The sequence below is a fragment of the Natrix helvetica genome (genome assembly GCF_964273705.1).
Source record: "Natrix helvetica genome assembly, chromosome: 2".
In the NCBI taxonomy this organism is placed as follows: domain Eukaryota; kingdom Metazoa; phylum Chordata; class Lepidosauria; order Squamata; family Natricidae; genus Natrix; species Natrix helvetica.
Genome location: NC_138552.1, coordinates 180,551,276 through 180,623,364, shown reverse-complemented (window position 1 = coordinate 180,623,364; position 72,089 = coordinate 180,551,276). Strand labels below are relative to the sequence as shown.

The 72,089-nt window shown below is 37.5% G+C and overlaps 2 long non-coding RNA genes across 3 annotated transcripts; both read right to left on the bottom strand.

The window, feature by feature from the left end:
• Positions 1-1,209: 1,209 nt before the first annotated feature.
• LOC309387493 lies at positions 1,210-15,399 on the bottom strand. 2 transcript variants are annotated; one of them, XR_014174594.1, is made up of 4 exons: positions 15,220-15,399; positions 11,517-11,649; positions 4,015-4,141; positions 1,210-1,829 (listed from the first exon to the last, which is right to left on the bottom strand). It is a non-coding gene; the product is annotated as an uncharacterized lncRNA (long non-coding RNA). The 2 variants fall into 2 exon arrangements; XR_014174595.1 differs by lacking the exon at positions 11,517-11,649.
• A 9,928-nt stretch (positions 15,400-25,327) lies between these two features.
• Positions 25,328-29,421, bottom strand: LOC309387494. Its single transcript, XR_014174596.1, has 3 exons — positions 29,308-29,421; positions 27,784-27,900; positions 25,328-26,179 (listed from the first exon to the last, which is right to left on the bottom strand). It is a non-coding gene; the product is annotated as an uncharacterized lncRNA (long non-coding RNA).
• Positions 29,422-72,089: the final 42,668 nt, after the last annotated feature.

Here is a 72,089-nt window from a genome sequence, read left to right as displayed (position 1 = left end):
AACATTCCAAATTATGCTCAGAGGTACACCTAATGATGGCCTAAAACTCTCAACTCCCATCCCCTAAACAGGGATGAGATGGCATCAGGGGGGAAAAAAACGAGAGGAGGAACAGTATTGATTTTAGAAGTCTTATATCAACCCATAATATAAACTGCCAAATTTTTTTTCTAGAAAAAACGATGACTCTACTAAGTAACTACTAGTAACTAGTAACTACTAGTTACTCCAAGAATTATCAGCACAATACAGGTAGTCCCAACATATGACCACAATTGAGACCAGAATTTATGTTGCTAAGTTAAAAATTTATTAAGTGAGCTTTGCCCCATTTTATGACTTTTCTTGCCACGTTTGCTAGGTGAATCACTGCAGCTGTTAAATGAGAAACACGGTTGTTAAGTGAATCTGGATTTTCCATTCATTTTGCTTGTCAGAAGGTCGCGATTATGTGACCTCCGAACACTGCAACCATCATAAATATGAGTCAATTGCCAAGTGTCTGAACTTTGATTTCATGACCATGGAGACAATTATAAGTGTGAATAGTGGTCATGTCACTTTTTTCAGCGCCGTTGTAACTTTGAACAGTCTTTAAATGAACTGTTGTAAGTCGAGGACTACCTGTATTTTTTTAAATGTTTCTATGACACCATAAAATTATCAACTCTTCTCCCCACTAAAAAATAATCCTCCCAATAGGATCCATCCATCTCCTTTGCTATAAGATGTGGTCCAATGTGGTTTATTGGCAGTCTTCTGTTATCCCCTTCAATTCCTCCCAAGCCTGTTTCTTTGAAGTATCTTGAAGCTGCCATATCATGTCCACAGATCTAAATCACCAGCTCATTCCTCTGACCTGGAGCTGTCTATTGAGAGTAGCCAACTCAGAGTTGCCTTGGGCTGAGATGGGGGGCAAACAAATGTAATAAATCAAAATTCCTTCACCCATTCAGTATCTCAAGGATATCGCACAGAACAAGTGTGTTCACAAACTACTTTGGCCCTATCAAGCATAGACATGGAGTCATGCTTTTTATCTCTTCTTGGGACTTTGATTGTATAGGGTTTCCTGCCTAGGCAGGGGATTGGACTAGAAGACCTCCAAGGTCCCTTCCAACTCTACTATTGTATTGTATTGTATTGTATTGTATTGTATTGTATTGTATTGTATTGTATTGTATTGTAGAATAATAAGGCCCTAATAATAATGGGACATACGCACACACAAAATCATGAATACTCACCACATATTTATATATTTACACACATAAACATAAATAAAACCTTAACATACAGTATGTCCCCCACATGTATTGACTTGATAGTAAGATTTTTAAAAAAGGTACATTATCTCTGTCTCCATGTAATAGAATTTCATGGAATTTATGTCCCAGTAACTGACTTTACCATAATAGATAAGCACATATCAAATCGCATCTTTATTATGGTCATCATCCAGTACAGATAAGCATAGATAATTGTGAATAAATCCCATCTGCTACTTATTTTTTAAACAAATAGTGTTTGAATAATACGATATAGTATTTTGATAATAAATGAAATTAGAATGCTTACAGCTGATGAGGAAAACGCTGTATTACTCACTACGTTTTAAAACAAAATTATATAGTAACGAAGAAAAGTCTTAACTAGAAAACAATATTTTCTTGGATATCTTAGCTAGGCTGGAGATCATTTTAACCAAGACTGTCATTTTCCTGATAAAAGAGCCTTGAAATGTTTATTTAAATTTCTTCTTATTTAAGATGCTGATCCTTGAAATATCCTTGTTTTCAATGCCAGATCTTTTGTGTCCATTTGCTTTCCTAAAGAGAAAAAAAAAAGGAAGAAACGCTGTTATTTTTGAGATATAGCAATGTGACACAAATTGACAAATGGGAGAAAGTGCCACAATGAAACGTGATACATTACAGCATTATGCAATGCTGATACCTAAAGAATCTATAATAAGATTTTTTCCCCCCACTTGTTTTGGCTGTACTTCAGCCCGACTTTCTCCTGCTAGATTAAAAATCCACAGAAATACTCCTACCAACTCGAAAAGCACAACATTATGCTGTATCCCATTTCACTTATGCCCCGTTCCAGGGAGTTCTGCGCCGTTGAATATTTCTGTATGCAAATTAATTAGATTTTCTGCTCTTGTCTGTGTTATTACATTAGACTGTTGGGATCTCCCGGTTCAACACAATAGCAATAATGAGAACGCAAATTGATAAAATCAAGAGCATCAATATACTAGCTACCGATAGCCTAACTATCTGTAGGGTAAAATACATGCAAAAACATTTTTTAAAAAAATATAAATAAGGGAGAGTAGGGGAAGAATCAGATGCTAAAAACAGCACTAGTGTCTGGATCAGGAAATGGCCACAAAGTCTCCAGGGATTATAAAATCATATCAACCACTTGAAAATCCACACCTGCATGCATACACCTCTGTATGAATACTTGGGCATATCTCTTCCTTCTTGTGTTTCCCCTGAAAAAAAACTTCCAGTTTGTAAATGGCTCCTAAGGTAGATGGTGAAAGATGTCATACTCATTCAGAGCTTCAGGAGCTAGTAGGGTGACTACATGGGCAGAATGTGATTGCGGAAGGCCAGACAAGGGACAATGGATGGAAACTGATCAAGGAGCGATTCAACCTAGAAATAAGGAGAAATTTCTGAGAACCATCAACCAATGGAACAGTTTGTCTTCAGAAGTTGTGGGTCATTGGAGGATTTCAAGACTGGACAGTCACTTGTCAGAAATGGTATAGAGTTTCCAGCTTGAGCAGGAGGTTGGACTAAATGATCTACAAGGTCCCTTCCAAGCCTATTATTCAATTATTATGTTAAACACAGAAGCAAAATATCCCAGTTAATGCTGCCACTTATATATCTGCAAACCAAAGATAACTCCAGGTTTCCACCTTTCTTTTGGCCTCTGCGTCATATGGAGGCCAACTGCCATCCGTTCGAATCTGGACAAACCTAAAGCCAGGTTATGTGTAGATTTAAAATCTAGGATTTATTTATTTTATAGAAAAGCATATAACATGAAATTTCAAGTTGTACTAACAACATCAAATTTATCTGCACAAAACAGGATCCCCTCATTAGCCCTGAGGAAGTAATCTGTATCTCATCAAGATAGATACCAATAATAACCCTCTAATAAATCTCCTGTATGCTTGGGAAAGCACGCACAGAAACTGATCTCTCCTATGACATATATCTCCTCTTGTGAAGAGGGATAATTCACAAGTGTCGTAACCACAAGTGAATTATTGTATCTCTCCTCACAAGTGAAGATAAATGTAATAATAGAGATAAGCAATCATGCTCACATAGTACTGTTTGTGTGTGCATTTTTCTGTCTGTTATATATAGCAAGATAAAATGTATTAAATACCCAGTTAATGCAGGAAGTGTGCTGGTTTTTCTTTTTAATTCATACAAGCTTAGTCCAAACTATAAAATTTAAACATTTTAAATATATATTTAGAGAAAAACTACATTGAAGACTTCTAAAAAAAATTTCATCATACCATAACTATAACTACAGTAGTGATATTATGAAGATGACGTGCATACCATCACAGTGCAAGTTATGGTTATAAACCTTCTATCTTACCTTCCTTTCCTCCTTCCCTCCCTCCCTCCCTCCCTCCCTTTCTTCCTCATCCTTATTCTCATCCTCTTTCCCCAAATACACATGAGAACAACAGTGGCAAAATGTCAACAAGCAATTTTTCTGCAGGTTAGTGTGCTATGCAAAACATTTGAATGTAGTTTTTAAAAGTATGAAAATATCTTACGAATAAAAAACATCTTTGAAATAAATCAACTCTTTTTAGCACCAAATAGAAGAAAATTGATAAATACATATAACAGTAGGAATAGGCCATTACCTAAAAATCTTACAAGTTACTGCCAAAAACTGGATTGAAAAGTAACAATGTGACGCCTATTAAATTCCAGATTTATCCACAACTGAACTCACCACGAGTGCAATGAGATGTAATACTTGTCCTGCTGAGAGCTCTGTTCATCATGCCAGCATTTTCTCCTCATTCAGAGATGAGGAAGAAGCTTACGCTCACTCTATGCACAGGCATCTAGAGTTTTATCTTCGGGAGAAGGACAGTTTCACGTAGCCCATAAAAATAGCAGAACATCAGGAGATGGGAGAGTTGAGTTGTAAAGTACACGCCCTATATCTACTGCTCTCTTAAGTTGCCTCAGCTTGTAAAGGAGCACCAAAATTACAAAGCAAAAAAAGATGTTTCCACACGTTTTTAAAGAGGATTTTCAGAAAATAGTTTAGTTTTGTCAAAACTTTAAAAAAAAAAACAGTATTTGGGAAGGAGATTTCAGTGCTGTTTCAAATGGTAGTGCAGATGCATTAAGAGAGTCGACCCATTCCCACAATGCCAATATTCTTTATTTGCTCATCGTGTGACTAATGCTGGAAGAAGCAAACACAATTTTCCGGTTTTCAAGTTTCCGAAAGATGCCCTAATTAACTGATTCATTTATTAACTTATTAATATACAGTGAAACCGCTGGTCATGAACATTTTTGACCACGACCAAATCAGATTCCGACCAAAAAATTCATGAAGGAGGGAGGGGCTGCGGCTCCGCCTGGGGACAGGGGGGAGGGAACAATAATGGAAAGACTCAGGTCACAAAAATAAATATATCTGGAATTTCATTCTAATTGTTGATATATTAGAAAGTGGCAAAAGAGATGATTGAACACATGGTTGATACAATGTATAATAAGATGCTGTTTCTGCTTATCTTTTATCTTTTTTTTTTTTTTTCTGTAAAATGTTGTGAGAATTGGAGAGATTCCTACCTCTAGCACAATGGAGCTCCCAATTTTTATTTTTATTTTTTTGTACATCCACCTACCCTTTTCCCATAAATTTTAAAAACCAATACAATTCTTAAAAAAAAAAAACAATTTTCAAAAAAAGTTTTTTTGATCTCAAATTCTGGGTTCTGGATGTCTTAAGGTTCTGAGGCCAGGATTTCTTAAGAATGTTTTTTCTATTGTATGAACTTGAAAATATTCTTTGGAAACCTCACATTTTAACTTTTGATTTCCAAAATCAGGATTAAAGTAAAGGATTCCCTAGGAGAAACACTGTCATGTCCATTTATGTCACAATAATAAGGTCACCTATGTGTGTGACCCGATTTTTGGTGGATTTAAGCAAATCCACAGTTGTTAAGTGAAGAATGTGATCATTATGTATTATTTACTATGGAGAATTTTTGCTGAAAACTGGAAGTAAATCACAGTCATATGACTGGAGATGCTACAACAGCTATAAGCGTTAGCTGGTTGCTGACCACTCAAAATGCAGTGGAGGGACAGGAAATCATTGAAACTTTAAAATTGATCATAAGTACCTTTGGAGGAGATCTATCATAACTTTAAATGACCAAGTGACCACTTGTAAGATGAGAACTACCTGTAGCATATTGTGAAAACTGAGAATCATAAAGGTGGGGATTAGACTGAAAGGAATCTAACTGATGAATATGGAACCTGAAAAGGACAATTTCTACAACTCATCTGTAAGCCAAAGCTCAGGGAAAGGTCAGAAAGAAAAGCATAATCCTGAAAATGCAGTGCAGAAGATTGATTCCTTGGAGCCAGCATGGAGGTTGCCCCAAAATGGAACAAATAGCTCACGAATAAACAATTGAAGAAATTATAATAGCCAGAAGATCTACATAAATATAATGTGCACAATTCATGCCTAAAACATGAATGTTCCTCCAGGAAGGCTTTGGAAGAAAACAAACTGGAAGCCTATAAAACCCCACCTTGGAAGAGCAAAAGAAGAAGCTAACATCTTCATCCAGGATAGATCAGTTTCCACTTCTCCAGAACTGAGAGAACTTCCTTCCTTCCTTCCTTCCTTCCTTCCTTCCTTCCTTCCTTCCTTCCTTCCTTCCTTCCTTCCTTCTTTCTTTCTTTCTTTCTTTCTTTCTTTCTTTCTTTCTTTCTTTCTCTCTCTGTCTCTCCCTCTCCCTCCCTCCCTCTCTCTCTCTCTCTCTCTCTCTCTCTCTCTCTCTCTCTCTCTCTCTCTCTCTCTCTCTCTCTCTTTATATCATGTCTATTATTTTTACAAATAACTCAAGGTGGTGAACATATCTAGCACACCTTGTTCCTCTTGTTGAGAGAGATGCATGTGTTAAAGGAAAGAACAGGAAACTGCTAAGGCAATGTGTAAATACACTTAATCCTTGAGGTTTAACTTCAAGAATCTTGTTCTCTGAGGACCACTGCAAAATAAAGGAACAAGAGTTACTGTTGAAAATATCCTAGGCAAACTGGGAAACAGAGAGACAGCACTAGCTGGAAATATGACATACTCTATTTATGATACAGATTCAATTATCCTGATACTGTAAAGTATTTTTTTAACCAAAGCAACCTCATTTTCATCCAGGTTAACCTCATCTTTTTTTTTTTCAATTATCATAAAATGAAATGTACATTATACTCAGGGGTTTTTAAAGTATAACTTTTTAATTAAAAGTTTTACAAAGAGTATAAAAACTAACAAACTAATATTGAGTAAAATCAGCAAAGAAAGGCTGACCATTGGCTGACCTGTCCTGTACATACCACTTCTCTGTCAGCTAGTCTCTCAAAAATATTACCCAATCCTACATTGTGCAAGCTCTCAATTAAGTGATGGCACAACCTTAGCCTGACCATTTAATTGTCCCTAAACCTCAAAGATCTAATGTCCATACAAGTCATTTTTGGGGGGCTCTCTATTGATTGAAAAGTGCAGTCTTTCAAACTTTGGTATTACTGTAGAAGGTTGAATGCAAAACTCATCAACTAGTACATTTTGTCCTTAGTTCAACCTGCACTTGGTTGATTAACTTTTGAACTAAACATAAGATCTTTCTTGGCAATCTGCAACTGTACGTCTCCGAGGTGAAATCCTTATTTTAAAATAAACCATCAACTCAATAATGGTAAAACAAAACCAAAAATGCTACATGTAGTTTGTTAAGTTAAAAACATTCCATCTGGATTTTGACTACATTCAGCTAATCTCCAGCCGGTTACAGATATTAACAGCATTTCTTTTTCCATAAATGATTTTAGGGCTGATGGTCAGATTTCCCCTTTTCCTTGTCTTGCCTCATACTGAATAAGTTACCCGCTTTTTGCTGTTTATTTTGTTTACTTTATGTATTATGGAGTTGAATGTTACCTTTTCGAGAACGGAACTTTAAACATAATATTTTTAGACTCAAAGTGAACAAAGAAGTATTTTCATTTAATAGTGAAGCATTCTGTATGGCAACAAGCGTAGTAGTTTGATATTTGAGCAGATGTTTCACATAATATCTTCAGGCACTCATGCCATGGTCTCCTCAAGAATGAATTACTGTAATATGTTTGAAGAGCGTCTAAATGCAACAGCTGATGCAAATTGCAGCAGTGTAAGCAATTAAAAGACCCCATCATTCAGTGCATGTTACACTTCCGCTCCATGAGGACCATTGATTGCCATTTTGCTTCCAGGTTCAAGGTTGTGATTATAAAGTCCTACAAGGGGGTGGAGGGTTAATTGAGGAACTACTTGATAGCTATCCCATCAGTCTGGCAGGAGAAGCATGGTAAATGCCCCATTCATTAGAGAATGCCATCTAACAAGACCTAGAAGAAAAGCCTTTTGTGTCATAGTACCTGCCTTTTGGAACATCATCCTCCCCCACACCAACTGTTGGCCTTCTGGAAGGTTCTCAAGACATTGGTTTGTCATTTTGACTGGGGATGCCCTGATGGAATGCAGATTGTTAGTTGGCTGCATTGTAAATTATTGTATGGATTGTACTATCTCATAAATTAAGTATTAAGTTTTAATTGTTATGAAACGATTACATTTTAGTTGGTTGATGTTTTTGTTGTTTTAGTCTGTGAACGTCCTAGGGCAGGGGTGTCCAACAGGGCTGGGGTTGACCTTGGTGGGCTGGGTGGGTGTGGCCGACCAGGTGGATGTGGCTGACCAGATGGGTGTGGCCAACTTGACACCACTCCCCAAACTGCTGGCATGTTTCCTCTTCGCACTAGGTAAACTGAGTTGAAGCCATGATGGCCTGATCTTTCCTCTTTACATTGGGTAGATCAGGACAGCCTCTCAGGCCAGATGCAGCCACTTTGCAGGCTGCATCTGGCCCACAAGTCTTGAGTTTGACCTACCACTGTCCTAGGGTCAAGTATGTGAGCTAAGCAACTATATAGATGAATGAATAAACAAATAAATAAAATAATAAAGCATTTTTCTTCAAAACATATAAAGGAAGTTCTTCAAGTACTTTATAAAATATTTAAAATACATTGTGGATGGCAAAATAAGAAGAAATATGGTCAGGAGTGAATGAATGCTGAATGAATGCAGATTGTTGAGGAAAGTGAAGGACCACTGCAAAAGAAGAGTTAATGGACTGAGAGGAAGAAGAAACAGGGAAAGTTGTGAATGAATGAAATTGTGCTCCTAATCATACGCGAGATAAAAAGTCTGAAAAAGAATTGTAGTGTATGAATTCATACATTGAATTTACTGTACTATTTCTTATTTTCATGTTGTACCTTGCACAAGAATGACAAGTTTTCAACAACCTTGGACGTATCTTTAGTTGTACAGCTGCAGTGATTTTTTCAGATTTTCTGCTGCCCAAAAATATCTTTTCTAGCAGGAGAATTCCTGAACAAGTACAGAAAGTTTTGCTTCTAATATCAAAGAATATATTCCTGTGTGAACAGACAGAAGCAGTTCATACATTTATCACACAGATAAACTTATGCTTTGTGTTTAAGTACATTATAAAATACTGTAACCCATTTATTTCAATGAAATCTATTGGGGTACATCTATATTTAGAGTTTGGAAAGTTTCAGCTAAAGAGTAACAAACGGAAATATCAACACTCAGTTTCACAACTATATCCCCATAGGAAATTAGATAATTTATTAGCTTGGGTATAATTAAAAAACAAGAGTTTGTTTTAATAAGATGGTGCAGCTGATTCTAAATCTCCCTGCTGAGAAAAATATATTTAAATAATCAATATTGTCTTAATAAAACTGTAATTCAAGTTCCTGAGATAGAGAGATAGATAGATAGATAGAGAGAGAGAGAGAGAGAGAGAGAGAGAGAGAGAGAGAGAGAGAGAGAGAGAGAGAGAGAGAGAGAGAGAGAGAGAGAGAGAGAGATGTGCAGGTATGTGTGTGTATTGTGTGCATGTGTGTGTGTGTACATATATTTATGTACAGAGTACATAATACATTCATTCATTCATTCATTCATTCATTCATTCATTCACTCATTCACCAAAGATTATCTTCTGACTCAGTGGTAATCATTTAAATTATTTGTTTATTAATGGTCAGTGTGTATGTATGCACATTGGTGTGTGTGTATGAGAGAGAGAGAAAGAGAGTGTGAGAAAGTATCAGCATTTTCCAATATCCTAGAAAATGGAAATAGCTTTATATGATGGATGCTAATGACATTTATGGTCTGAGTCATGATCCAATACTAGTCATGCAGAATGCTTCTGCTATCACTTAAATCTATGAGCAAGGAAATATTTTAGGAAGGCAGTAGTTTTCACTAATCTCGCTTTATTCAAATCTCTTCTGCCATTCATAAAATAATATAAGCTTTAAAATGGTTAAAGGACAGAGTACCCACTGTGTTGTTCGCTACTTTCTCCATGCTTTCTTACCTGGAAAATCTGAGTGATCTACAATTCTCCTTGATTATGGATCTAAATCATATGGAGAGCTATAGTGGACATAAGCCAAAATAGATAAACCTATTTTTTCAATCCTCTTGGCTGAATGTGCAGAGGTTAGCTGTCATTCCTCTGCCACTTTCAAACCTTTATGTTCAGGTAGATCACAATGAATTCAAGTTCAAATAATGCAATATTCAATTTAATGAATTTAGTACATTGATACTAGATTGCATTCAATGAGAGCCCAGATGCAGTTAAGGAGAACTGCATGTGCTGTTACCACTACAGTTTTAGACAGAGGTGGGCATCACATATTGTAACAACCGGTTCGCCCAGAACGTGGAAATAGGAGCGTGCATGGCAGAAAACATACAGCAATTACATAGGATGGGATAGCACTGGGAGGGGGGTCCATCCTCTGGTCAGAACTACTTGTTCGCTTGAAGCAGTCTGAACCCGCAGCAGCCACCTCTGGTTTTAGAGATTAATTGCTGTGTGTGCAAAAATGTTATTTGAATAAAACTCAGAAAACAAGGGACTCCTTTTGAAGCAGTTTTTAAGAGGTAGCAAACATGCCTTAGATATGGATTTATAATTTCATAAATTATAATTTCAGTATGCTTGTTAATGAAAGATTGTAAAATAGTAAAGGGGGATAAACAATAAGCATTGTTTTAAAAAATATGGTAAATAACCTATTTCGATCAAGCTAGAACCAATTACCCTATTTTTTCAACAGAAATATCACTTGAAATCGTGCAAATTGGAATAGTGCACATTTGAAACACGTCAATTGAATAATGTCAGCATTTCATGGGATTAATTAACCGATTAATAGAGACTAACCTGTATTAACTCTAAAGAAGGCTGAAAATGGCCAACAGAAATGCTGTATATATGATACAGATAGTAAGATCCACTGATAAATTCAACAGAATATGATATTACCTTGCTTATACTGCTTATGAACAAAACAACCAAACATACTATAAATCCAGATAATATGTACTGTACAGCTAGTTCAACTATATACATTCTATCAAAGAAATCCCTAAAAAGTTCATTTTCTCAGTTTCATTCCAAACTTATTTTATTCTGATAAATCAACACTTTTTAGGGGGAGGGGAGGTAAATCAACCTAAATGCTTATAACTTTCACAAAGCCTACTTAAAGATCTCTTTTCTTCTTGGGGCAAAAGAGCAACTGATGACTAAAGTCTGAATACATTAAAAAAAAAAATCCATGTAATTTTATTTGGGTTTCTAACATTTATACTTAAGAGTAAAACTTGCATGCTTCAAAAGCTCAGAGAACATTTTAATCAATTTGAATTCTTCTAATGAAAGATATTATCGTTATCTCTGGTATGTCTCTCTCACACACTCAGTAATTCAGTCAGTCAATTAATCACTTTGATGCCACAAATAGGCAAGTTTATCTAACTAAAAGTTTATCTATCTAAAGAATCTCGTTATGCCTTCAACTGTATATGCAAAGTCAATGTATTCTCTCCATGAACAAAGATAATGGATGCCCTCAGTGATTACTAATATATATATAAAGATTTCCTCATAACAGCCTTTCCTACTGAAAAGAGCAACCAACCGGGATAATTTTTTTGGGACAGCTACTTTTCCAAATGCAAGTAAGAATCTAGTATCGAGTTGTTGGATTTGTTATCAGTTACTCCCCTTTGCAAATCAACATTTCAATTACCGGTATATGGAAAAAGATGGGCAGAAGATTTCTCACAGTGATAGAGTTGGGAAAGAATCAGCAGCTCTGAAATTGCTTGCTGCTGTTAGCCAGAAGACAGGAAAACTCTCTTTTCAAGGAAGATAACCTGCCCCTTTAAAACAAAAAAAGGAAACAAGAAATAATAAGGAAAGGGGATGGTTAATTATTTTCTTTCCACTCACATATTTTTTTTCCTCCCAAAATCATCAAAGGGAGGAAAGTGATAGCTTGAACTGTAGCTTCCAATCAGCCTCCAAGACATTGCAAATCATTTTACATTCAAGGCCAGATTGCTCAACAACAACAAAAAACAACAACCCTGAATAGGGATAGGGTAACATAATTCCCTTCACTTAGTTGTAGAACTCATGATTGCATGCAAAAAAAAAATCTCAGATCAATGTCCTTGAATCTTGAAATAGTCCTAGAGAAAGACCAAGCTCCTATCAATCAATGTAAACAATCCAAAAGTACATTGGCTAATTTTAAATCAACTAGCCAGGCTATAGATCCCATGCCTTAACTAGTAGAGCCCATATTCTTTGCCCAGAGGTTGTATTCTGCTGGTTCGAACCAGTTCACCTGAACCAGTAGCAGAAATCACGGGTGGGTTTGCCCACCCGCCCCAGCTCTCTGCCATCCCATTTAGACACTTTTTAAGCCAAAGCACATGCACGGAAGGCTGACATTTGTGAACTAGTAAGGAAGATAAATTAATACCACCGCTGTCTTTGCCTCAAATAAAAGTGAGATTGTTCAATTTATCCATACATGACTTGCCTTAAGTCTCCTGAATTGTGTACAAGCTTTCATATACACGGCTACCATAGTAGTAAGGTTGCCACTGTTTTTTTAAGCCACTGATGCAGTTTTGCTTCTTTAATTCTAATAAGTGTGAACATTTGAGGTATTCTTTTGTTTCTTCGGTTGAATACATGTATAGAAATTATGCTCAATGTTTACTTTAGTTCTGAAGAAATGTCTGATTTTATGAATTCTATCCTTTGTCTGACAGAAATAAATTCTGTTACAAAAGGTCTGTCTGCTCTAAGGATCAGGATTAAATTAGTCAGTTACTGTAGATACCATAACCATTCTGAGCTCATAGCTTGTGGAGTTGTGATATATTAGCTTTGTCTTTAAAGTATTTATAGTTTTACTAAGTTGTGTGTGAAGGACTGTTAGCTGAATAATAAATTATTCGATTACTTGCAAGGAATGGGATATGAATAAATTCTACCTTCAAGAAAAATATCTTTTTGCCTATAGAAAAATGAGATTTGCTTTGTGCATTCTTATAGAATGGAAACAGTTCCATCTCTTGATCTGATTTGCAAAATTAACAGCTCTGCATTCTTAATCTTATAATCTGTCAAATTGAATATCTGCCATTTCCCCATCCATTCATAAAGCAGTTGTTAGAAAACTCTCTGATCTTAAAGCATTTAATAGGCTGTTTAGATGAAGGGTAGGCAATGTTTGGGGTGCAAGCACATTGGTATATGAAAGCATTTGATTATGCAAATAAAACAGCTGCCATAGGAATTTTGCCTGTTGGATTCCACGGTTGGCATGACCAATCACAAAATTCTAATTTATCGAAAGCTGAACTATCATCCTCATGGAATGCAGGAAGGCAAAAGTCACAGTGCCAACAATGCGATAGTAGGGGTTAATACTGTGCTTTATAATATGTCTGCTTAATATTTAATTATTTAATTAAATTTCATCCTTTCTTTTAGAGCTTGATCTAACTCTATCATAGTGCTCATGTATACCATGTTGTCTACCCTAGTTTAGATGTTTGTTCCCAGATAGTCATTGCCAGTAATTGGGGATCCATATGTGATATCAGTCAATCACTAGGTGCTATAATATGGTTCTAATTTTGTGTCATATTTAGCACACTTCTGAATCCTAGAAACTGTAGCTTTGCATTAATGTTTGTAGATTTGGAGACCTTGAACAAATCATGTAGTAGAACTTTCCTGAAGTGGTCCTTAATGCTCTCTTTAAACATGTAAACTGTTAATAACAAAATCTTATTTTATAACCAAAAAGTTCTTTTTGTTTTTAATAATTTCTCTTTTTGTTAAAATGCATGTTTTTAATCATATTACCCACAACCGTAAAAGTCTTTTTTTATAAAGGAAGAGCATGCATAGTAGTTCAGACTTAAAGCTGCCTAGTAAAATATATGAAAAATAAATTGACACCCACATTTCTGTCATGAATTTCCATGGCAAATTGCAAGCATATGTCTAAAATGTATGGGATATGAATTGTTGAAGTTTAAATTGTGTTTATGTTTAGAGATATGTGTATGTTTAAGGTAGGATTTTATCAGAAACTGGTGGGATAGAAATAAAGTTAGAAATAAAGATAAACATAACTGGAACTACAAAAACAAAAGGCATATTACTTAAGGTACTCCTCTTAATTTTAGATCAATTTAAGCAGTATATATCCATACTTCGACAACATTTTGGTGTGGCGCTAATTATAGAGAAGATTAGAGAAAGCCGGCTCCACTGGTATGGCTACCTCCTAAGAGCAGCCCCTTCCACTGTTGCCAAGACTGCCTACCAACTAGAAGTCAATGGCCGGCAACCTTGCAGGTGCCCAAAACAGAGATGGCAAGACACCATCAACAAAAATATGGAAGCCACTGGCCTGCGTCCTGGAGATGCAGCTGACTGTGCAAAATGGCATTCAGTGATCTGAAAAGCAGACCCTGCACTTGTGGGAATATGCTACGAAGAAGAAGAAGATATTCATACTTCAATGGATTGGTACCACCTTTAAAAAATGTAGTCCACTATAAGCTAGACTCCTCATAGATATTCTTCTTTCTAACAAGCAATCTGCTATATACTTTTGAATAGTACCTCACTACATTTGCTTCATTGTTTAAGAATTACAGTTACAATTTAAAGCCAAGTAGATACCTTGCAGTAAATATGGGTAAATATTCTATTGCTATCAGCATCTCTTTAAATGAATTACGTCTTTTCTAAGACCCCTGCACAATCTCAGGAGAAAAAAATATACTTTTCTTAAAGAGGCAAATCACATCCCTAAATATTTCCTTGTTCACTTTTTATTAATTGGTAATTTTGCTGAGTCATGGGACAAACAGAAATTTAATTTTTTTAGAAATATCATATTTACACACCATAACAGGAGATTATGGTGAAGCATGGTCAGGATGCTAGCTTGACAAACAGCAAGCCTGTGTTCAAGACCCCAGTGCTGCCATGGGGTTTGTGTATGAGCTCCCATCCTTTGCTCCAGCTCCTGCTAGGACATGAAAGGATTCCTCAACAGGTCATCCACTGGGCAATGATGATGTCACTGGCTAATCCTTTCAACCAAGGTCTTCCAACACGAGAGAAATGCAATAACAGGAGAGATATTTATTTTGTAATTTTGGTATAAAAAGAAATGTTCTTTGATATTTGTTTTAAACTGTTACAATTTCTTTAAAAAGAACCCGACATTGTTGCAATAATTCAGTTATATTTTCTTCTCACATATTTAAAACACTAAAATCAAGAGAATCTGGTTTCTTTTCCCTTTTCTATCAGGGCTTCAGGGATTTCTGTTCAGAACTGCCCACGATTTCTTTTCTTCTGGAGATGCAACATTTCTGGAAGTTTAACTCTCTAGAGGTTCATCTCACCTTTAGCCTTCCGTGGTTTTATCTTTGTTATGGCTTTCTCTTCCCTTGAACATCTTCTACAATGGGGAGATTTCATCCCTTCATTTCTTCTTCTGCCTCCAAGTTCTGAACTGACTGATTCTCAGCTGAAAATTTCCCTTGATAATGTGATAGCTGCCCTTTTCCTCTTCAGCCAGGACTCTACCTAGTGAAAAGTAACACACAATCAGTTGAATAGCATTGAGGTTTTTTTTATACCAAGAACCAAAGATTCCAATAGCATGGTTACTATGCTGTAAATATATTACAACCTGATTTATCTCCTCTGAAACAAAGACACTTAGCCAACTTGATAATTTTTGATCAGGGAGATGACAGATCTAACCCCTGCATTTTTTGTCTTCCTGCTAATCAAGAATTCCAGGGTTCCAATCAACTGAACATAAATCTTCACCACTTATGCTAAAAATTAATATGATTTACTCATATTTTATATTGAATTTCAGAAGTTTTGATATGTCCATTATCACCCAAATACTCATAAAAGGTAGGAATGGAGACATAGTGTGTACATTATGGAGTGGGAGAAGTAGAGTTTGTGGGTAGAGAGAAAATAAAAGTTGTTGTTTTCCATCACAAGTATAAGACTCAGGATAGGTAAAAGTGAGTTGACTTAATTGAGGGCAATATGTGTTACCATCCACTTGTTAGGAACAGAATAAACTGTTTTGTGAACTTAATTTCAAAATGTGTATCTTAGTTAATGGCAGACAGAAAGCATTATGGAAGATGAATCTAATTAGATGAGTTGAAAATATTAGCTAATAATATTTGATATGTCCATTATCACCCAGATAATACCCATAGCTGATGTAAAGTATACTTATATTGCAGTCAATTGTCAAAACTATTGACAATCTCATTTTGAGCATTCTTTGACTTCTGGAATCCATTGAAATATTACACTGATTAAACTTGAAATACAGGAGTAGCAAGTAACATATGGTGTTCATATTCCAGATATTTTGGATCTTCTGGCATGTTCCTGAAAGGAATTGATCCTTTTCTAGATGGGCTACTGATTTGATTAATTATTTTTTTCCTCTTAAATAGCATCATAATTTTTAAAAACAACCATGTAACCATATTCTGAGGAAAATTAAATAGATACCGAACCACAATTATAATATGATATTACATCAAAAAGTTAGTGAATTTCATTGTTCACCCCTTTTCCCGCAAACAAGATTCAGTACTGTAATTAATTAAGCAAAATAATCTATGTGCAAGACAAACCATTTTTCACTTCTAATTAGTTGATAGTAACTGCAAAACTAATGCACATCACCATCATTAAACAGAAGTGAATATTTTTTTCCAATAGGAATTACACAATAATGGTAACAATGAGCCATTGGTTAAGTATATGATGCCTGTATTAACATTCTGCCTGCCAAAACATCAGATACTTCTCTTAGGAATAAGCATTTTAAGCTTCAGGGCAGCAGCAAATAGCTAACTTAATGAGAACTAGGAAGAAGCTTAATCATGGATGGGTTATTCTATCATGGCAGTATTTCTTAACATTCTACTTCTAAAGCAGCTGCATCATCAAAATATGCTGGATTAAATTGATAACCAATCTTATTAGGATGGAAGATTGGGAGGTTAATTAAGTATATCTTATCTTTGCTGAACAATGAATTTATCAAGTGACATATTAGTCTATATTATAATAGCTCCTTTAGTATTTTAGTAGCTTCTTCAAGTTGCTTCTTTCAATATTATTTCTGGTTTGCTTTCATCAATTAACTAATTCCTTTACCATTTGCAAAATTTAATTCTCGGTCTTGAATTTGCTGTTTTGTTTGAAGTTAATTATTGATCTTTACCAATCTCTCTTTATCTTCAAGTCCTTTTGGAATAATTTGATAGAAAGTTAACCCTTGGTGAAATATTCCTTTTTTACTTTAATATTCACAAATGATATTTTGTAAAGAATTATTCCTAAAAAGGTCTTCATTTTTTGTTAACTCAATTCAAAGTATTTAATAGATTTAACAGTAATAGTGAACATTGCTGTTTAGTGCATATCAGTGGTGGGATTCAAATAATTTAACAACTGGTTCTCTGTCCTAATGATTTCTTCCAACAACCAGTTCACCAAACTGTTCAGAAAGTTAACAACCGGTTCTCCGCAAGTGGTGCGAACTGGCTCAATCCCACCACTGGTGCATATATTGCTTTTCTTTTTCAGGTAAATTCCATGTAATTATTTGAATCTTATTCTTACTATTATTAGTAGTAATAATAATAAAAGAATAATATATATTATATGATATTTTCAGGAAGTTTACTAGAATTAGTTTACTAGAATTAGTAAACTAGGTTTATCAAGATAGTGGGGGGGGGGAGATCATTCATTTAAAAATTATTCCTATATCCAGGAATGAAAATGTTTCCTTCTTCAATTTTAAATAATATTTTTTTAAAAAAAATCACACAATTTTGATTTGCTATTGTTTCCAACGTAAATGAAAGCAGTCGTAATTTTGTAATTGCAATAATAATAAATCTTTCAACTGAACAAATTTATCTACATTTCCGGTAAGTTTCTGATGTTCTAGTCCATTTTTTTCCTTCTTCTTTCCACCGCAGGCCACATTTTTTTTACCTAAATAGTTACATTCCAGCATATTAACATTATCTTTTGAAATACATTTCTCTTGAAATCATGTAACATCTGCATTTCCTTTTTGATTTTTTTTAAAAAAATATTTTTCTTTTCAATGGCCTTTTTAGTGCATTTGTTGAGAATATTTCGATTTGATTCATAATGATAATTATCAGTAAAACATATGAAAGAAAAGCTGCTGCTTGAATCAATTTTTGATCTATTTCTGCCTTGTTTTGTTGTTAATGGTTCATGCATTTTATAAGCATTCTCCATTAAATATATAAAGGCTCTGGGTCACATTTTAAAGGACCTTGGGTGATTTATTTTAACAATTATATAAGTAATCTACCATTAGTGAATGATGCATACAAAAGTTTCCATGTTAGAAGTAATATTTTATATAGATATTATTTAATCCTTTTAAAACCTATCAGATGTGAATATTTCCTTTTTTAAATTGGACAATATATATTCCTTATCTCTGGGCATTGGAATAGGGAGTAGGATTACTCCCTATTGCTGGTAGCATCTACAACACGGGTGACAAACTAGCTGTGAGGCGTTACCATCACATGATGTTTCTCGACTTTTTTCCCATTCGTGGAGCTGGGGTGGGCATGGCTTGTGTGTGATGCATCCGGCCTGCGGGCCAACAGTTTGACACTCATGATCTACAATAATCTCTTAATCTTTCAAAGGCCTGTTGTGCAATAATTATACATGTAGTATAATTATACACACATTTATCAAACGTTCTAGTTATAATAGTGATGAAAATATAACTGCAATCAATTCTTGCCTTTATGATATTTGCTGTAAAGCAAAGGAAATCTGAAATAAAATCTTAAGCATAGTTGGGGTTTCACTTAGTGGCTCGATCATTTAATGAGTTTCCTGTCTCAGTTGAGCTTGTTAGACAAGGACCATTTGTATAATGTTTGAACAATGTGTTTTACTGCTACTTTTTAATTTTGTTGATAGATAAAACAAATTTCTATTACCATGTTAGATTAAATTCACAACAATTATAACAGATTTTACCAGATTTAACTAGTCTTTGGTTAAATGATCTTAGTCTTTTTCAGTAGCGTAATCCTCATTTTGATTTGTATTCTAATATTTGTGCTACGAAATTGCTCTAAGCTCAACTCAGTCCGTTGTCCTTACCAAGTTCCTGTCTTTATTAACGTTTTCAGTTAAGTTCAGTTAAGTTAGGATTTATTTTTTTCTGATTTCCAGAATTGTAAAACATTCTTGTTAGCTTTTACAGACTTTTTTTTAATGACCTTGTAATAGGTCATAAAAAGGTAAGGGTGAAGTCGGGCGACTGAATAAAAGTGAGCATATACTGGCCAAATGCCCTTCCTGATGCCTTCACAGAGTTCACAGTAGATATTTTCTCTTTGCGCCCTGATAGAGAAATATCACTGCCTAGGATTGAACTTTCAACCTCCCAATTGGGAGGGGAGCGTCTTCACCTCTAGGCCACCGTGCTACTAGCTCTTACATAGACTAAAGGCTAAATAATAGTATTAAGCATATTTAAAATTCTTGTAAGAATTCTACTTTTCTGGAAACACTAACACCACAGACATTGTTAAAACTTTTCCATCTTAAGGATCAAGCCTAATGGTTAAGAATTGGCTGGATGGGCTCAAAAAGTAATTAATTTCTGCCTTTTTTAAAAGGGAAGTTTCTAAAACATTTTTCTACCTTTTTATAAAGTTCCTTTTGGATGTAAGAACACTTAGTAAATACTACCCTGTTAAGCAAATTCTCACAGAAGGAGCTTGTAGTTTAATGTAGGTCATTTTAAGATGATGCAGATTACTGGATGCATTTGAATTTGTCTTTAAGCCTAGTTTTGGTATTAAAGTGTCATTAGTCCATGTGATGAATTGTATCCGCTGAGGTGGTGGCAAGGAATTCTCCTTGCCACCACCTCAGCGGATACAATTCATCACATGGACTAATCTCTATACTTTTTTGATGTCTTTTTTTGACAATCTCTATACCATTTTTGATATCTTTTTTAAAACTATAATAACTATGGCACAGAAGACAGGACAAGGAGGGGCGGGAATTTGACAGGATGCCACAAAGTTCCATTTTATTTTCCATGCTCATTTTACCTCTTGGGATTTAGAATGGGGTGATATTTCTATGCTAAATTCTAATTCCCACTTTTGCCAGGAGGCCCTATAAAGATCGTGGTGTCTAGCCTCTGTAAAGTTCTATACATTGATTACAGGTAGTCCTTGACCTATGACCACAATTCAACCCAACATTTCTGTTGTTAAGTGAGACATTTGTTAAGTGAATTTTTCCCCATTATGTGACCTTTCTTGCCCCAATTGTTTAGTGAATCGCTGCAATGGTTAAGTTAGTGATATTGTTGTTAAGTGAATCTGGCTTCCCCATTGACTTTGCTTGTCAGAAGGTTGCAAAATGTGGGCACATGACCCAGGGACACGGCAACCGTCATAAATATGAACCAGTTGCCAAATGTCTGAATTTTGATCATATGACCTCAGGGATGCTACAATGGTCATAAGTATGAAAAACAGTCATAACTCACTTTTTTCAATGCTTTTGTAACTTTGAAAGGTCACTAAATGAACTGTTGTAAGTCAAGGATTACAACATTATATGTCAGTAATTCTCCTGCCTGGGAATAGGATTTTCAGCCTGTTTTTGTTGGAGGTACATGTAAGACTTTTGAGCTGATTTGCTGTGATGACCTCATATTCTGATAGACTCTTGGTTGTAATGTTCTGTACGCTATCTTTGAAAATGACCCAGAAACTTCAACTATAATTGTAACTTCTTGCATCAGAATTTTGCTGTCAGGCAAAATACTATTGGATCTATTCTCACAGAGCTGCATTGGTCAGCTGTTTGCACCCTAATATAATTTTTGGTTAGAGCTTTTTTAAAGACTAAAATAACTTGAGCCTCAGCATCTCCAAGAATTCCTATCCCTAAATAAATCTGTGTTTTTATTCATTATGTAGTAACTAGATCAATATTCTTGCATATAGCAATAGCACTTAGATTTATATGCCACTTCATAGTGATTTTACAGCCCACTCCAAGTGGTATATGGAGTCAGCATATTGCCCCCAACAATCCTCATTTTACCCACCTTGGAAGGCTGGAGGGTTGAGTCAACCTTGAGAATTGGTGAGAATTGAACTCTTGACAGTGAGCAGTGGACTGCATCACCACACCCCATCCATAGACATCCTCTCTATAGAGCTGCAGTTGTCATTGTTATTATTAGTAACTTTTCAGTATTAGATCAAAAGGCTTTGGACTAATTGTTCCCATGAATGTTTGAAGCCTTGAATTGTAATTTCACAGCTATCTTTTATTGTTCTAATTATGTTATTTTTCAGATATATGATCATTTTCCCCATTTATTTTCTTTTGATGAGTAGCAGTTTGTGAATTCCCAAAATAATAATCAATCTTATTCTTATCAACATATAAAATATGAAGAGCAGTTGCAAGTGAAACTACAATAACATCAACAATAACAACACATAGGTCATCAGAAGATGTCTTTCATGGCATGGTTAATTCAACAGCAGCATGTTGGAGGTTCTGTTGTGATGAAGATTCCTTGCCTGGGGATCATAATATACTGCTTCTGTTTTAATGTCAGAATTTGTCTTGGTACAGAGATGAAAGGAAATATTCAGCAACAGATGCAAGGCTACTGAAACAGTAGGTTTGCATTTAATCCACAGAAGTACCGGTTTGATAGCATCATGTAAGCCAGTCAATAACTCCTTTTGGGATATAAAATACGCAGTGAGTTATGGCGGAGTTACATGATGCTGACAAGAGGTTTTAGCAATGTTTAGCAATAGCAGTACTGCTAATTACATTGCTATAATAAATAACACTATTATTTCCTCTCTAGCATAACATATCCTTATGGCACTGTAAACACAGATAACACAGCCATTCAAATTTCTCTTCTGACACATGATAATACAGTGAAAAACCAGCCTCAGAAGTTGCAAAGATGTATGGTCTAAAATACTTTGGTCCTGAATGGTCCTGAAGAAATTGGAGATGGCATAATTTTATTCAGGCTCTTGAAGTTATGCAAAATCATTTTTTTAAAGATACCTGGAAGTTAGGTAATGGCAACTGAACTTTAAATATATATATATATATTAGACAGCTCTTGGTGCTTCTTCCAAGCACTTCATCAAACATAGCCTATGTCTAGTGAAAACTGAAATTCATGAAGCTGAGATTTATTGCTATAAACATGTATCAATAAAATGCAGTGGGTGTGTTTTAATCAATACTTTGAAGAGCTGAAACATTAGAAGATGAAGTCATTGGACCTCAGATATCTGTTCCATTTTTGTTCTCTTCCATCCATGGATAAACTTGCCCCAATTACCTGGAGAACTGGGAGATGAAATTGGAGGAAGGTGTGGCATAAATTTATGTCTAATAGGCAAACCACCACAATCTGCAGATTTATTCAGTAGAATATTAGGCTTAAAATTGGCATAACTGCTTAAGAAGATCAATATAGCATTTCAAAATGCACCAAAAGTAGTTATTGAGGGGCCACAGCTTCAGAGCTCAGCAGCCCAAAGGTTCTTCTAGTGCCAGCATCATCACCCATAGCTTAATGAGGATAAAATGAAGTTTTTGCTACTTTGATATTTTGCTAATATAAAAAATGAAGTTTTTATATTCACAATTCCCAACATGGGTTTTGCGATTCTTCGTGATTATAGCACCTTTATATTATTAGCATATAAAGGAACACGGTGGCCCATGTGCAGTGTTGGGATTCAAATAATTTAACAACCCATTTGCTCAGGGTCAGGTTGGCTGTCATGGGAGGTGTGGTCTATCCCCATCCTCCAGCTCCACCACATATGCGGGATGAGCCTCCCACAATGGCCAACCTGACCCTAGGTAAGCAGGTTGTTAAACTACCAACTCTCCCCTCCCCCCGCTATCAAAGTGCGTCCTGAGCACTGCGCTGCAATGGAGAAATGGGAAACAGAGCAGCCAACATGAGGAAAGGAGGAGGAAGAAGAAGAAGAGAGAAAGTAGCCTTCTCCTTCCCTTGCGCTGGCCGCTTCATTGCCCATTTCTCCATTGCAACACAGCACAGTGCCCAGGGTCCACTTTGATAGCACTGGGGGGGGGGTAATTTAACAACTGGTTCACCCAAACCAGTGCAAAGCAGCTGAATCCCATCACTATTTAAGGCACTGGGTTGGAAGTCCCATGTTCGAGACCTGAGTACTGCTGTGGGCCAGGGTGAGGTACTGTCCTTCACTCCACCTTCTACTGGGGACAAGAAAAGAACCCCCAGTTGGGCATCCGTCAGGCAACAGTGATGTCACTGGCTAATCCTTTCAATCTGGAATTGCCTCAGTGTTTTTGACACAAGTACAATGCGATTATCACCATAAATATTCACTATAAACCAAGGTGACAAAATGTGCATCATGATATCATGATACAAATCTTATGGGGTCCTTTGTATCTATATCTATGTCCTCTATACACAGAGAGATTCATATTTTCATTTGACTTCAGATTTAAGAATGAAAACTTGGAGCTTGCACTATGACATGCACTGTAACACATATTTGTAACTGCTCCCCCAACCCCCTGGTTACTAGTTAACTACATGAATGCCTTCATTTAATATGATGAATACTGTTCAGTTATTAGATTTGGCATTGTGCTGTGGTTACGCTTTGTATAACAGCCCATGGTTATGTATTTAGTAAGCCTAGAATTTGACGTTTCTGACTTTATATTTTATGATTAGACATAAGACTTCATATCATTAGCCTCATGCTACAAAGAATACAAATTAGCACACTTGTAACCAAGATTGAAGTTTTATTGCAAAGTAAGTTTTAACAGCAGTTGTCAGATATTTTATAATCTCTTGTAAGACAACTCCATTTATTTTTAAAATCACCTCTTTCAATCCATCTACTACTTTTGGCAATATGTAAAATATTCTACATGCGCTGTTTATACCAAAAACAAATGACAAATTTCTTGCATTTATATTTTATAAGCTTTAAAAATTCATCTAAGAATTATTTAAATCAACATACTGTCATTGAAAAAATACTGTAGTTGAAAAAAAGATTCCATGTTCATTCTGCTCCAAGTGTCCGATATTGATCCTTAGTTATCTCTAAGAGTCCTTTAACAAATGTTGCACCATATCTTCAATTTAGACATCATATTTTTCATAACTCACTGCAATGCTTTTCCTAGTGTATAATATTGATCATCTCTGGTGTAATTAAATATGCTGTGATTAATCAATACTAAATGGTTTTCTTTATGGCTATGCCACTTGGAATCTGACCATATTGCCTGATTTTGTTAAGCAACTTCACAACCATGGCTCTAAATAAACATTTGTAATAGGATGATTTAAAGCAATTAGAATCCTTTTTCAATACTGTCCAGAACTGGGCAGTGTAATATAACTGGGTGGGTGGAGGGAAGATGGGAGAAAGAAGAAAGCGACAACCACAACACCTATGTATGCATTGCCAGAGAATGTCCAGAAAAGGGTTAAAAAAATCAACTCTGACAATAGTTGAAACAGTTCTTTACTGTGTGTTGGTTGACTGCTCCACAGGGCATAGCAGATGTTGTGTCTGGTAGTAAGAAAGGCCCAGGAGGTGTGAGCTGTCAATCACCATTTCTCTAACTATAGACTGTGCTATGGATATGAAGCAGGACTAAAACAATCTGTCTCAGCTGGGATGTGTGAGGTATCAATAACCCTTGGCAGAGGTGTCAAGAGCCTTGCTGGAATCAAACTATCCTGCTGACCAGCTGCTTAGCAAGTTAACAAGCTACCATTCACCATTCACTGGCCTCCCAGTGCAACAATTAACACAACTGGAGAATGACTCTGCTCAAATCCTTATGAATAAGCCTTGCCAAATCTTACTGTTATTACTGATGCATGGATATTCAAGCAGAGAGATAGAAGAGAGGGAAAATGGACCCTTGAGCTGCTATTGTTGTAGAATTAAAAATATGTTTTTCATTAAAATATGAGTGGAGTGAATCTGTCCAGTGGGGAAAAAAAGAAAATAAGCAGAACACCAAATGTTTTGATAGTGAAGCATTGTGGAGATTGGAAACTGCAAAAGTGGCTGCAAGGATTAATGCAGAAGCTAAATTGTCTGCATTATTAAGACAAATCATTAAATAGGCCAGCTGATCTGCTAAGCCTTGAGCAGCTTACACAACTACTTGTTACTAACAGCCGCACTGCAGTTTTGTATTGACAATGAAAAAGAGCACTCTGAACATGTAAAATGTTAAAGCCTGTATATTTCAAAACTCAGTTTTACTCAATTTTTTTTCTCAATTTAAATCACTGATGTCAACCAAGTTATTAACTAGTTCATTTCTACCTAAAACAGTTGCATTACATTTTGAAGCAAGAAATTCTCTCTGCTGTGCATTTGTGAAGCATTCAAAGCAATCAAAAAAAAAGTTGCTAAATAGTAAACCTTAGGTCTGCAAATGGTTATTAGATTTTTATATTCCATAGACTCCTAATTTGCTAAACTATAAAAGTGGGACATTATCATGTATCCCTATAATGCTTCCATTAAAAAAAAAACAAAAAACAAATAAGATCCCTGAATTGTGTTCGGCATATTAGCTGCTTAATTTATTAGTTTCGCTACTAATTTGTTAATTTTTCTGGTTTCATTAATTTTAAACAAACCTAGCATTGTTGTGCCTTATTTTTGACACCACGTGGAACAGATAGCCCACAAGACCTCTTAGAGCTGAGTCTTTCACACAGCAAAAGCTTTTTTTCCTACTATAAAAGCACAGCAGCTGTGGCTCCTGCAGATACTCTTAAAGGACACTATAATAAAACCCTGGGAGGGAATAGGTCGAGACAGGACCATGAAATGGACGAGATGAAGAGCCTTTGTCACAGCCAAACAAGCTGTAAAGTTACTATAGTAACACCCAGTCTTTAGCGCTAGGTGGATTGGCTTAATGTTGCCTTTAAAAGATAAAGATTAACATAAGCCAAACTAATAATTATTACACATCATCTACCAACATATAAGATGCTATTGAATGCTGAATGGTGGTAGGACTAAAAACAAGTCGTCTGATTCCCATGATGGAAATACCATTTGGATGTCAGTGTCCATGCAGAAGCTTCTTTATCTGAACAGGAGGCCAGCAAAGGAAGCTTGAAGTTCAAATTCTTTTTTCTTCCCCTTCTAGACTGGGTGAAATCTGAGCATAATTTTGAAAATAACTTCAGAAATAATACTATATTATATTGGCTAAGGTTTTGTCATCTCAAAACACGCTCTGGGTGCATGCCAAGCACTAAAATGGACAGTGCTCTATTAAGTGCAGACTAAATATACACAATTTGTTTAATAAATAAGGTCAGTATAATTACTTGAGTATTAGACCAAGACTGGAAAATCAAGGGCCTATTCAACCATTAAGCTCACTGGAGAATTTGTGGTGAACACTATTATCATGAATTCAGTCTGAAGAAGGAATATCATTGGTACCTGCTTTACAAAACAATACAATACAGTACAATACAATACAATACAATACAATAGCAGAGTTGTAGCAACTTCTGTAGGCAAGCTGTTCCACTGATTAATTGTTCTGTCAGGAAATTTCCTCCTCAGTTCTAATTTGCTTCTCTCCTTGATTAGTTTCCACCCATTGCTTCTTGTTCTACCCTCAGGTGCCTTGGAGAATAATTTGACTCCCTCTTCTTTGTGGCAACCCTGAGATATTGGAACACTGCTATCATGTCTCCCCTAGTCTTTCTTTCTATTAAACTAGACATACCCAGTTCCTGCAACCGTTCTTCATGTTTTAGTCTCCAGTCCCCTAATCATCTTTGTTGCTCTTCTCTGCACTCTTTCTAGAGTCTCCACATCTTTTCTACATCGTGGTGACCAAAACTGAATGCAGTATTCCAAGTGTGACCTTACCAAGGCATTTTAAAGTGGTATTAACACTTCACGTGATCTTGATTCTATCCCTCTGTTTATGTAGCCTAGAACTGTGTTGGCTTTTTTGGCAGCTGCTGCACACTGCTGGCTCATATTTAAATGGTTGTCCACTAGGACACCAAGATCCCTTTCACAGTTACTACTCTTGAGCAAGGTACCACCTATACTGTACCTGTGCATTTCGTTTTTGTTGCCTAAATGTAGAACCTTACTCTTTTCACCATTGGATTTCATTTTATTAGATAGTGCCCAATGTTCAAGTTTGTCAAGATCCTTCTGTATCTTAAGCCTATCTTCTGGAGTGTTGGCTATTCCTGCCAGCATGGTGTCATCTGCAAATTTGATAAGTTCCCCATTTATTCCCTCATCCAAATCATTGAAGATGCTGAAGAGTACTGGGCCCAAAACAGAGCCTTGGGGTACTCCACTGCATACTTCCCTCCATGTAGATGCAGTTCCATTGAGAAGAAAGGGGATCTTTAAACCGTGGGAAAGCAAAGTCTGATTTTTCTGGCCAATTGGGAGAAGTTGGCATATCCTTGTCAGTGTACCTGGGGTTAATATAGTGTTGTAAGCTTTCATGACAAGTATCTGTTGAGTTTCATGATTTAGTGACCATAATCCAGACAGCCTTCACCAACCTGCACCAATCAGAAACCAGTTCAGTTAGAGACCCATCTGAAGTCAGGTTACCAAGCTATACGTTTTTAAGAAGAGACTGGACAGCCACCTGTTTTAAATAGTATAGGGTTTCCTGCTTGAGCAGGGGATTGGATTAGAAGACTTCCAAGGTCCCTTCCAACTCTTGTTACTCTATGTTCTAAGAAGGAGATCAAGGTGATTAGGGTTTCTTACCTAGTTTCTTCTCTTCTGAAAGCTGCCTTTGAGCTGTACTGGGAGCTGGTAAAGTTTCTTGTCTTTGATCTAGGTGGACTTGTGAGGGAGGGGGAGTCTGATAGGCAAAGGGATGGTCTAGGTTTAAAAGATAAACCTTCTGGTCAGGTTTAAAAGATGGGGAAATAAATAGAGAAAAGATGTAACTTCAATTTTGTTATTTTTCTCCACCACACTATTACTTGGTTAAGTTGCAAAAGAAAGGAGCATCTGTTCCTGAGCTATCATAGTGCTAAATTTGCAAGAAAAGAGACAACCCATAGTCATCCACATAGCATTGATAGACATAAAGTATCTCCAAAATAGGGCATAAGATTCATGCAGTATAATTATCAAGAATGTAGAGGGGGCAGAAAGCATATTTCATGTACCTCACGACCATCACTGGGCTCGTGGCTAGTTATGAACAGACTCTGAAAAGATGCCAAGGAGGGATTGATTTGATTACTTGGCTTAATTGAAAAACTGCTTAGTCAGAGACCTGCTTTAGAAATGAATTCAAAATATTAAATCTAAGGAGAAGAAACTAAACACAGATCATATCCCTAGTCTTGCCTGTGAAATTTTAGGTAGTCTTGGGCTACCTAACATTGTTGTCTTGGGCTGGCAAACTAGTTATCAGTCTCATTCTATAGAGTCTGTAATACACTTCTTATATTGCAACACAAGGCTTTTTTTTTGGCTGCATAATGAAATTTCCTTTCTAAAATGATATGTAAGTGAATGTATTCTTAAAATACATTAATTGCAAATACCTGGTGCGGACCCAGAGCTGCAAATAAGGTTTAAAGCTCTCGCTTCCCTCCTCTACAACTAGCCTACTTTGAAATGCACAGATTGCATGATTTAAGCTCACTATGGTCAGATTTTCAACAACCTAAGTCAGCATTTCACACACATCCACATTTTTTTTAAAAAAAGGTGCTTATAAATATTTGAGGGACTGTATTCTAGGCATCACTATACGATTCTTTCAATTTACACCAGTGGTTTCTTTCCTTGAAACCAATAAGGCTGCAGTGTGCCCTCTAAGGGCGAATGGAAGGCACAGCTGGTGTATCACTTCTATGATGCTTTTTTTTCAATATAACAGCAACTACTTCATTTCTATATTCTCCGGAGGTGCAAGAAACTCCTTTTGACATCCTGTGTAAGAGAAACATGATGTAACACGGACAACAGAAACTTCCAAACCAGTCAAAATGGCTCCCAGTAAGGCGTTACTGTCAACATTTTCCTTCTTGAAAAAAACAGTTTAAAAAGTATGGCATATTTTCAGAAATGACAAAGATTACAGCTGTTTCTTTTACCAAATGCACCATACTTAACTATCCTTCTATATTTCAATGGGATTTAATCTCAAATAAAAATGTGCAGGCCAGTGTGGTTCACTGAGATACATCCCAGACTCAAGGTGCCTCTTCTTCAGAATCTAAAAGAAAGAAATTAAATGCAGGGCATTGTGAATACATGTATCTTACTCACCTGTAAAGCAACTTGTCATTAATAATAGGGCAGTGCACATTTCAAAAATGATTCAGAAGAAGAGTTTGGGGCCTCAGGTGAGCTATTTATTAAAGAAGCTTGGCTTTTTTCAGGCTTGCACATGAATCTGAAAAAAAGAAGAAGCTGCAGCTTTAAAGGATGTATTCATTAAACCTAATGTGACTCTTAAAGCAGCAGCATTATTTTTATCAGGTTCGTGTGGAAGGCTGAAAAAAAGAAAAAGGGCCAGGCTCTTTTATGAATTGCAGAAAGGTTGTTACATTTCAACAAGATCCAGAGCCCTTCTGCCAAATCATTTGCACAACCCCCAATGTCTACATTGAACTTTAACCTAATATAATAGATTAAATTAAAACAATTCAAAAATCAAACATCCTTTGCATGTTCTATTACAAAGTACAAAATGTGGAAAAGGTGCTTGTTTGGCTACCGTTATGTTATTTGAGCTCCTTCTGTGGAAATTGCTGTAATCATTACTGTTTAAACAAATTATGCCATTACAAAACAATTAATATTACTTATAATATCCATATAATCAGGCCAAAATGAAAATCACAATACATATTCAATGATGAACTTATATAATAATTTTACTAAAGAATTAATAAGGAAATAGTTATTACTAAGGTGAAACTGAAACTGGAAGAATAATTTGAAGCAATAAGTAATAGATTTCATCATCCAGGCATATTTGGAGAAAGTGAACTACACTAACAGAGAGATACATTTGACAGAATAAACTAGCCTCTAAATAAAACATAATTTAATAGCTTGAGAATATTCTTCTTGGAGTAGAACTGCTCTTAATTGAATAACAAAAAAGGAGTCTGTACAAAATGGCTTTTTTTTTTTGATGGCCAAAGCTATCTTGTTTTGGAAACCCTCTTTGCCTTTTAAATGATGTTAACCCTATACTAAGACATGCACTTTAATTTTCATGTGTTTTTCCTGTACCAAAATGATGAGAAAACAGTGACCAGTTCTAGTAATTTTCGATTATACTTTAGCACGATTGAAGATATTACGATGCATGTCCACATGGAACAGAGCTCGTATTGCAATATTTGGAAGATGTGTGTGTAGCATTGATTTAGCAATGCACAGCAGGAAGTCAGAAATTGGCAGATAGGATTCCAACAGGAAGTTCTCCTCTGCTCAGCTTTTGGTAGTAGAAAGTTTCCCCATGCACATATGTGCTAGTCATTCCCAACTCTAGGAGGCGGTGCTCATCTCCGTTTCAAAGCCGAAGAGGCAGCGCTCTCCAAAGACCTCTCCGTGGTTATATGGCCGGCCTGACTAAACACCGAAGGCACATGGAACGCTGTTACTTTCCCACAAAGGTGCTTCCTATTTTTCTACTTACATTTTTACATGCTTTCAAACTGCTAGGTTGGCAGAAGCTGGGACAAGTAACAGGAGCTCACTCCGTTACGTGGCACTAGGGATTCGAACCGCCGAACTGCCGACCTTTCTGATAGAAAAGCTCAGCGTCTTAGCCGCTGAGCCACCGTGCCCTCAGCTTTTGGTAAGGTGTAGCAAACAGCATCTTAGGAAAAAAGAGGAGCAGCAAGCTAGCCCTAATGAAGGCTTGTGGTTATGCTAGGGACTGAGCCTAGAGACTGAAGAATAGCAGCAGAAATGGATCCCTTGCTGTAGGAAGCTCATATCCTCAGAACCAAATGGTGCCTAATTTAGATACCTGAGCTACATGCAAAATATCGCTCTGTCCATCAATAAAGAAGTTTTGCACAGCTAATTTCTGTACAGTAAACCCATCAAATGGATTTTCACAAACTAATTGATGACAAATTAATGTTACATACTTTAATATCTTTTTCTTTGGGAAGATTCTGAAAATACTAATAACCATAGTGCACATACTGCATATAAGGCTGAGCATTGCTTTGCAACCAAAGGAAATCCCATACCCCCTGTCTGCAGCTGTGTCTTTCCTTGGGATTGCATGGTTGACTTCTTTAAATGCATTTTATTTATTTCATCTATTAATTAAATTTATTTGCATCCATCTCATCATGATGTGATTCTAGGTGACTCACAATGTTAACATTTTTTGGTTTAAAAAACTATACATAGGTGCTGCTGATATACCTCCATGCTCTGAAATACATTTTTTTTTTTTTTTGCCTTTAGATTTGAACCACTGCACAGCTCTATGAATTTGGGTGACACTTTTGGTTAAAATCAGCATTGGAAGTTTTTCATAGCAGTGCATATGAATCATATCAATACATGGGAGTTTGGGACAATATTTGGAATTGTATAATCAAAGGCTGCAAAAAGTAGGGATAAATCTAGGTTGCAAAACTTTGTGTGACTAACTTTGCTGACAAACAGAGTTCAAATGACACAGGCAACACAAGGCTGTTATTTTGGGCCAATAATTTCTTCTACATATTTTAGTCATTCCTATTCAAAGTTGCCTGAACTTTGGTAATATAAATTTGGTAAATAAAAATCCAAGCTGATCTAAAAAGACATGGCTACTCACAAGGTCTTTTCCTCAAGGAGAAAGCAATGTCAGAGAAATCTTCAGGGAGGACAGTTACCTTTACTTTAAGATGGCCCAGGGGGCTCTATAAGCAACTTATATGTTTTTGTGACACCTCTTCCTTAACATACAGTCGCCTTGGCTTCCTACACATTTGTTAGCTCTGGAAGGAACACATCAGGGGATTCTTTCTCTTGAGCATTCTGAAACTAGGAAATATACAAATAAGTGATGGGCACAATGAAAAGAGCATTTTCCATCAACTCATCACAATAAGCTCATATAAAAACAATAAAAATCCCATATAAAAATAATTTTAAAAAATAGTTTTCACAGATATAGTAAAAACTGTAGATTTGGTACAGTATTAGTTGATGTATCCTACAAGACTGTTCCTAGCATGATTCTTCCCCCACAATGATCTAATGTGGGAACAAAACCTCAGAAGTGATAGTTGATGAACATCTCATAGGGTTATAAGAGCACCAGAAACTCCATGTTTGTAGGTATACTAGGTACTCAGTACTAAGCACTAACCAGTCCTTTAGCTGTAGGAGATGATCTTCTGGATCAGGTTAATATGACGAAGCAAGTAGAAGCCAAGGGGAAACTTAGATTGCTTGAATAACACCCAAGTACATCAAATGAGATGGACTGGAGCCAAGAATATGTTTCGGGATCTCTAATAAATAGTTAACAATGAGGATTGTGTTTTTCCCATAGTCATTACAAGCTTCATGATTTATCTTTGAATGTGAAACAGCTATTTCTCCATATTAATATTTTATGTTTAATCATAAGATATCTACTTTTTGGACAATGTTGTGTAATTTTTTAAAAAAAAATACCGTGGCATATGTATTTCTTTGTCATTAGGAAAAAGAGAATAAAAGAAGTTATAGCAGTTGGCAGTGTGTTCCAGATTGCCACCAACCACAATAGAAAAATGCGCCTAGACTCCAGCTAAAAACATTGCACCCAATTTCATTTCTTTGTGTGAAGAACAAATCACAACATATGAATGATATCAGAAGCACAAAATGATTCTTACCATTTATTACACAACCATACCTAACACTGTAGTATCTCCAAAAACAGCATGTTGAGTGCAGTAATTATTAGTGGGAGGATTTATACAACAGTTCCCTTATACCTTGTGTGTTCAGGGAATCAAAACCAAATATAGGACTAGGGGAGACATGATAGCAGTGTTCCAATATCTCAGGGGTTGCCACAAAGATGAGGGTGTCAAATTATTCTCCAAAGGACCTGAGGGCAGAACAAGAAGCAATGGATGGAAACTAATCAAGGAGAGAAGCAACTTAGAACTGAGGAGGAAATTTCCTGAACAGCTTGCCTCCAGAAGTTGTGAATGCCCCGACACTGGAAGTCTTTAAGAAGATGTTGGATAGCCATTTGTCTGAAATGGTATAGGGTTTCCTGCCTAGGCAGGGGTTTGGACTAGAAGACCTCCAAGGTCCCTTCCAATTCTGCTATTGTATTGTATTGTATAAAAAGAGCCTTTGAATCCAGACCCATTTCAAGTAGACCATGTCCTTCCTATTTAAACACAGACACCATAATGATTATTATTTTTCTATTTTATTATTCTGTTTTCCTTTTATTATATTCACTGTATGAGTCATTTAAAAATGGATTTTTGTTTTTAATTCAAACCAGCATGCAAGTTCTGTGAATGCCTAAATAGTAAGCTAAATTGCGCCCCCTTCTGGACCGTGATGCCCTACGCACAGTCACTCATGCACTGCTGACGTCTCGCCTGGACTACTGTAACGCTCTCTACATGGGGCTTCCCTTGGGACGCGCCCGAAGACTGCAGCTAGTCCAGAACGCAGCCGCGCGGGTAGTCATGGGGAGTACTAGGTACTCCCACGTAACACCTCTCCTGCACGAGCTGCACTGGCTGCCTGTGGTCTTTCGGGTGCGTTTCAAGGTTCTGATTACCATCTTTAAAGCGCTCCATGGCATAGGGCCTAGTTACCTGCGGGATCGCATCCTCCCCCATATATCCCTGAGGCCAATTCGCTCTCACAGGGAGGGCCTTCTCCTGGTGCCGTCCACGAGGCAATGCCAACGGGCGACACCGAGGAGTAGGGCCTTCTCTGTGATGGGCCCAACCCTCTGGAATGACCTCCCCCCCGACATTAGAACCATTACTGACCTCCGCTCCTTCCGACAGAAACTGAAGACACACCTGTTCCGACTGGCTGGTCTGGCATAATTTATAACTTCTACCTCCTGGCATACACACTCTTACTGGTTTTTAGAGGGATAGTGTTTTAAATTTGATATGACATTGGGATTTTAAACTTTTGTATCAATTTATTTATTTAGCTGTACAGTTTGGCATATTTTATCCTCCTCTCATACGTGTATTTATGTAGTCATTACTATGTTTTAATTTGTTGTGTTTTGATACGGACTGTACACCGCCCCGAGTCCCTTTCGGGAGAGGGGGCGGTATATAAACGCTAATAAATAATAATAATAATAATAATAATAATAATAATAATAATAATAATAATAATAATAATAATAATAATAATAATAATAATAATAATAATAATAATAATAATAATAATAATAATAATAATAAATGATGAAAGAAAGTTAAAGAGTTTTATCTGAGTTCACAGAATGCTGCCTACTCCATCACTGCTCCCATTCATAACACTGAGCTGACTTAGCTGTTATGTTATGACACAATATTTTCTTGGCTTTAGGCACAGTCAATTTAGGTCCAAGTTTAAGAAAAAACAAAAGCACTACTAATTAGAGAAGATGAACAAGGGCTGGGACTGGAAATGTAGGCTTGTTAAGGTTGGGAGGGAGGAAAGGAAGGAAGGAGGGAGGAAGAGAAAATGCTTGGAATTCTTACCTATGTAAAAATGTAATTCTATCTTTCATCTTGAATCATTTTTTTAGTTCATGGCAACATACTAGAGCCCTTTCTCAGTTTTCCTCTCATTAATTGTAGTTATATCTTCTCTCTGAATTATAAGTTCTTTTACTGATTACTTTAATTCTACCCTTTGGTTGTTGTTTTCAGCTCAGAGCCTCTTTGGTAAGCCTATTTTGTACTAGGTGAATAATTAAATCATAAACTCTATCACTTTTGGTGCCCTCTGGATATTTGGGACATCAATTCCCACAATTCTTTGCCTGTGGTAATTTATGGAAATTGAAGTCCTAAATCTCTTTGGAGTATATCAGGTTGCTTATTCGGATTTAATGGCACCATCTAATTTTTGGTTTTGTGGAATGTTGCATATGCCACTTGCTATTATTATTTTACAGAATGTTCAATTGTTACAGCCCATCGCTTTTTAAAAAGCATTCTCTTTGCTAGAATCCACACAATGCAATGTAAATCACTGTCCATTAAAAACAAAAAGTAAATCATAAGGCCAAAAACAGGAGCATGCATATGACTCGAAGGTATTATAGCAAAAACTGCTAGAATACAGCATTATACAACTCTGTCTCTCACTCTTTCATGCTCAAGCTCAGAGGCACCATGCATATAAAGGTATAAAGATTTTATAAAGAAAAATACAAAAATATGATTAAAAAGGTGTAAGACATTAGATCAAAGGAAATATAATACTGCATGGAGGAAAGAAACCAGTTAGAGGATAAATGGACATGTGCCAGAATTTTTAATCTAATTTAAAAATAATCTTTTAATATTCTCTAAAATACCAGAAACTAAGCAAGTTGGAAATAATCTTGCCTAACACATATACTTAAGCAAGTAAGCCAGGTAACAATTTTGCCTAACGAATACACTTGCGCTTGGAAATCACGTTCTGAAATGGAAGGTGAGGTGAAAATTTTCTACCACAACGTCCTCTATAAGGCAACAACCTTTTCTTATTTCTGTGGGATTTTCTTTCACTCTTGCTGGCTTAACGTCCCATTGCCTGAACAAAGAAAATACCAGACAAAAAGGGCTGCAGGCTAGCTCCTTCCAAAAGGATTCGACCTTCGGAATACTATCAGTATCAACCAGTACACCGACATGGTTAGCACTTTTTAATACATTCGCTGAAAGCCATTAATAAAGCAACAGTCATAGTTCTTAACCATGTGTCACACTGAAATAAGTTCATGTAAATCTGTGAACTGTACGACAATGATCAAATTAACAGTCATTTCAGGGGGAAAAATGCCCCTCGGGCTGAAAAATAATTAGTAGTCTCTCACTCTTTTCTTACTAATAAAATCACGATATTATTGTTGACTGCGCTAATAAAACACCTTCTGTGACCCTGATGTAGTGGTGCAAATCATGAGCAACTCCATTGTGTAGATTTCACACCTATTTTACTTGATATTTTTAAGGGTTTGTTTTTTGTTTTGTTTTTTTAAAAAAATACCCCTATCTTTGGTGGCATTTGATTGTCAAATGCAACTTCTGCTTTGCTTTTATTAAAGCATATGTTGAAAGAAATCTCAGTTTTCTGCCATGCTCGCATTAGCTTATATTAATGAGGGAGCTATGTTAAAGGGAGCTGGTTAGGTGGGTGCGGGTTTTGGGGGACGGAAGGATTTTTTAAAAATCTTGCCTACAGTTGTACTGAAGAATTCTTTCCTTTTTAGTTTTTATTTTAATGGGAAAATACAATTCTATCATCTCTAGGAAATGTGTTATATCATGTTTGTTAATACTCATCAAATTCATACAGTGAACAATAGTTCTTCTCACTACAAGAGAAATGAATAACATTGCTATTAAGGTTTATATTGAACAAATAAATGAGCCCAATTTCACAAATTATACAGAAATCCTAGTGAGTACATCAAGTTATACCTGTGTTAAAACAGCAATCCCACATCCTTTGAGACAGAAGTTTGATAGATCTATTTGTCACGCTCACTTCTTACATTTTAGGGAATGATTGTGAAACATCACAGACCTACATTTGAAATAGCATAAATGTAAACTAAAAAATTTAGCCAGTGAAGGGAGTCAGGCAAAGAAGATTCTACAAGAAGTTGACTAAGAATATACTTCTGGCTTTTCCAGAAGATGGCAATACATAATAACTCTTGGACAAGATCAGATGCTTCCCAAAACAATTGTTTTCATTTGGAAGAGATTTGATTGATTGATTGATTGATTGATTTTATATATATATATATATATATATATATATATATATATATATATATATATATATATATATATATATATATATATATATATATATATATATATATATATATATATATATATATATACACACACACACACATACATACATACACACACATATATATATATGTATGTATGTATGTATGTATGTATGTATGTATGTATGTATATATATATATATATATATATATATATATATATATATATATATATATATATATATATATATATATATATATATATATATATATATATATATATATATATATATATATATATATATACATACACATACCACTGCAGCTCCCAGGACTCTGATTACAAACTTGAGATACTATAATTAAAACAAAGCTTCACCAGAAAACAATAGTCTGAGGAAGCCTGATAAAACAGAAGCATTTTAATGGTTTATTGGTCCGGTGGATAGCTAATGAAGAGGGTTATTAATACATCTCCAGGAGTAAAGTCCATGCACTTTTGATCTCTTGAGAAGGGGATCCTAAATAACCCTTTTCTGCTTGATCTCAAAGCAGAGGAGATTCCGCCTGGAGCCCAAGTATGATGCTTGCAAATTTCTTAACACCCACATCACTCGTTTTAGTTGCTAGGTAATTAATACTCTGAAACTCATGGCCTGTCCAATGCAGAAGAGAATTGAATGGAGACTTCTCTTCATTTGGCCTTTCTACCTCTCTGGATACAGCTTGCAATTGTATTTGCTTTGATTTGATCAGCAATATTGCCTTGTGATCCACCAACACAGCCAGAACCTTTTGTGTGTACTGCTGCTCAGCCTCACCTCATCCACCCCAATAGGTACGTATGGCTTTGATTTTTCCAACACACTTTGCATTTGTTCCTATTGGAATTCATCTAACCGGTTTTGTCCGTTGTTTCAGTTTGCCAAGCACCACCTGAATCTTGATGCTGCCCTCTATGTCCCCTTGTATTTGGGTCACCTGTACATTTGATAATGATTTTTTTAACGTTTTAAATTACCCACCATATTTATAATGAGCAGTATAAATATATAGACAGCGTTGCCCTCTGCAAATAATTCCTGATTCTGATTCAGTGTTCCCTAATAACCTGAAGAGTGGACAGGTTTGTCTCTGACCCCTTCACCTTCTGTTGCAGGAGAGCAATCAGACTGCACTTCAAGCATGTGTAGTTCTTGCCATCTTCCGATAGGAAAATAAACATAACATGTCATGACAGATCTTAAGAGCATTCTCTCAGATAAACAAAGTGGGTTTTTTTTTCACTTTGAAGTCATCCCCTGCAGATTTGGCTGAAAAATGCCCACCCACAATACCTGATTGGCTGTCCTTAGCTTGGTTTCTCAGATTCCTCCTTAACAACTCTTGTTTGTTCTTCTTTTTTGCCCATTAACTCTCTGGAAATTAGCTTTTTTATGTGTCCTCTGAAGTTGCTTCGACTAGTTCAGCAGGCAGCAATGCTCCAAGATCATATACAATGGTCATTCAGCAGTACTTAAGAAACAATCATCTCCAACAATTGTTCAGGAATCTCTTCTTTTGTCTCTTCCTTTCCCTTGTCCAAGTCTACATCAAAGCCATATTTGCTCTCCTTGTCCATTGTGAGCTGGAATCTGGCTGTCCTAGTTATGAACAGAGAGATACAGAACAACAGATATGTGTAGATGATTAGTAGAAACAAACCAACCCCAATCATTTGTCATATCTTTATAAGCAACAGGTTAAAATTCTTTAATCCCCAAGGCAATTAATAGTTACTTATTAACTTAGTTTCTTCCTCTTCTGATTATTTAAACAATGAAAGCCTGCACTAGACAAGGAAATGCTAATAGAGGTGTCTTTCTAAATTTTGTCACTCCTAATGAATAATGCACCTTATAGGAGTAAGAGCTACAAAATTAAGAAGTTTGACCTTCGTCTTCTTGTAATCACCTGGCAGTTACTTAGCATAGCATCTGTTTGGGTTTATCCTAATAACTCAGGATTAGGCTTCTGAAATAATAGGAAATTCAAATGTTTGCTTAGAACATCCCCTTTTCCACAGATAGGTTTTTTTAAAGAAATTCTGTCCTTCAGGCATTATCAGAAAAAAATATTAATAAACAAGAGGTATTAGAAACATAGCTTCAATAAAACATGCCCATTAAGAAAAATTGTTGAACTAATATGTGCACAAAATGGAAAAAAAATATTTGACAGAAAGGAGAGGAAAAAAGTAATTGCTTTACTTAGTTGTCTAAACAATGGGAAAGAAATAATCCAGTGGGAATTCTCTTAGATAATTTTAGCATCTTAAAATATTAAAGCCAAAAATACCAAGAGAGAAAAGTTAGCAGTTTTGTATTATTTAAAATGGGCAGTCGGGGTACAAATCTAGTCTGAAAATATTGAGAACAAACATACATACATACATACATACATACATACATACATACATACATGTGTGTGTGTGCGTGTCTGTTTCAGTTTCATTCATCAGCTATAATTACAAAAGGGTTTTCTTCCCTTAAAATATCTGCCCTCAAAGTTGGAGTAAGAGAGGCTGCAGAGCAACATCTGTCATGCTGGGAGGATTGTATAAGAAGAAAGTAATAAGTTCTCCCCTATAGCTGCTGCCCATTTATTTATCTGCCTTTTGCTTTGGGCATTCAACAATCTTTGCAAGACCAACTCCCTCTATATAACAGTAAAGTTCCTTCCTGTGGGGTCACTGTCTAAAGTTAAAGCTTTAGCTCTACATAAATGGGCACTGTGAGAGACGGGGGAGCTTTAATGTGTGAGATGTTTTAAACTGCTGGTTTTATAGTTTGGTCTAATTGGCTATCTCAGGGAGAATGGGAAATAGAGCACAATCTGGGTACAAATATTGAGATAATAACTGAATAGGTGGTATGGTGAGAGGCTGTGATATGGCCATTGTAAAGCAAGTGGAACAGGAGGCTGGTTGACTTCCCTTGCAGGTTGACCAATGAAGTCAAAGTGGCAGCGCAAGTAGGCTTTATAATGCTAAATCAGTTCTTGGTAAAGCATCTATTATCTAGGATTTAATCCAGGATTAAAGTGCTGACCTGGCTGATAGAACTGGGGGGAGGAATTAATCTCTCCCAGCATTGCCTGCCAGCTGTGTGATAAAAGAAGTTATAAGGCTGAGAGGTAGTATAATGATACTTCACAGGAATCTCAGATGCTCTATCCAACAAACTGCCAACTTTGAGTAGCTGGGACAATATACAAATATTGTATCCAAGTTGGTGCTCTTCCTTTGCTCCTATAGTGAACTCTGGTGTAGTGGGAACTCCGGTGTGGTCAATGATCCTGCTGTTGCCCCCTGCCCAATTAGGAATGAGTCATATTGACCCTGGCAAGGATGACTTGACCCAACTGGAATATGGTCCCACAGACGTAGCAAAGCACACATAATAATGATAATCTATTTCTGTAGATATGTTGATTTCAGATTGAGAAACCCTCTGATAACTCTGTTGTTATCATTTTCTGGTCAGTTTTAGAGTGGGAGCTGTTTTAAATCTTTTCAATGATAGAGTCATGATTAAAATAATCTGACCTAGGCATCTGATGGAATCGGATGGTTTCTTAGATGAGCTTGAAGAGCTTCCTACCTCATCTGTTAGTTACATGGCAGAAGCATTGGCTAACTTATGGAACTCAAAGATAGCATAAACCAGGAATCTCCAAACTTAGCAACTTTAGGACTTGTGAACTTCAACTCCCAGAGGTCCCTATGCTGGCTGGGGAATTCTGGAAGTTGACATCCACAGGTCTTAAAATTACCAAGTTTGGAGACCCCTGGTTTAAGCAATTGACTATGTTGCTTTCATTTGCCCACTTCTCTTTGGCAGAGCAAAATTGACATTTTGGGTTTACCAGGATGCGGAGAGCAACAGTGCATACAGCTAGAGAGTTAGGGCAGTAATGGAGGTACTCTCAGGATTGATCAGATTGAATGGGGCTCATCCAAAGTCCCATTTAACATCCTATTCTATGGCAGTAGATGAAACAAAGAATGCTCAATTTTCTACCCCCATTGCATTTGCATAGAGAAGGCTAGCAATAGTTGCCTTAGTGTACAGATTCTCCTCCATCGAGATATTGGGGGAGAGCAGCTGGAACAGTGAAAAGCTCACTGTGAGCAATTGTTATTGATTTTTGCAGACAAAATTGATTGCATTACCTTGACTTGGACCCATGTTTGGAAGGTCACAGTAACCTTGGCAACTGCTTGTCCTGTTCAAATAAATTCTTTTTAGCTTGTAGATCTTGAGGGGGTATACAGGGTATGTGGAGAGGTGAGGGTCAACACTTGCTTGCTCAATCCTTGCCCATTCTGGATAATTAAATCAGTGTGGACAGGACTGGTCCCATTCCTAAGGGAGATGATGAATGCCACCTCAAGGATGGATTCTCTTCTAAGGGAGGCAGCTATAAGACTTTTATTGAAAAAGCTCTCTTTGACCCAAGAGAATCTTTGTAACTATTGGTTAGTCTCAAATATTCCATTCTTTGATGAGGTGATCAAGAAGATAATGGTTTCATAATTCCAGATGCATTAGGAAAATAATTATACAGAAATGCAGTTTTGGTCATGGTGCTAAAGCTGCTTTGTTCCCCTGGATGGAAAGAGGAAAGTCCTGCTAATTCTCCTAGTGCTCTCAAGAATATTCTCTTTCTCTTTGATTTCTTCCTTTTCTTTCCCTTTATTAAACCAGATATGGGCATGGCTAGCGTGTGATGCATCCAGCCCACAGTTTGACACCGCTGTTGTAGAGGAAAAACAGAATGGTCTTGATGGACAGGAGGAAGAGCCATTACCAAGACAATGGTCTGATAAACATGGACTGAGTCTGCAGCAGATATGTAACCTGAGAAATCATCTCAGACAACATCTTGCCTAGTTTTCACAAAGATTAAGGAAGAGAGGGGGAAATACATTCAGATTTGCAGAGTTCTATTAACATTTTCCTAGTCGGGTCTACCTTGAAAGAATAATATGTACACTTAGAATATACCTTTAAAAAATTTCAAAGTCGTAGCTGCAAAATTCTTTGATTTGGCAATAAGCCAGTATAATATACAGAAAGAATACATGAAAGATCTGCTCTTGTTCCCATTTGCCTAATAGGCACTGTTTAAGATTTTGGTGTTGACCATTAAAATCCTAAGCAGCTATTTAATGGACCACTTCCCCAACTATGAAGCAGCTCTGGTACTTAGATCACAAGAGACGCCCTGTTGAAGATAAGCTATTACCAAAAGGCTGTGGGACAGAGCTGCCTCCATCTATATGTTATCCATAAGTGTTTCATCTGTCAGTATTTGGAAAAATGGTAAAAAAAAGTTGCCAAGTTTAGTCATTAATGGCTTTTTAATTTCACTGGTTGTAATGCTCTGCATTTTTGTTTTAAATGTTTTCAGCCATTATGCATGCAAATATAGTAGGACAGGTAGGATATCAATCAATCAAAATCAATCATGTTTCTAAAGTTTCGGCTTCAATAAAAGTTCCCATGTACTGTATGCTTTTTATCACTATTAATCATTATGAAATTAAATCCTAACCCTTTCACTCAGAGAGAAACTAGGCTATGTCATCCCAAACTCAAATCAGTTGTCGATCATAGCTACAAGTCCAATAAGTCAATCATGACTACAAAAATTACAATATATTTTACACTGTACATGTTGACATTTTGTATTGTTTGATAAAGCCTTAAAACATGTGAGCAATATAGTCCAAATAAATAGACCTTTGTCCCAGTCTTTTGTAGAAGATAAAGATTCACATTCTCTCCATGGGACCCTTAGCACTTCAGCTTCTCCTAAAAATGCTGCACCTCATATACCCTCTAGCAGCACTGGGGCTCCAACACAGCATTTAGGTATGATTTCCTAGCAGAAATACTGATCAAAGCAGTAAGCCATGTTTGCTGGTTAGCTTTGCATCCAACTAAATCCAGCAGGAATTCCATGCAGCTGACAACGGGTCCAAAACTATGAAAATATTCAGGGTAATGCATCAACAGTTAAAAGAGCTACCATAATAAATTAAGGTAATCTAAGACACTAAAACACCACCACCATCAACATCAATAAAATTGACAGAGCCATCAACATCGAACTAAGTAATAAAATCATCATAATCATCATTACTGTTACCATCAATAGGGAACTAATTACCAAATGCCCTCTGGCAGAACTCTACCATCTTCTAGAATGCATTTAAAGAAGGAGCAAATATAATTCCTGAGGTAAGGCTGTTCCATAAGACTGAAGCTAACTTAAAATGATCACCTTCTGTCCGTTGCCGCCCTCCCCTGCCCCCCGGTTACTTCACAGAAATAGGAAACTACCAACAGCTTCTCCTTGAATGATCATATTGGGCAAAATGATTCTGGTTGGAGAAGGCAGCAAGCCATATTTGATGGATTCCCCTGTTTTGTGGTCATTTTGAATTTCCTCTCAATATCCATGGTGCAATAGTGCATATTCAGCAAGAATATATCAATGCTGGTAGCAGATCAAGTTTATGTAGCTTGGACTCATAAACATACTTTTAACTATAATTTATTTATTGATTTATTTTATTTATGAAAATATTGGCTGCCTATCTTACCATTGGGTAACTCTGGGTGTCTTACATTTACATATGTTAAAACATAAAAACTTGAAAGCCAACATTAAGACCAAAGACACATGGGGAGGGTGGGAGCTGTTCTTATTTGATCAGCCACCTCCACTATGCTGTACCCCCATAGGGGCTCCAAGCCAACTGGCAAAGTTACATCTTTAGATAAAGATAAGAAGGTTGGGGCCAACCACATATTGGGGAACAAGATGTTCCAGAGGGCAGGAGGAACAGCTGAGAAGGTCCTACTTCTGGACCACAACAGCCGAAATAATGCGGCTGATGGGACCTGCAAGATGCCTCCTCTGCCAGCACAAGAGGTGTAGGCCAATCCCAGTGGAGTGAAATGGTCCCTCGAGTAACCTGGACCCATTCCATGAAGGGCTTTAAAGGTTATCACCAACACCTTGAACTGCACCTGGAAGCAGGCTAGTAACTAATGCATCTCATGGAGCAGTGCTGCCACAAGGGCCATTCTTGGGCCCCCCAAAACTACCTGCACTGTCACACACTGCACTAGCTGTAGCTTCCAAATGCTCTTCAAGGGTAACTCCATGCAGAGTGCATTACAATAGTGCAGCCATGAGATGACTCACGACTGAACAACTGAGTGCAGGGAATCCTGGTCCAGAAAAGTCTGCAACTGGCGCATAACACAAAGTTGTGCAAAGGGTCTCCTAGCAAGACCTGCTCCTCAAACAAGAGTCATGAATCCAGGAGAACTCCAAAGTTTTACACTGGGTCTTTCTGTGGCCACCCTATCCAGAGTCAAAGATAACAAAGTCCAGGATCCCAGAGCCCTGCATACCCAAAACCATTCATTCTTACCAGGGTTCAGTTGAAGCCTGTTGTCCCCCATCCAGGCCCCCTTAGCTTCCAGCGAAAAAGTGGCCACAACATCACTTGTATCAACACAAGTAGAATTATAGAGTTGGGTGACATCAGCATACAATATATACCACAACTCATAGTGACAGATGACGTCATCCAGCAATTTCATATAGATGTTGAAAAGGATTAGAGAACGTACTGAACTCCATGGTACACCACAGAATTGCAACCGAGGGCTGGACCTCTCACTCCCTATCAATACTGATTGGGACCTACAACAGAGAAAGGAGCCAAACTAGCACAGAACAGCACCATCCACTCCCAGCCCTTGCAGCTAGCCCAAAAGTCAATGGTATCAAAAGCCACTGACACGTCAAGGAGATCGAGGATGGTTGCACTACCCCCCATCTCATTCTCTCCAGAGATCATTGACAAATGCAACCAATGTTGTTTCCATCCTTTAACCAGGCCTGAATCCTGAGTGAAAGAGGTGCAGATAATCCATTTCATCCAGCATTGGATGACAGGCCACCTGCGAGGCCACCACTTTTTCCACAAATTTCCCTAAGAATGGAATGTTGGAAACTAGACAAAAATTGTCCAGGCAGGTGAAATCCAGTTATTTTTTTTAAAGAGGGGACAAACCAATGATTTGCTTAAATGTCCAGAAATGTCCCCTCCTCTAGTGATGTATTAATCAGTATCTGGACCCACCCGCTAGTTTCCATCCTGGAGGCTTTCTCCATCCAAGAAGGGCATGGATCTAACTGACAAGTGGTGGCACTGTTAGCATCAGACAATCCAAAACAGGTGACACTCTGAGGACACAATAAGAGTAGAGAAATACAAGGTACACCTTAATAGCGACTCTAAATTGTGTCATCATGGTTGGAGTCATCCCTTGTCTTCCTTTTCAGAACCCATAGCTCCTCCGTAAACCATGGGGAGAGTCAGGCGTGATGAATCAAGAGAGTCTGCATGTGCGTAATCCAGTCCAAAGCCATGGTTGCCATTAAATTCCAGGCCGCTGACACAGTTTCAGTAGGACCATGCAGCAAACCATAATGCCTTGTTCATTCAGTTCTAGAGACTACATTTCTGGGGAAAAAATTAAATGGCCAACATATTTATAAATATAACAGCCAAGACCCCCGGCTGGCATTATTGGCAATACCAAACCACAGTGTTATGCATCCTCCTCCAAACAGTGGTGACCTAGCAATAATTGTGATGGGCTGTCCCAGAGACTCCAGATTATCTCTAGAATGTGTGCTCCAATACCAATGTGTGCTTCAGTGAATCAGTGATCACTAAAGAGAGTAGAAGGAGGAGAAGATGACATGAAGCTCAGACAGATGGTGGTGATCTTTTAAATAATCTTCATGGACTCCGTCAGAGAGCTTCTATCAATTCTGAGCAACTTTCATATATACTAAATAGATCTTTTTCTGTTAAGGGAAGAAAAACAGCCATAAAAGTAGCCATTCAGATAAGGGCTATTTACACACAAAGTATAGAAATAGATTCAGTGTGAAAATTGCCTTGTAATCTGGTTCATTTTATTAATTAATCTGCCCAATGTAAGTCTAGTTTCCTCACAATGCTTCCATCTGCAAAATGGGAAAAATGTTTTTCAGATGCTTAATTCTAAATTTGCATACAGTATGGATGGGTGTGATCTGATGAGTAATCTTTAGAGGAACCTGTTATTTCTGTGCATCCCTACCAATACCATACCACAGTGTTATGCCTACTGTGATGTGTATGAAAGGCTTGACAAACTGTGTTAATTTTTTTGGGTGTCAAGTAAAATTATAATGCACCAGAACATTGTTTGGAGACTAGGCAGCCCTACATGTATTTGAGATAAAACTCAATCCTCATAAATCTTATGGGATTTGTGGTCAGTCTTCAAATTCTCATTATGATGATTCTGATATCAGAAGTTCAATTTGCTTTATAAGAAAGGTAGGGAATTTGAGGGGGCAATTAGCATTGGCATTTTTTTTCTGGATCCCAAGTGCAAGCCATTTTCTCACCCTAACCTCCTCCTCCTCCTCCCACCTATGGGAGATATCAGAGAGCCCAGAGAATAATTGATTAGAAAAGCAAATTTTATAAAATTGAAGAGGGCTGACTACAAGGCAATTTCTTTCCTTAATAATTAACACAACATGGTCTTGGCAGAATGATTCCTTCCATGGAAGAGCCAATGGGCTGTTTTTCTCTTCCTCACTAAGCTGGGAAAAGCCGCCTTTAATATAACTGGGAAAGCCGCCTTAAATATATCCTGAAGGTTGGAGGACATGACATTGGCTGGACATCCTAGACCTCTTTAGAAGCTCCCTCAGTTTCAGTCACAATCTTTTCCACATTTACTTCTCAAATAATGGATTTCAAAGGCAAAATAAAAAAGAATTCATGCCTTAAGGAAAGAAGGAAGGAAGGGACAAAGAGAGACAGAAAGAAAGATAGAGAGAGAAAGAAAGAGAGATAGAGAGATAGAGAGAAAGAAAGAAAGAAAGAAAGAAAGAAAGAAAGAAAGAAAGAAAGAAAGAAAGAAAGAAAGAAAACGTTACAAGTTAGCTACTTTCTGAGGATAAATATTTTTGTTCTAAGCAAAGCTGGATTAAGAGTAGGCCAGGCTTGTTTTTCCTGTTAGGTTAGAAAAGAAAGAAAATCCCAGGTGTAAATATACACAAATGTTCTGCCATTATTATTAAAGTAATTGCTAGAAGATACTACTTCCTGCTATCTGCTTCTTTACCAACTATCTGTTAAGCATGGTATATGGGCAAAGTAAGTGAATGAATCATGATCTCAAGTGAAATATGGCATGAATAGCTTGATGTTAATTTCAGGTGAGTTTGATATAATTTACTTGGTTGTTGCTGGGAAGTAGTCCATAATTTTAAAATGACATTGGAATACATCTGTGGCAGTGGTGGGTTTCAATTTATTTCACTACCGGTTCATTCATTCATGCGCAGAAGCGTCCGGGAGGGCGGGCAGGCGGGCGGAGCCTCCTGCTGCCACCACTACTGGTTCACCCAATCCAGGGAGAACTGCCAGAAACCCACTTCTGATCTGTATGCAAGTAGTAGTGAAACAGTATAAAAATAAAAGAGACAATATTACATTTTGGTTCTTTCCTTTTTTCCTCTCAGTTGATCTTCCATTTTCAGTTGCTTCTCATTTATACCATCTGAAATCAGTAGGGATAATAATTTGTATCCATTGTATGTCCTTTAACTGCAAAATTCACAATAGTAATTAACTCAATTTGAAACAATTATAGAAAAGCACAACTCAATTGTCCCCCCAAAGTTTTACTATACCCTAAGGATGAGGGGAAAGGGGAGAAATACATGTGCCCAGCAGCAATATTATTCCATATTGTACATTCATTCTTGCAAGCCCAGCCAAACTCAAATTAATTGTACTGACTAAACTTTTCTTGTTGGAGAAAATTAAAGATATGCTGTTGTCAACACTTGAGCATAACCTTGCCGACACTTAAATGCAGAGAAGGGTGTGACATCCTGCCCTCGCTGCCTTGTGTTAATTAATCACTCTGGTATTTAGGACCATTCAAGCAGACAAATTAATGGAGAATAATTAGTGTATCTTTGTTCCAGCTCAGCTCTACACACACCACACACTCTCCCCGAAAGAGAGGAAACATGGAGAAAGTGAGCCATTAGCATGCGCATAGTTTTGCTTTTGTTCAGCCCATTTTGCAGAGATTAAAAGAAAAAGCCAAATTAGCAGGTCTGTTCCTGGGGTTAGGGCATCCCTGTACAAAGAGAGATCTCTGCTGGGTTCTGCTTTCAGAAATAAGTTGTTGTTCTTGCAGTTAGATTTCACAAAACACTATTAGTTTTTCTTTCTTTCTTTCTTTCTTTCTTTCTTTCTTTCTTTCTTTCTTTCTTTCTTTCTTTCTCCTTCCTCCTACTTTCCTCCTTCCTTTTCTTATTTCTATCTTCCTTCCTTCCCTCCCTCCTTCCTTCTTTACAAAACTACTTGTTAAATAACACTCAGGGCACCCTTACCTTACGCTGCCTTCTGTTTACTACAAGATGTTCAATCTTTCTTATGCACAAGTGCTATGCATCACTTATGCCAATAGCTGTTTCAAAGAATCTACATCTTTCACATATACCAAAATCCTATCAGTTGTAGTTTTTTTTCAGAATTTTTTTTTACCTTACCAGACCTTATATTTTTATGATATCCAATTTTTCTTTTACAACTGACTGTGCTAGAGGTATGCTAGAGTTGTACCAGGATGGGAGGAAACTAGAACCAGTCTAATGGTCCATCTCCATGAGAATTACAGGTAGCTGACCACGATTTAGCAAATAGTACAAAGTATCCATCGCTGGCCAAAGTATCTTGATGCCTGAAATATATTTACCATTAGTGTCATTTCCTGAGTGTGTGTGTATATGTGTGTATACATAAATGCACTCATCCCTCACACACACACACACAAATAGATGCCTTGGCTGCATTTCCATGATGCTCCATATCAGTTGTGAGAGATGCATACAAATGCACTCAAGTTCCTACCTTAGTCACTTACAGCACCTTCTAATTCATCCAACCCTCACCATGCTGATATAATTATAACAATAAGCTTTAGATCATCTCAGAAATGGCTGGGTGGTGCTAGTAGAACGTGTGAGTCAGAAATAATAAAATAAGCAGTAATAACTAAAAGTTCTGGCAGAAATCAAAGTAAAGATTGACCACCACATACCACCATTACATTTCAGTATCCCAATTTAGCGCAGATGGTAAATTTGGAAACACTTGGCATAAATCTCTTTTAAAACATGCAAGTGGTCTTTGAGCAAAGGCTGAAAGAAACAAGACAGAGTGTACAAAAAGAGAGCAAATGCACACAATAACCCCCCCCCCCCGCTTTAAAACACTCATAGCAATCCTTAAGCCACCCTCCTTTCTCTTAGCACACTGAATGCCTACCTGCAATCAGGCCTCTCAAAAGATCCCCATCCCACAAAAATCTCATCCAGCTATCTGAAAGTGCAGCCTTGTCATTTAAAGACAGACCTTACCCATGGGAGGGGCTGTGCTGACATCAAGGCCACCTGGCCATGACTAAAAGAGCTGGCCCCATATGCGGCGGCGGCTGAGCAGCAGAATGTAATTTAGTCGCACCAGCAGGTGCAGAGGTCAATGATTTTATATTAATGGGGATCACTACAGTTCTAAGCTGTGGCGTGCTTTGAAATAAATGTTGTACACGGCAGCGGAGAGAGCTCGGCAGAGGAAATGAGCTGTTCCGCTTCTCTTCATGCCTAGCAGAAAACATCAGGACTTTGCCCCGTCATCCCCTGTTCAAAACAACACGAAACACTAATATACCTCTTAGGAGAGGGGATGATAAAGCAACCGTTTGAATAATGATTGCTCGCATTACGATTTATCTCAGTTTGGGTTAGAGGCATTTATATTAATTCATTTGGATGAACTGCACACGCTACCTATGTGTAGCTCATCCAAAAGCAGATACCAAAATAATAATAATAATTTTTTTAAAGCCCTGACATCTACAGGGATTTTCCAGAAAGGGGCCCTAAGTACCCAGATGTTTCTGGTTTTAATTGGTAAGTTTTGTCCAGGCCCCAACAACATAACCATTCATATTGTCGGTACTTATATGTGTGATATTGCTTCCCACTACATTGGATGCCTTTAAGAACACACAATGGGGCTGATAACCTTAAGAATTTTCCCCAAGGCTGTAAAAGCAGAAATCTCTAACTTGGAGACTGGTTTGTCCACTTAATATTTTGTCTACATACTGCCCTCTCTGGTTCTCCTTTCTCCTGCATATCCTCTTTTTTATTATTATTCCTGGACACAGTGGTGTGATTCAAATAATTTAACAACTGGTTCTCTGCCCTGATGACTGGCTGGGTGAGTGTGGCCATGGTGCCCGTGGCCAGGGGGTGTGAAAGGCAGCACTTGGCTTCCTGCACCACCCTGGGAGCCTCCCCCCCACACACAATCTGTTTTGGGCCTAGTAGGTCTCCTACAGTCTCCTGGGAGCAAAAATAGGCTTGGGGGGAGGGCTCCCCGGCACCCCTTTTTGGGCCTAGTAGGCCTCCCTGGACTTACCTGGGAGCCAAAAGAGGGCATGTGGGGACTCCTGGAAGGGGCAGGGCAGGAAGGGGCCAGGCAGCAATTTAACAACCAGTTTGCCTGAACCGGCTGGAACTGGCTGAATCCCACCACTGTCTCGACAGTGAGGTACTGTGATAGACAAAGCATTGGTTGAGATTATCCTGGAGTTGTTGTTTTTTAAATCAAGTTTAAGAAGTAATTGGAAACTCAGATATGCTCATGGTAATAGCAATAGCCTTCCGTACTGCATTCTAACCACTGTACCACCTTTGCAGAACAGCGGCTTTGATTATTTAAAAACTTTTTTACTTCATGCAGAAATATAAAAAGTTAGGTGCAGATGTTGCCAAAGGAGGTTTAATGGGTTCAGTAGTATCTCTGGGCACATTTTTAATTTTTTTTAAAAAAACCCTTCCCCTTTATTGTTTTTATAAATAACTCAAGATAGTGAATATACAGTACAATATTCTTTCTTCTTCCTATATTCCCCACAACAATTCTGTGAGGTGGGTGAGAATAACTGGCTTTCATGCCTAAGGCAGGATTAGAACTCACAGTCTTCTTCTGTCTAGTCTAGGCCCAGGGCCTTATTCACTACAGAACCACAGCTGGCTCTTTTTTTGTATGGGATTTTCATGCCTTAAAAAAATAATTCCTTTTCTATTTTCTGTTATCTCAAAGCTAAAGCTTCTTGAAAATACTAAGACATACTAGTGGTGTGCATCAACTTCAGCTGAACAAATGCAGACTAATCTAAATATCCCAAAGGTTTTTTTTTTCAAAAGGCAACTGGACTTTTTGGTTTTTCTTTGAAGATGTTTCGCTTCTCATCCAAGAAGCTTCTTCAGCTCTTTGGGACAACCATGACCTGGATGATTGAGACACTCCATAGGCTAATATGAATAGATTTGTGAATGTCAAAAACAAAAGAGAATTTATCTGAAGTTTATTTCAACACTGTTAGTCCTACCAGTCCTACACTTGGACTAGAAGACCTCCAAGGTACCTTCTAGCTCTATGATTTTATGAAATGTTCCCCGCTGTCTACATAATGTCCAGGATAAAAGAGAAAGACAGGGAAGTAGGGTATTGATGAACATCTCTTCATACTATTAATCACAATGAATTATTTCACCAGGCTTCTGGAGTGGTCAAAAGGAAGCAAGAATATTAGAGGTATACTTGGAGCATGTAGCAGTGGATGGTTGCTTGCAAAGCATTACATGTTCAGGTCCCGCTGCTTCTGTTGCTTTGTGTACCCACCCATTATCTATCAACATCCTATTTTACCTTTTCTAGCTTTCTAGGCCAACTAAGCGGAACACAAAAAGCTTAAAAAAAAAAAAACTTTTTCCCCCAGTTCATTATAATAACATAATTCCTCCTACCTTTCTGAAATTTTGCAAATTTCTTTGCTTAGAAATGCTCCTGCGATGTATATTTGCAAACAATTTTGATAAATTATATGTTATTTCCTGAGATAGCCATGTGATCTTGTAACATGGCACCGTTGTACAGTCATTCCACGAAAGGCAGGGAATGATGTCATGAGGCCAATGCTGCTGTAATCTTTTTAAAAAGTGCAGAAGCATTCAGGCACCTTTTCACCTTTTCCATTTTTAAAAATAAGCACGCTCCCTTCTGCTTCCACCGTGTATTGTTTCCCAGGAAAGGATAGATGCTCGCAGCTCTACGTTCCTGCTAGCATTTGTCCTATTATGGATTCACTGAGAGCAAAACATTCAAATTTGCTCCCAGGAGGATCTGTTGCAGAATTACTTTTAATTCCAACCCTAAGACTGAAAAAAGATGGTCTTGCACAAAATGTCTGAAAATATCCATATGAAAATTGGCAGGTCTGATCTGATCCCTTCAGAGGGATCAATGCTACCTGTGCACTTCATCAAATTTTACAAACAAACAGATGCATTTAAAAAAAAATTATACTTATTCTTACATGGAAAGCTTGACTAATATCTGGTGTGCATTAAACCCTCATCTATCCTACCTTGTATATCACACTTTATTATCAAAATACTAAGTAGATATTATTATATCTGAGAATATTAATTTCCTTCCCCTCCATGACATATTTTTAGAAAGGGACAATTGATTTAGATTCTTGGGAAATATGGCCATTAGGGTGATGGCCATTTCCTTTTTTTGATGGTAAAAGTCATCATAAATTCAGTCATCTTTCTTTCAGATAACTATGGGATCATCCCTGAAAATCATATGCAGTTCTGATAAACAGTAATTTGTTGGCTTTCAAATAGCAGTGGAAGATGTAACAGAGTTTCAGAATTCTGAACTGAAATAAAGATTTGATCGAGATCCACTCTGTGGAACTCTGAATCTCTCTAAGGGGGCGGAGTGGTTTATCAATATTCAGACTATGAGCTCAGACATAGGGTTAGGGTTAGGATGGTTAGAATGCAGTACAGAGGCTACTTCTGCTGACTGCCAACTGCTTGCAGTTCGGCAGTTTGATTGTCTCCAGCTCAAGGTTGACTCAGCCTTCCATCTTTCTGAGGTTAGTAAAATGAGGGCCCAAATTGTTAGGGGCAATATGCTGACTCTATAAACTGCTTAGAGAAGGCTGTAAAAGCACTGTGAAGCAGTATATAAGTCTAAGTGCTATTGCTACAGATCAGTGATGGGATTCACCTTTTTTACTACTGGTTCTGTGGGCGTGGCTTGGTGGGCTTGGCTTGGCTTGGTGGGTGTGGCATGGGAAAGATACTGTAAAATCTCCATTCCCACCCACTCCAGGGGAAGGTTACTGCAAAATCCCCATTCCCTCTGGATCAGCTGGGACTTGGGAGACAGAGAATAGGTGGGGCGGGGCAGGTCAGAGGTGGTATTTACCGGTTCTCCAAACTACTCAAAATTTTTGCTACCAGTTCTCCAAAACTGGTCAGAACCTACTGAATACCATCTCTGCTACAGATGAAATATTATTTTAGGCCATCTCTGTGAATATACAAGCATCTTTGTACATACATTCTAACTCTGCTTTTTTTCTTGGAATAAACATTTTAGAATTAAACAAAGCCATCTGTCTGGACTATAGAAGTGTGCCTTCTGTGTACTGGTGTCTGCCCTCTGAAATCAGGTTTCTCCTAAAATTTGAATGGCTCCCACCTACTAGTATTTTGAAGAGCCCTAACACCTAGCTTTTTGATCAGGCCTTTGGCAAGAATGATTGACACTCTTCCTTTTGTTCCACCTTGGGTTTATTGTTGCCATTGTTGTGCTATCTTGTCCTGGATTTTTTTTGGGGGGGGGGGGCACTATTATGGTTCATAAACATTTTTAACAATTGTAAACCTCCCAGAGTTATATGGTGGCATATAAATTTAATAAATTATTGTAATTGGTCCCACAGTCAACCAGATGTTTGTCCACCAATTGAGTCCTTCCCAAAATAGGCAGATATTGTTAGACTTAGACTAACTTTATTGTCACTTTAAATGTACACTTAATCGGCATACATTAAAATGAAATTTCATTGCATACAGCTTTCAAAGTGTCACCACCTCCAATATACACCAAATAAGCATGCCAAAACAAACAAACAAACAAATAAACAAATAAATAAATAAATAAATATGCATATACCCACATATATTATATGTTGTTTAATAATATTAAAGATACTGTGATAAGATGTAAGCTGTTCAAAATAAGCTGCCTTCTGCCATTGTTTGATGTAATTTTGCCAACACCCATGGTGCTCAAGTGGTCCAGATGTTTTGGAATTGCCACTAAGGTATCTAATACTATTGATTCCGTATTCATTTTCTTTTGCCATAAACATTCAACTTCAATTTGCGGATATTGCATGATTTTCTCAATTTCTTTCTCTTATTTTGCTGTCTCCAAGTACTGCCACGACCACTACCCAGAATTTTTTCTTGTCATTCTTATTGCCAATTGTTAATAATGTGTTATGTGGCAGGTGCTTGTGTGTTTGAATGCTAAACTCCCGGAGCAGTTTAGCTTCTTCATTTTGTAATACTTAATCTATTTTATGGTCAAAACAGTTCTTGCTTGCAGGCAAATGGTTATTCTTGCAAATATTCCAATGTAAGATTGTTGCTACTTTGTCATGCCATTGTTTGTGGTCAGTCTGTGCAATCTTCTTTCAGCACTAACCAAGTGGTCCATTGTTTTTTCGGCAGTGGACAACAAGAAAACTATATCTCAGTAATTTTTTGGCACATTGCCTCAGAATAGGATCCTGTTTGGGCAGCTATGTAGTTAATGAGTTGGAAGAAAGTTGGAACTGAGAACATAAACCAGGAGTGTCAAACTCAAGGCTCGGGCGGCTGGATCCAGCCCTGGGGTGCCTCTCCCCACAAAAACAGAGCTTGGGCAGGCCGTGTGCTCTGTTTTAACTGGCAAGGGTTGCAGGAGGCTGTCCCAGTCGAAAACTGAGTTCGGGAGCCCATTTTCACTGGCAGAGCACTCAGGCTACCACAGGCGCCCCCAACATGAGTGACATCAAGCTGGCCATGCTCCCCCGCTCTCCCACGAGGACAAACACAACCCTGATGCCACCATCAATGAAATCGAGTTTGACAACCCTGATGACCCCATCAATGAAATCGAGTTTGAAATCAGTTTGACAACTGAAACTGGGAAGTTATGGAACATGGGACTGAAATAGATGATAACGTAGACAAAGAAAAGCAGCTCAGCAGTACTAAACACTCACAGGTTCCTCACTACTCCTATAAGCAATTGCAAAGTCATGTGGAACAGAACAGAATTGCAGGTTTCATTTCTGGTGCAAAATTGGGATCCCATTCTTAGGAATATGAGCAAGAACATGTGATTCTCACATAGCAGTTACAACCACAGACCTTTTATGCTGTAATGTGCAAAAATGTTTTTAGTGAAAATTGCAGAATATCTTGACCAGGGATGGGTTCCTACCAGCGTTGCTACCAATTCACTTTTTGCGCGTTTGCACAGTTCAATTTAAATTGTTCTGCACATGCGCAAAGAAGAAAAAGGAATAAAAAACATGCCGGGAAGGGCAGCAGTGACCGGGGAACCAGTTTGGGGGTGTGGTCAGCCTGGGTCGCTGCCGGTTCTGCTTACCACTACCTGTTCGCCCGAACCGATGCGAACCGGTAGGAACTCACCTCTGATCTTGACCCTTGGTATCATATTATACAAACCCTATAGTGAGTCTTTGCAAGAAAGAAGTAAACATGATCCACACAAACTCGGACAATTTAACATATAAATTGTAGAGACTACCTATATCCTTTCAGCATTTAATCTACCTACTTTAAAAATATGACCAAATCATGACAGCAAAAGTACAGAAACATTCTAGTGAAATAATCTTTTCTTTTATGCTATTTGACAAAGTAATTGAATGTCACTTCTGCATCCGCAATTTGTTTTTGTTTTTTAAGGAGGAATAGTAAAATCCTAAGTTTTAATCATGTGTGGTTCACTTTGGATAAAAGCCATTGTAAGCTATGTATTCACTATATCACAAAGCAATATCAGTTTCTTGCCTTTAATATCCATTTCTGAAATAAACAAATTGGTGAATTCTTTTTACAAAAGCAATTTTTGAAACTGAAAAAAATGATCCTTTTGTCGTAAAAATGTGGATATAGAAGAAAATCTGTTAATGATGGTACAGAGAGCCATAACTAAAGACTCTGCCTCTCTTACATATGGCATTTAAATTATTGTGTGTACATATGTGTGTGCCACATAACAGAGGTGGATTGTTCCCGGTTCGGCCCGGATCAGGCAAACCGGTAGTGGTGGCAGAAGTCTCCACCAACCTGCCCGGATGCTTCTGTGCATGGGTAGAAGCACTACACACACACACAAACAAGCGTGCGAACATCAGCAAACCGGTATCACCGGAATTTGCAACCCACCTCTGCCACATTCATATATTACATAATATACATATTACAACAATGCTGTTTGGTTATATCCCCCAGACATGAAGTTGCTGTAGTCAACCAGAAATGTCTTCTTGGAAATAATGGGAGACATAATTTAGACTAGAGGTCCCCAAACTGTTCAGTTCATCAACTCCCTCATGAAGTTTCAGAAGTTTTCAATTATATCAAAAAGACTTATTAAATATTATTTTAACTAAGAGCACTATGAATAAAAATAGCTTTTCTTGGAACAGCTTACATCCTGGGATGATACCTTCTAGATCATCAAACAGAAAATGTTCAACCCAAAGTCAACCAGTGAACTCACTGTCTCCTGGTTTGTATCCTGCTGCTTTAACCAGTATGCCAAATTGGTTCTTGTAGCATTACTATACTCCAAGGAATATTTTAACACAAATGTCCTTCTCCCCTAATAACCTGCCAAATAAGAGAGGCAACAAAGTAGTCAAGAGAATGACAGAACAAACAATGACATTTTTTTTGTTAGTAGAAATATTCTCTATTGGCTGCCTCCATACCTTCAATGAGAAGAATGTTCCTATGGAAGTGAAAAATCATTTTTATGTAAATAATGATTGTAGTAAAAATAAAAATAGCTGCCTGGGAAAGCCAAGAGAAATCATCAAAGCCATAAAAAAGTGAAAGTTAGAATATTTTGGACATGTGATGCGACATCCAGAAAAATACAGTATACTTCAATTAATCCTCCAAGGAAAGATTGAAGGCAAAAGAGGTCCAGGCAGAAGAAGAACATCATGGCTTCAAAATCTAAGGGACTGGTTTGGACAAAACTCAACAGCACTTTTTCATGCGAGTGTTGATAAAAATAGGATCGCCAACATGACCACCAATGTCCAATGACACATATGGCACAAGAAGAAGAAGTAAAAATAAATAATCAAATATGTAAAAAGTAGCTCTTTTCAAGCTAATGCAGTCAACTTGCATGGGCTATTGTTTCAATAAATTTGAAGGCTGCTGGCCTTCATGGTCTTGTGTAATGAATTCTTTAACAGGACATTACTGATGTCAACTTTATCAGATAGACCAGACAGTAAACATGGGCAGTTAAGCCAATTCACTTTATTGTAAAACTATATTAACATAAACTTCCAAGTCTGAAAAGACAATTCTCCTACTGTCACCTTTAGAGACTGAAATCTTAGGAATAGTCTTTCCTGAGCTTCATGCTCTACTCACTGTGGGTGATGCTGTGTCTTAACTGACCAGTTCTCTAGGCAGCATCTTTCCATCAAGTGTTCCAAGTTATTTCCCATATCAATTGTAATGGTATGATTGAACCACAGCACTTTTTATATTTTTGTTAGACATTTGATTAAATTATCATCATAAAAGTTAAATATTGATAAAATCCCTCTTGCTTTACTAATATTATACAAATGAGCACATGCAGAATTTCCTTCTCTTTTTATCCTGTAAACTAGACTCTAATACAAAGAACACTGCTATTTCAATTAAGGTCCTGACCCACCTCTTATCCAAATCAATGAGAATCTTTTGGCTGTCTTCAGGGGAAGCCAACTGAAGATACTACAACCAAAGTCTCACCTACTTAGCACTCACTCATCTGCCCCAGCTCAGAATTTCACACTTAAAGTCACTTAACCACTTGGCACTGGCTGAATGCATTCCCATTAAGAGAGCATTTTACAAATGTTGTCCGATTAAGCAGTGGTGTTGCTATTCATTATCGTAAAGGATAAATCAGATTCCTGGGAAATGTGCCAATAAAACAGTTTGTATTGTACTTACATATTTGACTCTTGATAGATTTGGTGAAAATGTCCTCATGTTAGTGTAATAAAAGCCCATTATCAATTTAACAGCAGAAACCTGAATTCATTTGTCAGGAAGATAACAGTTCAAACACCAGTTGCCTTTTTAAGAGGATGGCTAAAAGTCTGTCGTGAAGAAATCCATTTGTGCCCATAGCAGAAAAATGGTGCATTGAATCATGTTTTTTTTTAATATAATTTTTTTTTGCTCCCAACTGGGATGACAGTTTTGCAACAATAAATCATATTACTTATTAAGAGAAGTCAGCTGATTCTAACCAAGTTTAAAAAAGAGAAATCTAACACAGACGTTTTGAATTTACAAAAAAAAACTACCTGTAGTTTTTGATCATTAAAAGCAAAAGTTACTTTTGCTTTTGAATAATAGCATGTAGGTAATAAACATTTCCAGAACAATTTGGAACTGTGAAATCTCAATAAAATAATATATTCCTTTGACAGTGGAGAGTTGTCTATGTACCATGTTACTATTCAGCAGAGTGACATACAAAATTGCTGTCAGTATTGTACTGAATGCCAGTTATAATGACATCATCCAATCTTATTATTTCATACGCCATTTGTAGATGTACTAAATGTTAGTTTCTCATTTTCCAATTCTTCAGAAAGTAAAGATTTTTCTTTGATTATCCTAAATCTTAAACACATGTGGCCATACAGTATTTCATTGTGTTGATGGCTATTTCCAGAGACACTGGGTTGAAATTCTGACCCCACCACTGAAATAGGATTGAAGAAACTATAGTGTAATGCCAATGCTAAAAATAAGAAAAGACACCCCTTCTCAAATATGACCCACCTCAAATTTCAAACATCAGACACTTTAGGCCCTTCGCAGATGATTACCTTGTGTAATGGTTTTAGAATTAGTCTGTAGGAAGTTAGCATCCACCCCTCTCCTATGAAAATGAGATATTTTAGGAAATATTAACAGAATATTTCTCCTCAAAGGGAGGCAGAAAGTCACTCCACATCTTTGTCAATGGGCCATTAAGGTCTGAGCCAGTCTATTCTACATAACAATGATCTACCTCCTTCAGGCAGAACCATAATAGGAATCCCAAAGCCCTTTCATTACATCATCACCCAGCAAAGGCTCAACCAAGCCTGGGACTCAGGACAGCCTACAAAGTTGCCCCTGGATGGCCCCATGGGAGTCTGACAACCAATCAGAAATACAAGCTCAAATTCAGAGAGGGCATAAAACTAGGGCGCTCTCAGCATCTCTTCCATTTTTCCCCAGGACCTCAAACCATGCGGTCCTATCCATCATCAATAAACATTCTTTCATGAATCTAGTGTCTTATTCCCCACTTGGAACTGAACCCAGAAGAATGTTTCTTCCAACAAGCCCAAGAATTACAGGCTCTATTTTATGCAAAGAAAAAAAAGTAAATTTATTTATTTTATTTTTATTTTATTATTCGTATTTATAGACCGCCCCCTCTCCCGAAAGGGACTCGGGGCGGTGTACAGTCACTAAAATGCATTATAAAATATATACATAAAACAGTTAAATAATTAAATACGTAGGTGGAGGAGGTTGCAAGACTGTATATAGAATAATAAATATAGTACATTAAAAGCTTATTAAGACCCCAAACCCAATTAAAATGAATAAATCCCCGGGAGGTAAAACTAAGAAAGTGCCAGGCCAGCTGATTGAAATAGGTGAGTCTTTAACTTTTGCCGGAAGGAACGGAGGTCGGTGGTAGTTCGAATGTCTGGGGGGAGGTCATTCCAGAGGGTTGGGCCCATCACAGAGAAGGATCTACTCCTAGGTGTTGCCCGCTGGCATTGCCTAGCAGACGGCACCAGGAGGAGCCCCTCCCTGTGTGAGCGGATAGGTCGCAGGGACGTGTGTGGTAGGATGCGAAATGCCAGGAAATCACCTTTTAATAGATTATTTTTGTAAAACTGGCATATCTTTTAGGTGACTTTTTTTCACTGTGCTTCTCCTTTATCTAATCTATAAGCTCTTGAAAAGTCAAGTTGTTTTGGGGGGGGGGTGTTAAGGGTGAGTGAGTTTTGTGAGTTTAGCAAAATGTATTATTGGCAATTGTGCATGGATAATGAATATTTTTTTTGGGGGTGGGGAAATAACCACAATGGGGGAAGCCAGATTCACTTAAAAACCCATATGATTAGCAAAAGCAGCAGAAAAGGTTAGAAACTTGGGTGTTTTATTCATTTAATGACCGCATCATTTAGCAATGTAAGTTGCAATCCCAATTGTGGTCATAAATCAAGGATTACATACCTATGCTATCATTCAGAGTTTAACACTTCTAAGTCCCATTTAAAGAAACATCTCTTTTGTGACTATATTGATCTCATTTTAGCTGGATTGTTTGCCTTTTTCTTCAGGATAGTGGGGGAGATAATCATGGCAAAAGAGGAGGGGGGAAACCCACAAATTAATGAAATAGTGGTTGCAGTGGTGGTAGAAGAAGGAAGCACTTCTCTTTACTTTTTTTTTTTTTTTTAGTATGGCAGGCAATATTCAGAGCAGAAACAACAGCTGCCACAGGTCTGAAGAAAAATTACAGAGCAAACAAAATGCAACACCAAAATGAGTAAGTAATTCTAGGCTATCCAAGCTAAATTGCTATGGCTGGCAAGCTTGGTAATGTGAGGCTCTTGAGGGTTGCATTGCATTGAAATGTTTGATGCCAGCGAGTGGAAGTCACCAAGGGAATTTGTATTACACATCCGTGTTTCCTGCAAGAATGCAGAGTTTCAGATTCAGCAGGAAAAAAATACTGCAACAAAAACTGAGAAGTTGCTTTGCCAATAGGGAAACAAGTATTCACATAAACATTTATTTGGGGTGCACAGAAAAATGGCTGGACAAGCCTCTTTAGTTGAGAGGATAGTCCAGTTGCCTTTATTTAAAAAAATAGATGCAAGATCATATAGAATAGAATGGAATAGAATTCTTTATTGGCCAAGTGTGATTGGATGCACAAGGAATTTGACTTTGGGGCATATAAAAAACAAGATACATTCATCAAAAATCATAAGACACAACACTTAATGATAGTCATAGGGCACAAATAAGAAATCAGGAATCAATATTAATATAAATCGTAAGGCTACAACCAACAAAGTTACAGTTCTGCAGTCATAAGTGGGAGGAGATGGGTGATAGGAACTATGAGAAGACTAATAGTAATAGTAATGCAGCCTTAGTGAATAGTTTGACAGTGTTGAGAGAATTATTAGTTTAGCAGAGTGATGGCGTTCGGGGGAAAAACTGTTCTTGTGTAGCGGGGGTTCAGCAAACATGTATTCCATCTCCCACAATTCAGGCTCATCTAGTGCCCTGCATCAACACCTGGGGGGGGGGGGGGGAAACAGTTTTTTAAAACTTCCCAGAGGCTGGTGGGAGCAGAGCCATCCAAAGTTCATAGCGGAAGAAAGATTGTTCTAAAGGCCACACACACTCCCCAGAAGAGTCATGCCTCTTAGATCCAATCCAGTATATTGGATCTAAGGAGGAGACTTGGAGGAATTTGGAGCATGCCCATTCTGAGAGTGGGTGGACAGACATGGTTGGAGAGCAGTGGTGGGTTACGACCGGTATGGCCGTACCCATGCCTGACGGAAGCACCAGGTACTGTTCCGGTACGGTGCTCCAGAGGGCCCACCCGCCCGCTGTCCTTACCTGTATTTGAGCTCTTTGGGGCTTCTGCAAACATGCACGGAGCATACGAAGCCTGTGCGACACTTCGCCAAGCAGCTGGAGCATTGCAGAGGCGTCGCGGAGCATCGCAGATGGTAAGTATGCATGTGTATGTGTGCACTGCGTGCATTCATGTGGTGGACGCTGGGCCCCATTGCACCATACTGGTTGCAAAGGGATCCGGAACCCACCACTGTTAGAGAGACAATACCTGACCTTGTGTCCTATAGTGCAATGCAGTAGTCCAATTAGGAGCCATAAGTAGGACCCCTGATTTAAGAGTTGGTGCTATTTTGAAAAATAAACAACCCATGATGTTGTATAAAGTTTCTCTGGCCATAGCTGCTACCTGTTCCTTAAACAGTAGCTGTGAGTCCCAAATTGTGAACTGATTGGGAGTGGAGACGTTCAATTCCCGGAAAAAGCAAATGGTGGAAAATCTCAGGATCCATTTTCAAAGTGGCCCAAAACACAACAGAGTCACTTGGTCTTTCTGGGCTGAAAGTGAATGTTGTTCTCTTCCAGATCTCCACAGCCTCCAGACACAGAGGCAAAGAACCTTAACACCTTATTTTGTGGGCCAGTGAGTGTCAAGATTTTTATGACGCTTCCCTCTGTGCTGAGTTTGCCCAGAGTTTTCATGTAGAATTTACAAAGTAATAAGCTGAGGCAATCCACAAAAGAAAGCAGGGTTCTAGAGTCAGAACTTCTTCCATTTACCAGTGCTGATTTGAACTGATACCAAAGGAAGGAGGAGAATTGCTGTACATCATACACCCCACTCTTTCTGATTCAGAAGAAACTATGATTAATGAGATTGGAGGCCACTGAGAAATTAAGAAACCCCAGGGTAGCTGTACTCCTCCCTTCTGAGGCCATCAACAAGTATGATCAATGCTCTCTTATATTTAAAATTGCTGTCAGGAGAATCTGAGACCACATTTCAAGTGACTCTGAGTCCCAAAGATGGTTTTCCAAAAGGCAATTGGACTTCCTTGGGTTTTTTTTCCCCTTGAAAATTCCAAGAAACTTCTTCAGTTCAGCTTCCTTTTGGAAAACCACTGTTTGAACAACCATTATGGTATCTGAATGATTGAAAATCTCCATAAGGAAGTGAGTCTGAGGCAGTCATAGAAAAAAGGTAATTATGTGACGTTTCTATTTCCAAAGGTTTTTTTTTTAATGTTATGTCCATTGTCCTTAGCCTTGCTAACCTCTGATGTTCTCAGTGAGGCAGGGCCTTTTCCAGCCCTGCTATCTATCTTCTAATCCTGTGATGGTGAACCTATGGCACACATGCCACAGATGGCATGCAGAGCCGTCTCTGCGAGCATGCAAGCCATCGTCCCAGCTCGGCTCCGACGTGCATGCGTGGGTGCCTCCCGCCAGGCAGCTGATTTGCAAGTCTCTGCTGCACATGCACGGTGGGTGGGCCGCATGCAGGAAACACATGTGTGCATGCACAGCTAGGCAGGGGAGTCATGCGTGCATGTGTGTGGGGGTGGGGGAGCGGTGCCCCCCCCCGTGGTCCATTTTTGCTCCCAGGAGGCTGCAGGGAGGCCTACTATGCCCAAAAAAGTGGTGCAGGGGTTCACCCGTGCATGCATGTGGGGGGAGCATGAGGGGGTTGCATGTGCATGCAGAAGTGTGCATGTGCGTGTGCGTGTGTTGTCGCACATGCATGCGCACTTTCGGCACACAAGGACAAAAAGGTTAGCCATCACTGTTCTAATCTTTTTTGTTTCTTTATTTCCAGGATATCATTTCTTCCTTCCATTCATTCTTGCCAATAGTCATTTTCTTGATCATGTTCTTGATTATAGTATGTGATTACTATACTCTTGGTAACTTAAGCTGACAATCCCAGTTCCAATTTTTTTTAAAAAATCTTCTTTTGGGATGGAATAAAAACGATCAAATCTTATAGCAATACTAGAGAGCTTGCAGTTTCTGCATGTAATCAGTTTAAACTAGATTCCAAGCATAACCTTTTATTAAGAGGACAGTATTGTTGATGAAGGATGATGTATTTTATCATTATTTTAAAAATGAAACTTTGGGATTAAAATATAAGGAAAAAACAAGGTACCATATATATAAAATCCAGCCCTTCTTTTTTCCTATCCCCCTTGCTTGCATTTTGAAAACAAAACCAGCAATGTGTGTGCTCACAAATGGCATTGACTATTTGTCTTCCAGCGTAACAGAAACAGCTGTGTGACACCTGGGGTAAGAAACTATATTGTATAATGCTTACTCTTTTTCCTCTTCATAGCTTTTTCAATTTGTATAACATCAGGTAAATTTTTACTGCCCTCCCCTGCTCCCACACTTATTTTATTTGGATAGTAATTGTTTTTGCTTGAAGTATATAAGTATCCTCATCTCCATACAAGAGAAACTGAAGTACCCTATTAAAAATATCCAGGGAAAACCTAAGGCATTTCCTTTGGATTTCTCTTGAACAACAAATAATTATTCTTCACACATTCCGGGACTGCTGCTGTCTCCTCCTATTACCACTCTACCACCCTTCCCCCCACCCTGAACATTTTCTCTGATAAATCTGCCTGCAGCATTAAAATGTCTTTCCTGTCATAGTGGCCTGATTTCTAGCTTGAAATGTACTCGTGCTGTTTGGTGATAATCTGTTTTTAAAAATTAGGGCTGCTTCAGTTAGCCGTGCCTTTTTTTTTTTTCCTTTTCATGCAGCACAAATGCAGCTGGTACTCATCTGATGTGTGGAATCCTGATGCTTTCTCTTAAGACGGCTTGCTTGTAAGGAAAGTCGGATGCCTTTTTTTCAAAGAACTTTTAATCATCTGTCCTCCTTCAAGAATTTTTGGGTGGGCTCAAAACTATGAACAAAGGGGGAACCAAACACACACAGGAAAATACAATCCCTCCCACCCTCTGCAATTTAGAGAAGCAACAGGACCCACTGACTCCTCTCTTTGTTGATAACATAAAGGAATTGGGATATAGCTATAGTATGACCTCTGCTTTACTGATAAAATTATTTCCAGGTGATTTTTTCTTAGGAATAAACTTTTTCCCTCAAAAAGCACCACATTTGGATCCAAAAATTTTTTTTCAGACTTTTTATGCAGGTCTGCTGATATGTCTGGCCTAAAGAAAACTGTTAAACTATTGTGAAAATTTTCATCTTCACTCCAACAGCTAATTTCCAGAAGATTGAGGATACATTTTTTAGAGGGGGTGAAATATCAGGAGGGGTAATTATTGCATTTTGCTTGAATGACAAAATGTCTGTATTATATACCGATCATATCACAAACTGGGTACCTTTTACAATTTTTTTCAATCTACCAGTAATATTTATTCTTTTTCTTTGCCTTCATTTCATTAAAACTATTCCCACATTTATTTCTCATATAAATATGATTATTTTAACAGAAGTACTTTGTTTAATTGTTTTCCAGGGTTCTGAGTGCTATTGGCCCTGTAAATGTAGATCAAAAATAGAAACGCATTATAATAATACATGTGGGAAGTAAAATTTGGAAACCTAATGGACACAACAACGTGGAATGGTTTCTATATTAATAGTACTTAATAGTACTTAATAGTACTTCCATTAAGCATACATCAATCAGTGAAGGGAAAGAAAGAAATACAATTTCCAAATAACCTGACACAAACCTGTGCAAGAAAAGGAAAAGAAAAAAAAACTTAGATGAAGCTGGATGAAAGTAAGTTGGTCCAAGTTTAGAGTTCATAATATTAGAAGACAGATTTATACATAGTGGGTAATGTATTTTGCTTTAAGAATGGAATAAAATAGCCCACTCAAAACATTACACTGTAATGATCAAGTAGATTTCTTCTAGTCTCTAGAAATAGTCTTTCAACACATGTGTCTTGTTTTGAATTTAGAACTTTCAAAGTGGCCATTTCAAGTTTGGAACATTTATTTTTAGCTTAAAATGTACTGGACATAAAACATTTTGTGCACCTCAACTGCATAGGGCTGTTTCCAGAGAATTAATGGGAAGGGAGAGGCCATTTTATTTCTTTTCTTCTTTCTGATGCCTTTCCCCATTATACACTTGAATATAAAATAGCACACGAGAAGACTTCAGAGCCTCAATCTCAACTCCAGGCCAAGAGACCTGAATAGAACTACAAATGTTTTTTCCCCCCCAGAGTAACTGGGAATATGGATTCAGAATTGACGTCTATAATTCGTAGTGGATCTGTCTTTGGTATTATGATAATCAATATTCAGTTGTAAAACATTTTTAATAAGACGATTTTAGTTCATAATGCATTGGTAAAAATCAAACTAAGTAAAGGCAATTTTCAGGATCTGTATGTACATTTGCATATGTGGATATTCTAAGGATACAATAATAAAAATAATCAAAGTCCATTTAAATAAGAGCATAAATGGACAATCCATTCCAGTGTTGGGATCATTTAGAGAGCTTATTTAAATGAATGGGACTTAAACTATTAGTCAGAAGTAAGTGCCTTAACTATTGTCTCTTTGGGAAAAAAGGAAGTGAAGAGGGAAATAACTCAACCTTATATGGGCCTAACCTTTATTACAAAATACCTTGGATGTCCTTGCAGAGAATATCATTGTTCACAAGGACTGTCAAAACTGTTAATGACTCAGGTGGAGTTAGCATGCAGCTCATTAAACCATGTCAAAACTTACAGTCCTACTGTACTGTATCATTCCCTTTAGGGGATCTCCTATCAGTATAATTCGATCGTTAAAAATACATCAATTCAGATCATATTTTATACATGGGCAAGAGAGAAAGAGAGAGAGAGAGAGAAGGGGATGAAAGCCAATTGTTACAAAATAGTTATAATCTTTATTCCAAGATACTGCTACAAGCGAAGTCAAGTACATTTAATTAACATACAGGGCTACCATGGATATTTTTGTGAAAGAGGATGCTCAAAAGGGAGATTTAGTGCCTGCCACAAGACTGCACAAGACCAAACATTTTGCATTGTTCAAAATATTAACATTCCAAGGACTGCTTTTGAAAATTACTTGGCCTTTCACAATGGCCAATTGTCTATTTATGATCTGTGGCTATTATACCTTGGTGGCAAGTCTTTTTTGAAATTCTGATTAATATATGTATCTAGGATTGGGCTGAAATTTTAGAAACCCATTGAACTGGGAATATTTTGCTTTGTTTTCCTTTTGGAAAGAAATATAAATATATGCTTTTTGATAATCGGATTTGGGGTGCTTGACAATTGACCCACATTGATGGCCGCTTGCAGTGTCCTACAGTCATATGACTGTGATTTACAATGTTCCCTCCCCTGGAAACTTTCATGTATTTCCAGTTTCCAAAGAACCCTACCCCATAGCAAACAACAGGTTGGCTTCCTGACCACTACAAAAAGGGTTGTAAAATCAGGTATGGCCATGTGATGACCCATTTTATGATTGTCATGACTTATGACTATAATTGGCAGACTCAATTTTAGTTGTGAGTTGAAGACTATCTGTATTACTGTCTGACATACTCTAATACAGGGGTGAAAATTGATTTCATTGAGGGCCGCATCAGGGTTGTGTTTGATCTCACGGGGCTGGGGGTGTGTGGCTAGGAGGATGTGGCCAGCTCGATGTCCATTTTTGACCGTGACTTTTTCGCTGAGGCACTGTGGGCTGATCCTTCGCTGTTTCCAGGATGGTCCGGTGGGCCAGATCTAAGAACCCCATGGGCTGGATTCATTCCTTGGGCCTTGACTTTGACATCCCTGCTCTAATATATACATCCATTGACAGTCCTTGTAAACTTGGTGAGTTAACATAACTTATTTTATTGTCAGTTGTCTGAATCTGAGAAACGCTACTGAGTCCTACCTAAGAAAGCTGGGGCAATGCAATAATATTTTTTTGGGGGGGGGAAGGTTTTAAGTTTCAATCTGCATATAAACAATTAATTTAAAATGTACAATACACAACGTCTCCATACATAACATGCTCTAGCAAGTGTTCTGTACGTTGCATTAAAACTATGAGAATAAGATGTACAGCTGATTTGAGCATTCACTAACTTCTGTTTTGGGAAGTCGCTTCCTTTGACCAGTTCAGCACCATAGGGTCAAAAAATTTTAGATTTTGGATCTTTAATGTAATTTTTCACAAGGTCATTTGAACTAATCTGTCAACATAACAGAGTGCAAGAAAAGATAAATGCTAATTAAACTTAGCAGGCAAGAGCTTCCAGATTTTTTAAAAAAGAAGATTCAGGGTCTTAACTAGTATAGTTGTTAGTAATCAAATTGGATTTTTTAAAAACCCTCACTACACAAGATTTGACTAAATTTTTTCAAGAACTGCAGCTGAAAGTAGCCATTTCATGTTTCAGAAGGCGCACCTGGTATGATCCTTACTTTGAAAAAAATCCTGCCTTTTCCCATCCTGCCTTCATTTCATTTATTTATAGAATCCACAGTCATTTTCCTTCTTGCTTGGTGATTTTTTTCTGTATTGTATCTTTGCTGCAGCTTTCTTTTTCTCCTTTTCCTACAATACAACTGCTCACCTTCAAGTGTGCAAAATCCCCTCCTGTGTTTTTGTTTTGTTTTGCCTTCCAAGGACGTGTAGCATAACCACTTACAATTTCTGTACAGCTGACCTTCAAAAAAGATGAACTTGAGAGCTAAAATATTAAACATGCATGCCTCTCTTCAGCCAAGTAAGGACGAAGAGTCATAGGCTACTGGGAAGAGTGACCCGTAAGTATTTTTTTCTTTTTTTCCACCTACAGGAACAGTTAATGCGAAGTGTAGTGAACCAGATCAACAATGTGATTCAGCTGTCTAGGCAGCTTCATGCCGAAAGAAAAGATAAACTATAAAAACTACCCTCCTACAGCTCTTAGGTCTTGCTTCCCACACTTTAGCATTCTCTGTCACCCCTGGCGCTGTTACTGACCCGTGTTAAACTAAACTAAAGGATGATAAGTTTGCTGCCTTTGCCCTTGTCCTAAGGGGCTACATATTATCCTATCAACTATCAGAAGCCATTTAGGTGGGATATTTGTCAGCCTACTCTCTCCTTTTGAGTTCAAGTGAAATGGGCAGAGAATTTTTTTTTTTAAGTCATTCTCTAAAGGAAATGGATAATGGCTTTTCTTCCTAGCCATGAATGGTTGTCATGGTTTGATAGAATACCAAAAAAAATAGTATTATTTGACAGAGTTATTCCTAGTTGATTTGGGAAATAAATGAATAAAGGGTTCATTTCCCTTTAAAATGATAACATATAGAAGCAATAGCTGGCATAAGAATGAGAGATGTGAAAAAAGGTCAACTTTCTTGGTAGCTATGATTAATAATTGGAAAGCCTTTAAGTTTCTTTTAAGAAGAGTAACCAACCATGTAACATGATATACTGTACATATAACCTTCCTCCTTCCCTCTCTTCTCCCTTCCTTCATTTTCTAATAAAAAGGACTTTTCACAAAGTGTGATTATGTGTACCTTGAAATATCTACATGCAAAAAAATCAAGCTTTTTAAATGAAGGCTTCAAAGCAAAATTAATATTTAATATGGTATCAGTTAAGCACAGATCAATGGATGACAGGCTTCAAAGTTTTAAAGTAGTGTTCAAAACTTCTGCAAGAGTAACAATTGAAGTAGTACATTTTAAAAGAATACAGAATAACAGAGTGGAAAGAGACCTTGGACCTCTTCTAGTCCACTCCCTGCTCAAGCAGGAGATCCTAATACCATTTCAGACAAACGGTTGTCCAGTCTTTTTTTTTAAAAAAAAAACAAACCTCTAGTGATGATGCGTTCATGACTTCTGAATGCAACCCATGCCATTGGTTAATTGTTTTCACTGTTAGGAAATTTCATTTTAGTTCTCCTTGATTAATTTCCATCCATTGTTTCTTGTTTTGCCTTCTGGTGCTTTGGAAAATAGGTTGTCCCCCCTTCTTTGTGGCAGCTCCTCAAATATTGGAATACTTCTATCATGTCATCCCTGGTTCTTTTTCCCCCCCCACTAGGATAGACATACCCAATTTCTGCAAACATTCTTCATATATTTTATCCTCCAGCCCTAATCATCTTTGTTGCTCTTCCCTGCACTCTTTCCAGAGTCTCAAAATCAAAATGTTAATTAAATGGTTACCATTTTATCATGTCTATGCATGCTAAGTTTTTTTTATTAAATATACTCCACTGACATTAAATATTTAAGTATAGATATTTAATGGGTATTCTTCTGTGCCAAGATTGGTCCATATGTCTGCAGTTTCTGACTCTAGTTCTGACTCTCTAGACCTTCTCAATGTACAACAATTGAACTTGGCTGACAAATTACAGATTTTCAGGCTTGGTAGTTTGGTTGGTTTATTTGTGTGAACCAGATGAGCGATGCACTGTTTTTGAAACAAGTGAGTCTAAAATAGACAGCAATTTTAATTCCAGTGAGATTTTATATTACATCTCAATTTTCAGCATCAAGCTATAATTGTGGGGCCATATTTAGCCCATGGTCCACAGGTTGCCCAACTGATATAAAGAAAAGTGGTTTAGTTAGCTTTTATATAATATCTATAAAGGAATATTTGTGCAGCATGAACAATTTCTAATAAGATGTTAAGATGCTTATGGAAAGCCTCTCTTAAAGCTTGGATGTTAGCTTTATTTTAGGACCAAGTTAAGATACAAGCATTTGGGTCTTATTACATGCAAGTTAGTCTGCTTCAGTTCTTATTTGATGTTTTACCATGGATAAGGGTTTTTCTGGACTTTGAATTGTTATTGAATGTGGTTCACCCTAACATATTTTGCTCCAAGGGGGAATTAGAATTTATTAATAGATATATTAAGGGCAGCAGCATCTTACAGAGCAGTGATCTAAACAGGGAAGGTAGCAGACATGATATTGGACACAAACCCTGCCTCTTTTGTACATGCATTAATGTTTCACACATATGTAAAGGGGGTAGGGCTTGTCTAGCAATGCAACACCTACCATCTTGCTAGTTTTGAACCCCTATGCTCTTACCCCCTTCCTTAGATGATGTTCACAAAGGGAAATGAATGCTCTTATTTAGGGGAAGAAATGCAACTATGGGAAAAGGAGAAACATTGAGGTCAGCTGTTGACTAGCAAGAGAGTACAGAGCAGACCAGTTTCTGCCTTTAAGCAGAACAGAGAACAGTTGGGAGTTTCTATCAGCATCCAAGATGACCCAGTTACCATTTCATTTTGGGACCATCCTAATCTCCTCAAAGATTAACTATGGCACAGTTACTTTTAAGTGACGATATCTACTTCCTGCCTCTTCCTTTCACCTTATACTGGCTAGCAGCCAAATAACTAAAAATCTAACTGAAAATCCCAACATGTATTCATGAATAGTTGACTCTGCAGAATCACATATGTTAACATAAGCATGGAAGGGGGAGGGTTCTAATTACAACAAGGAGTAAATTTCATCTCCCACAATGATCCTTGATATTTCCTTACTACCTGAAAGTCAAAATTAGTTCCCCAAGAAAATAATGAACATATACTAGTAAGCTCTTTTCCTACTTCAGCCTTCTTCTAGTGAACAAATAATTTCTTTCTAGTGAAATAAATGTTTGATTTTTGGTTACGAGCTTAAAAGAAATATTTATAGAACAGCAACAGCAAAGAGAAATACGATTCTGCATTCCTAGAGAATTTTCTAGGATAAAACAGGTAGACATGTGAAATTGTGCATCGCCCCTTATACAATGTCCAATGTTGAAAGCACTGGTAAATTTCTGGATAAATGGATGCCTTTTGCAATGATGCTTTCTTTTATAATCTAGAAATTTGCAGTCCCTATTCCTTCTACAGCCAAACAGTCTTGTTCCCTTGCATTAATGGGTCTCTTCTCCTTTAATTATAATCATTCGTTCGCTCTGGTTCCTTCTAGTCAACCTTCAAAGTCCCTTCTTATCACTTGTTTATTTTCCAATCAGCAAAACTTTCCCATGGGAGGATTTCTT